Source organism: Ovis aries, chromosome 14, assembly GCF_016772045.2.
Source record: "Ovis aries strain OAR_USU_Benz2616 breed Rambouillet chromosome 14, ARS-UI_Ramb_v3.0, whole genome shotgun sequence".
NCBI lineage: Eukaryota > Metazoa > Chordata > Mammalia > Artiodactyla > Bovidae > Ovis > Ovis aries.
This window is the reverse complement of record NC_056067.1, coordinates 26,527,913-26,600,001: the sequence shown is the minus strand read 5'-3', so window position 1 is coordinate 26,600,001 and position 72,089 is coordinate 26,527,913.

Here is a 72,089-nt window from a genome sequence, read left to right as displayed (position 1 = left end):
CCAGAGAACCCAATCTATAAATATGAGGTACGCACACATATGCACTCACACACACACATGACCAGTACACAGGAATGCCAAGACGGAGATCCAGGTTCTAACATCATAAATGCTATGGTGAATTGAAGAAAACTTGACACTTTCTGTCTTTATAAAAGGCCCAACCTAGGCTTCAAGAAATAGTTGAAACTCTATTCTTCATTCTACATGCTCCTTCCTTCCACACAAGAGGATTCCTGCCTTGTCCTCATCACAGCTAGAGATGCAAATAAAAATATTTCATTTTAAATTATTGTCCTGTGATGTGTTTAATTACTTTGCCCTCAAAGTCCTTGTTCATATTTTAAAAAAAAAAACACTAATGCCAAATTACTTTATATAAAGTATGTAATTATTTCATGTTAAGTACCAAAAACTGGGCTGGCATCTAGTATGTACTTAATACAAATTAGCTCCACTTTTTCCTAGAGGAATTATTCTCATTTCTTCACTTAAGGCTCAAATATTTCTATTATGTAATCATAACTCTTACAGTATTAAAGGTATCATATTCTATACCTCTCCTTCTCAATTCCAGGTATGGGATCTATTTTGTTAATATTCATGACATCTGATTTATAAATAAAATTTATGTAAGTTAATGTGATCACAATAATGGAAAAGGATATGAAAGGAATATATATATGCATAACTGAATCACTTTGCTGTACAATACAAACTAACATAGCATCAACTATACTTCAATAAAATTTTTGAAAAGGAAGTTGGTATGTACACGTACCTGTGAAGGCGTATACATATGTGTACATACACATGTATAGAATAAGAAGGATTCATATACTTTTTACACTCAAGAATATATAACAAATTATTTACTTGATTCAGTTTTACAGTATTTCAGCTAAGTTTTATTTATCATCTCCATCCCCCAAACCTCTCCCACTGTTCATCCTGACACTTTTGTCTGTAATAGTTTTTCCTTTGTATCAGCCTTCTGCTTCCCCTGGTGGCCAAAGAATCAAGTAATCATTACCTTAGGTGTAATTTTGCCAGAGAAAGACAGAGAATATCCAACAGTCATCTTTGCTGTATTCTTAGATTTTTCTTTATAAAAACTGATCTGAAGTTCAACGTCTGTTCCTAGATTTTTTTTTTTTGGCTTCAATTACTCTTGGGGGGAGAAATCATAATGTCAGCTCTCACAAGCACCTCCTGATGACTTCCAGAGCAGTAGGATTTGTCAGAAGGGCAATCTGTATTGCTCCTGACTCTCCACCTTTGCCCTGGCCATATTTCCACCTTCCCTGGTCTGAGGATGTGAGTGACACCGCTGGCTGCAGTCCTGAGCCAGCCAGGTCAGGCTATGCCTTGAAATGGGTGCCTTTCCTCATGTCAGCACGACTGCTCCCTGACAGCAGCCTGTCCTCTGATGGGGCACTGCAGAGGGTGTGCAGCCCTCACCTCAGCTCCTCAGCTGTAGCTCCACCTCCTCGTGAACAAAGGAAAACAAAATGAGAGATGAGGAAAAGTAACATACTCCCTTTATTTTCTTTTCTGGGCCTTTGGATCTTTGCTGAAACATTAAAAAATAAAAGGAGGGGGAGAGAAAAAGTATTGCTTTTAACTCTGAAAATATTCACCTTTTAACACAAGGACTTTGCCCTTGAACTTCAAAACTGTGTCCTGCCTAAAAGACCAAAGGGTTTCTAAGGTAGACTTGGCCTCATGGTTTCTGAGCACTATTCCTGTTGATTTACTATTCTCCTCTTTACATTTTTTTCCTGTGTGATCTAGAGAAAGGATTGAACTGAAATATAAGAAGCCCTTATAACAGATATTCAGAGGCATTTAAGAGGGAAACCCTGCGACACAGATCTAACATTCTCTCCATTTATGTGACGGAGAAAACAAAGTACATACAGGTAAGAAGGTTCTGTCAAGCTTGGCTTCCAGCCTGCCGAGCAGTGGGGTGAAACTCAGGCTTTCTGGTCAGTTGCAGATGTGTGGGAGTCTTTTTTGCTTATTAGTTCTCAGGTATATTATGAGGTTATTGGAGACAGCATCAGACCATGTAATGTAGTTTTGCTAATAACTGATACCCTGAATATTAAATAAAAGAAATAAAAGATTACTTCTAAAACTATGGCAGCAAAAATACTACAATGATTGGTTTTTAAAAGATTCTATCAAAAAGAAACAGTATGATGGATGTTACCAGGCACCAGAAATGCATTACATAACATAGTTGAGGCCTGAAAACTATAGATTAACTATTGGTATAATACACTAGTCTCAGACTGATGACTGGTAATTAATGACTCACTTAAGACATTCTCATACTTGCCTAACAATATAAACATTGACCTAGAATATTTAGGGGCTTCCCCAGTGGCCCAGCAGTAAAGAATCTTCCTGCAATGCAGGAGACACAGGAAATGTGGGATCAGTCCCTGGGTCAGGAAGATCCCCCGGAGGAAGGCAGGGCAACCCACTCCAATATTCTTGCTTGGAGAATCCCATGGACAGAGAAGCCTGGCAGGCTACAGTCCATAGGGTTGCAGAGTCGGACACAACTGAAGCAAGTGAAAACGCCTGCACAAGTATCTAGAATAATGCAGAACTTATCCATTCTTAAAATGTCTATTCTATTGTGCCATTTCACAGCTGAGAGGCCCAACACCCATAAACATCTGAAGAATTTGCTAGACAGCCTTGGAAAATTTTGAAACTTTACCAGGTAGCATTGTTCTGACAAAACCACACCCCATATTAACTAACCTTGTAATTCTATGTATCTCCATGAAGTATAATTATACAACAGTACATTAGAAATGAAATACACAACTTCAGGATTTAAGCATCTTGATTGACTCTATTCCAGCACAGTACCACCTGTACTACATACTGACTTCATGCTCTTAAGCAAGTTAGTCACACACAATGGGGTTTAGTTTACTCATCTATAAAATAGTTTCAGTTCAGTTCAGTCGCTCAGTCGTGTCCGACCCTTTGTGACCCCATGGACTACAGCACATCAGGCTTCCCTGTCCGTCACCAACTTGCTGGATAAAATAGTTTACTCATCTATAAAATAAATTTCTACCCTACAGACTTGATGCCCTTGTAGACTTCCTAGCTGGCACTCTCTGGCTCCATTCCACTCACATGGATCCCACAAGGAAGGGAAGCCTCGGGAAGCTCTCCCACCTGACCTGCTACCACTTGGCCAGTGCCACTATCAGGAATGGAACAAGACACATAACTGTAAACTCTTCAAATTCAAAAGTGGAGAAGCAGGTAGGGATATAGAGTCCCATCTCCCACTGGCCGCTATTAGCATAATCCATAATTATAGTCTCAAACTTTGTTGTTGCTCAGTCGTCAGGTCTTTGTGACCCCATGGACTGCAGCACGCCAGGCTCCTCTGTCCTACACTGTCTCCCGGAGTCCACTCAGATTCATGTCCAGTGAGTCAGTGATGCTATCTAACCATTTCATCCTCTGCCACCCCCCACCCTTTTTGCCTTCAATCTCGCATCAGGTAGCCAAAGTACTGGTGCTTCAGCTTTAGCATCAGTCCTTCCGATGTACATTCAGGTTGATTTCCCTTAGGATTGCCTGATTTGATCTCCTTGTAGTCCAAGGGATCCTCAAGAGGTCTTATCCAGTACCACAATACAAACTGCTATACCACTGGGCAAAACATTGTATTGTATCCATCTTGAAGACTGCGAAGTTGAAACCAAGAAATCTGGAACGTAAATCCTTATTATACACTGACTAGTCTTGTCATCTAGAACAAGTCATGTTTTCTTATCTTCGGTCTCTAATTACAGTAACAAGTGATATTATCTGCCTAGTATAATGCCTGAGACAGAACAGGTGTTACTTATGAAAATGAAAGCTGACTGGCCCTTTCTATTTCACTGCAAGAAATGGTTTAAATGTGTTGTCTCATCTCATCTTCACAACCATATGGGATAGGCATGATTGTTTCCTTATCTATAAAGATGGGGCTAATGAGGCTCAGAGAGATTAAATTATTTAACCCAAGTTCATATAGGAGGTTAGACTGCGTAGATTTAAGTTTCAGCTCCCAGAACTCTTGGAGTTATCTTGGAGTTGTCTACAATAACATGTTATCTACCATAACTTATCTACCATAACATGTTTCCATGGCTTACCAAGTTAAAAAAAAAAATCTGTTCTATCAACTAGGATTTGCATGTGAAAAACAAGTATTTCTTTTATTAAAAAGAATGCCATAAATGGAAGGGTTATTATCACATATTTGTTGGGACAAAAAATGAAAGTGTCTGGGGAATGATGTAAATTCCTATCCCCAAGCAGTGCTGGATAATCTTAAAATAAAGAAAAGGATTAGTTCTACTGACTCCTTGTCTGCTAACATTTATTAATGCAAAAATAAAGTATTACACTCTTTTTTGATTCTTTAAACATCTCATGCTGTTTTCTTGAATTAATATCACTTAGGAAACAATTCTGTGACCCAGGTTCTATATGTTTATCCACATTTAATCCTCACAGTTCAATTCAATATAAGTCAGTTAAAAATTAACTGAGCTTTTATTATGTGCCAGGCATGGTACTATTTGTTTAAGGCATCCGCACACCCTGATGGAGTAACCATGTCATGGATTTTAAAACTCTCACAGCAAAAGCTGCAAAATAGTATTCCTATCAATTTATGCACAAATCTGAACCTCAGAGATTCATTTTCAAAATATTGATATTATTATTCAAAAACATTCTATCCTAACACTCTTTTCACTACCCAACCCTGTCTCATCGAGTTATTGGTTTGGACTTAGAGCAAGCATGAAAAGGTAGGGATTTGGTAGAGGGGAAGAAAGAGTCAAATAAAGCAGAAAATCTTTTATTGTAAGGCATCCTAAGCTCAGAAACACTGACCGCGTGACCGATAGGTCATTTCTATTTGATGTCAGATGAAGGTGTTTAAATTCTCAATTTCGAGATTGATTGAAAATCAGATCATATCATACTATCTGCCAAATCTCAACTCTCAGCTATTATTCTCCTCTTAACTCTTTTTTAAACTTTCTCCTACAACAAAAGAGAAGTCTGTCCTCTTATTCTTCAATTTCCAGCAGACCTTTTTGGGGATCGTAAGCAATTGACAAAAGAAACAGAGGCATTTTTTGTAACATACTTTCCTCTTAAAATTGTGTGCTTTGTTGAATAGCTGAGAACAAATCATAATACTATCATCTCTCAAATATTTAATCAAAGCATCCAAGGAATTATTCTCAATGCTTTCCTGACCTGAGATGTTTTGGCCAGATTATACAATTTCAGAAAACACTTACAAAAACTATGACCAGATAGTAAAAAAGGAGTAAACTTATTGACCACCTGTATCTATTTCATGGGAAAGGACTCTAGATTTTTTTTTTTTAAGTTCTTCATTTTACACTTTAAAAAATGTGTTTTGTATAGCACTTGCCTTCACTCTAGTTTTATATTGTCTTTTTATTGGTGATATCCACATCTTTTATTTGACTTATCTCACATTTTAATATTACCCTATTTTAACAATATATGAGCATTGGGTGGAAGTGTGGTTCTTCCCCACTTCACAAGTCTGTTCCATGTGTTAGGAGCTCCTCTGGCTTCTCTCCTCCTACCCCCGACTGGGTCCTTCTCTTGCGGAAAAGACTGATTGATTCAGCAATTTGGAAAGATAAACTGGGCATGCATAATTCACCCCCTTGCTGTTTCCTCTCTTCCGTCTGAACTCAGACTCCTTGCAGAAATCACATTTTATATCTTGCCCCTTTGGGGTTGGATTTGGCCTAGAACAGGGTTGTGTGGGAGTGGGTGGTAAGTCTGTTTAATACTAACTTTCACTATTTGAAAGACATTCTTCCACTGTATTATGTAATACCAGCTTGCTCTTGTTGCATAGACTGTATTTTTGTCCCTATCCATGTTATTCCTTCGTCTTGTAATTAAGTCGGTACCAAACGACAAAAAGGAAGATGGTATCTATATATTAGATCACTCAAAAGACCTGAAAGGAGAAATCAGAGAAACAAGCATTCACAAGCAATTTAGGAGAATTTCTTCTTTATATAAACATCAGAGTTTCAGAAAGAGTCCTATGGAAAAGGAAAATATAGGTCAGTAATCCCATGAGAGAAAAACAAACAAACATTTATCCTGCTGTATTTTGGAACATCTGTTTCTAATCTAACCCCTCAAAATGAATCCCAAGTGGCATGGGGTGGGAAGAGGGGGCAGAGAAAAGGGCACTTGGAAAATAAAGGTATACGATAAAGAAATAAGATGATTCAAGCCCAAATGGGGAGGAAAGGCTATAGATTTGCCATATATTTTGTTCAAGACAAAAACACGCTCCGAAAACCATTAGGTTATGAAATAAATAAAAGAAAACAGTGTTTATTTTTCTCCAACATATAGATTATGACAGCATTGCATATATCTATTCTATTATCATGCTGCTTCTTTCTGGTTAGTGTTAATTCTTCAGATCCAAAGACTCTTTTAAAAGGATAAAGATATGTCTTCTCCAACAGACATGTAAGCTAAAGAGTTTTGTCCATTGACTTCTGGAAGAATATTTTAATTCCAAGCAGAAACCCTTTTAAATAACTGTTAGACTTTTAAAATGCTTAAGGAATCTAGTTATACTGAGAAAATAAATTGGAATAAATGACTTTTTTACTACACAAATGGATATGGATTTCATGATTTTAGAAAGCTTGGCTCCCTAGACCCACAAAGATTCTCTAATACAGAGGAGTTTTAATCTGGGGTCTGTAGATCTATGGAGGGTTGATAGGTGGGCTTCAGGTGGCCTATTAGTCCCTCAAATCATATCTAATACTTTATGTGAGTTTGTGTGGTTGCATTTATGAATTTCTCTGAGAATATTTTGTCAGGAATTTGACACATATTACAAAATTAAAAAGAAAAAATTAACTTGAAAATAAAGTGGTTAATTGCCACTGTTATGAACCCATTGAGCCTACTGCTACTAAGCCCACTATGTATCTAAAGTCCTGTAAAATATTAAGTAATCCCCCAAGTTATTTCATAAAATGTATGAGACTGATTTGCAACTCTCTAGCAGAATTCATATTGAAAGACTCATACCAATGGTACTGATTTTTATCTTTAAACAAATAAGTCTTTCCAACGTTCAAAAAAGTTCCCTATTCTATCTACCTGGTAAATTGGAATTATTTAATATCATAATTCCAAAGCAAAATCACATAATTTTCTTCTTTGATTACATCAGGTAACTGGCTATGATTAGAAAACTGAATAGCAGCTACTATACACATATTTGAATTTGGGATAATTATTTAAATGTTAATTATGAAAATTAACAATCCAAGTGTCTCAACTATGAATTGCAGATCTGGCATGCATTGTTCTCCCATAGGTTTAAGGATTTGTTTGGGGCAGAAGGAGAGTGAAATTGCCTATTATTCCAAGAATATAGACTTGGGATAATAGCTGAAGGATAGCTTTTCTTGTTCCCAGAAAAGCAGTGTCTGGCATACTCACTGCTCTAAGCTTCAATGAGAATAAAATTTAAAAGGAAGTGAGCCAGTCATCAAGACAGTATGGTACTGGCACAAAGACAGACATATAGATAAATGGAACAAAATAGAAAGCCCAGAGATAAATCCACACACATATGGACACCTTATCTTTGACAAAGGAGGCAAGAATATACAATGGAGTAAAGACAATCTCTTTAACAAGTGGTGCTGGGAAAACTGGTCAACCACTTGTAAAAGAATAAAACTAGATCACTTTCTAACTCCGCACACAAAAATAAACTCAAAATGGATTAAAGATCTAAATGTAAGACCAGAAACTATAAAACTCCTAGAGGAGAACATAGGCAAAACATTCTCCGACATAAATCACAGCAGGATCCTCTATGATCCACCTCCCAGAATTCTGGAAATAAAAGCAAAAATAAACAAATGGGATCTAATTAAAATTAAAAGCTTCTGCACAACAAAGGAAAATATAAGCAAGGTGAAAAGACAGCTTTCTGAATGGGAGAAAATAATAGCAAATGAAGCAACTGACAAACAACTAATCTCAAAAATATACAAGCAACTGATGCAGCTCAATTCCAGAAAAATAAACGACCCAATCAAAAAATGGGCCAAAGAACTAAATAGACATTTCTCCAAAGAAGACATACGGATGGCTAACAAACACATGAAAAGATGCTCAACATCACTCATTATTAGAGAAATGCAAATCAAGACCACAATGAGGTGCACCTTCACACCAGTCAGAATGGCTGCGATCCAAAAATCTGCAAGCAATAAATGCTGGAGAGGGTGTGGAGAAAGGGAACCCTCCTACACTGTTGGTGGGAATGCAAACTAGTACAGCCACTATGGAGAACAGTGTGGAGAGTCCTTAAAAATTGCAAATAGAACTACCTTACGACCCAGCAATCCCACTGCTGGGCATACACACCGAGGAAACCAGAATCGAAAGAGACACGTGTACCCCAATGTTCATCGAAGCACTGTTTATAATAGCCAGGACATGGAAACAACTTAGATGTCCATCAGCAGATGAATGGATAAGAAAGCTGTGGTACATATACACAATGGAGTATTACTCAGCTGTTAAAAAGAATACATTTGAATCAGTTCTGATGAGATGGATGAAACTGGAGCCGATTATACAGAGTGAAGTAAGCCATAAAGAAAAACACCAATACAGTATACTAATGCATATATATATGGAATTTAGAAAGATGGCAATGACAACCCTGTATGCAAGACAGCAAAAAAGACACAGATGTGTATAACGGACTTTTGGACTCAGAGGGAGAGGGAGAGGGTGGGATGATCTGGGAGAATGGCATTGTAACATGTAAACTATCATGTAAGAATCAAATCGCCAGTCTATGTCTGACGCAGGATACAGCATGCTTGGGGCTGGTGCATGGGGATGACCCAGAGAGATGTTATGGGGAGGGGAGGTGGGAGGGGGGTTCATGTTTGGGAACGCATGTACACCCGTGGTGGATTCATGTCAATGTATGGCAAAACCAATACAGTATTGTAAAGTAAAATAAAGTAAAAATTAAAATTAAAAAAAAAAGGAAGTGAGCTTCAAATCCCAGGCTTCCAGTTATAATAGCAATAACCACTTACATACTCTCCTTTCATAAATAGCAACCATCAGGACTGTGTTTGACACATAGAGGCAACATGCAATCAGTAGCAGATTTTGTTCTTGTTATTGATATTAATAAATCATTCTCACAAAAATTATACTAGTTATTTAGTATTAAGTCTCCTTTTATAAGTGAAAAAACTGAGATTTAGGCATCTTAAGTAACTTTAAATAAAGCACAAAATTGAAAAGTCTTAAAATCAGGATATAAGCCTAGGCTGAAAGAAAAGCAGCTTTAAGAGGAAGAGAAGTGAAGACTGAGGTTTGAACACCTGAGGTTGGAGATGACTATTGGACATCCAGGTACCGATGTTGAGTAGATGACTGTTCCTGGAATTCAAGAAATTAAGTTGGAGACACAGACTTAGGAAATATCTCACATAGGTTGTGAAGGGAAATAGTTGAAATCTGAAGAAAAAAAAAAAAAAAGAAGGAAGAGATTAAGAGAAGATGACCAAGGGACTTTCCAGGTGGTCCTGTGGCTAAGACTCCGCCAATGTAGGGAACTTGTGTTCAATTCCTCATCAGGAGCTAGATCCCACATGTGGCAACTAAGAGTTTACATGTTGCAAGTAAAAGCTCCTGCATACCACAACGAATATTGAAGATTCCAATTGCCACCACTGAGACCCGGCACAGCCAAATAAGCAAATTAATTAAAATTAGTTTAAAAAAAGAAAGAAAGAAAGAAACGACCAACAACACAGTGTCAGCAGATGCCACAAATGCTGACAGAAGAATATCTCGTATGCCATTTAAGCAGGAAAACTTCAGCGATGTAAGAGAATGAGCAAGTTAACCTAGTATCAGAGATGCCAAGGGAAATGACAATTTGAAGAGGGACTTCAACAGCATCTGGTGCCACAGAGAAGTCATAGGGAAGAGACCTGGATGGAGACACTTGAAACTGGCAAACAGATCATTTCCAGAGGAATTCTAGTGGACTGGCTGAGGGAGAAAGCATATTGCAGTTGATTTAGAAGAAAAATAGACAATTGCATTGAGAATACTATTTGTAGGAGGAGCTTGCTAATGATGCAAAGGAAAGAGATTGGGGAGAAAAACAGATGGAAAATACCCTCTCCAATCTTATTTTTCCCTTTACAGAAAAAGAAATGGACTTCAGAGTATCCATAAACTGGAGGAGAAGCAGATGAGAGAGGAAATGTACAGGGCATAATAGGATGAATCATCAACCAATAAAGGTGACCTAGGAGACTCAAGGGATACGTTCAGGAGCACAGGGAGGCAGATTAGCCTCTGTCCAGAGACAGAGGGCACTTTCTCAGAGGGTGGAGAGAGATACTACAGAAATATAAAAGTCCATGATGTGGCAGCAGGCTGTGCAGGCTCCATTTCGGAGGAGGAAGAAGTCAGCACTTTAGCTGAGAGCACTAGAAGAGCAAGTTGGAAGGGAGTGATTAAAATTTGGAATGGATGCTTTGGACACATGAAAGGTAGCTGACCAGAGATCTATGGAGAATTGTCGAATAGCCCTTAGGGTGCATCTCGGGAGAAAGAAAGTAAATCTGCAAAAGTGTGTAATTCCCTCTCAAAGCACAGCAGGCCACATGTAAGCACAGAAAAAGCAGAGAGATGGCAGACTGGTTATTTAGTGCTCAAAACCATCCTGAAGGAAAGCATCATTATTTCCCCTTGCACATGGAGAAACACATGCTTTACCTGGTGAATCAAACTGCAATTGGCCAAGTTGAGTTCTGACCTCACACCCTTCGCTATATCCACACTCATTGCATGGGTGGTCATCCACCATGGAAACTTCCACCAGTGGTTTCCAGTAAGAGTGCTCAGCTTGCATAAAAATAAATATTTACCTTGAAATAGGGATTTTAATAACTGTATGTTCCCAGGAAAAGCCTGGCTCTAAGGACAATGGAAATGTCATGCACTTTACAAAGTTTACACGTGTGTGTCTCTCTCTGTATGTAGATGCGTTTTAATTCTTTTGTGAAAAATACATCTAACTTACTGGAGCTTGCTTTGCCATCAATAAGGACTCCTTTCATTCAGGTGGTTATGGAAGCATTGTCCATCTCCCTTTATTTGTAAAGAACAAAGAAAGGAATATCTTGGGTTTTAATCATCATTTTGTGGTTAAACTCCAACCTAACGGATTACAAGTACTTTTGTCTCAAATCATCCCATCTGATTCATTTTAAAATAATCTCAGAAATGGATTTTTAATTAGGAAAAGACAGACTGTAATGCACCTTTGTTAAAAAGAATCAGAAAAAAAGTTGATAGCTTCTTTAAATATCAAAAATGTAGTCAAAGTATTTTGGGCCATAATGGACGTCTGACATGCTTAGGCAGGATATGGGGTGTTAGCTGTTACAATAAACAATCCCCAAATCTCAATGGTCCAAATTCATTTCCTGCCCACATGAGAAGGACTAGCTCTTCTCGTGGCTCTTCTCCAGTGATGACTCACGGATCCAGGCTCTTCCTGTGTACTGGCCATGCCGTATGGCCTCCACAGTGACACTGAATGGAATGAAAAGGCATAGAGGAGCACATGGATAAGTTTATGGCCAAGTGTTTTACTGGAATGCAGTACTTCTCCCCATCTCATTGGTCAGAACATAATCATATGACCCCAATCTAACTGAGGGTGAGGCTTGGAAATGCAACCATCCTCTATGCCAAGGAAAATAAACAAGACTGATGCACACCTAGGTCATTTTATTAAGGAGACTACTAGCCAAGTTTTTACTCTGTTGATGGTGTGCCAAGTCACTTCAGTCCTATCTGATTCTTTGCAAACCAGGGACTGTAACCTGCTAGGCTCCTCTGTCCATGGGATTCTCCAGGCAAGAATACTTGAGCCAGTTGCCAATGCTTCCTCCAGGGATCTTCCTGATCCAGGGATCAAACCCACGTCTCTTGTGTCTTCTGCATTGGCAGGTGGATTCTTTACCACTAGATCCACCTGGGGAGCCCATGGTAAGCATAAGCAAAATTTAAAGCTTTACAAAATATCTAACATTTCTGAGTGATTTTGTGCACTAAGTGGAATGACTGATGATCAGTGACTTAGCTTCACCTCTCTTACCTATAAATTATTACTTTATATTTTAACTTAGAGTGGACAGTGAGAAATAGACGTGAGAAGAAAACTAATGCTTACTGAGAATCAGAATGAGGGAAAAAAAGTCTCAGAAAGGCTAATGAACAATCCAAGGCTATTAAGATACAGAACGTGGGTTCTATCAAAGCCTTTAGGAATCCAGCAGCTTTCCATGGAATCACAAGCACTAGGAGGTTTTTTTTTCAAGTTTAAGTAACATACACAAGTTAAATTTTGCTTTAAGGAATATTCTGAAAGCCTTCAAACAGCCTCTCCTCTATTTCCAGAATGTTCTTTGCTTAGATGCATCTTGTTCATCAAGTCTTAACTTAAAGACTCACTGAGAGGATTAATCTTTTAACTCTAAGTATCTGACTCACTTTAGTTTCTTTTTCTCTTTCAGTATCCTTTTTGCCTACTTACATCGAGGTGTAATTTTTTAAAGTGAGAAAGCACCACTATGGAAAAAAATCACATCTTCTCCACCTGGATAAAAGTAGGGATGGTGTCAAAATCATTCATTCATTCATCTATTCCCAGGATTAGGAATAATAACAGTGGCTAGCATTTTGTAGATGCTTGAAAAATAAAGGAATTAATGAATTAGTGTGTCAACAGATTTAACACAGTCTTCTGGAACACAGTATTTTTCAATAATTGTACTATAATTGCCAGTTAGGAAATCAGTGTTTGAAAAAGTTAAGTAATTTGTCTTGGGTACACACCTGGTAAATAATGACTTCCTGATTCGAAAGCCTGGGATTTTCTGCTATGCAACATGGACAAAAATATTTATTCTGGTTTTCGTGATCTCTCTATAAGGGTATGATAAGTCCTAGATCACTAATATGTTTGTTTATTAGCAGTAAATATGCCCAGACTGAGATGGTTCTGTGTGCTACTTCAACCTTAGCTTTCATGCTAAAACTACAAATATAATTTGTCTGATATTTAAATTTCAATTTTAAATGGAGCCATTTTGGGAAACACAATTTATCTAGCAAACAGCTTGCTGCCACACATCAAACTAGGTGCTTTAGCTATCTTTGTAAATCCTGACAATAGCCCTTTGCGATCATAAAGATGAAAAAACTAAGGCTCAGAGAATCTAACATTGTGATCTTTGAAAATACACAGGGCGCAATGCAGCTAGGATTCAAGCCCAGGTCTGCATCCAGAAGCCATAATTTTTATGATATATAAGCATAGACTGTCTTTGGATCCCTGCAACTGTCTCTGATATCCACAAGGCTGAGAGGTTTTGCTGGCATTTAGTGATTTAAGTCTGACATAGCAGAGACTTTTACCCAAATCTTCAAGTGCATGAAGACAAACACAACTTGGGAGGCAGAGAAAGAGTCATTATCCATTTCCCCTTTTGTGTTTCTTCTCAGAAAGCTTCTATTTGTGTTTTCACTATCTGACAAGCACAGGTAGCTGTGTGTGTTTCTATATGATTGTTTGGTGTTTATTGTATTTTTAACTCTTAAGGTGTGAAATACACAATATGTTAAAGTGACAGTTGCTCAGTCATATCTGACTCTTTATGACCCCATGGACTATAGCCCACCAGGCTTCTCTGTTCACGGGATTCCTCAGGCAAGAATATTGCAGTAGGTTGCCATTTCCCTCTCCAGGAGATCTTCCCGACTCAGGGATCGAACCTGAGTCTTCTGTACTGCAGGCAGATCCTTTACTGAGACACCAGGGAAGACCCATAGATTTTTCTAAATACTGTTACTGAAACCTTTAAAGAAATATAGGAAAACAGAACCATTTTCCTCTTGCATTTAGAGCTGTATATTAGATGGGTGGTCCTAATAACACATGAGTCATTCTTGTGACCAAGAACCTGAAAATCATGAGGAATTAAAAATCAAAAGATTGCAGCTCATGTCCCAAAGGAAAAGGCTACAATAAGAGTTCTTGGAGTTAACAATGATTCATTTTCCTCAAGTGCCTCCCTGCTTCTTTTTGCAGCAGTTTCTCTTCGAAAGTGGTTGCATACAAACATCACAGAAAAGAGGTTTGGCATCTCATCCTCTGATGCCCTTTTCTTCTTCTGCCCTCAATCTTTCCCAGCATCAGGGACTTTTCCAATGAATCAGCTGTTCATATCAGATGACCAAAATATTGGAGTTTCAGCTTCAGCATCAGTCCTTCCAGCAAATATTCAGGGTTGATTTTCCTTAAGATTGACTGGTTTGATTTCCTTCCTGTCCAAGGGACTCTCAGGAGTCTTCTCCAGCACCACAATTCAAAGGCAGCAATTCTTCGGCACTCTCCCTTCCTTATAGTCCAGCTCTTATAACCATATGTGACCACTGGGAAGACTATAGCTTTAACTATACAGACCTTTGTCGTCAGAATAATGCATTTGCTTTTCAACACCCTTTCTAGGTTTATCAAAGCTTTTCTGCCAAGAAGATAAATTTCTGATTTCATGGCTGCAGTCACCAACCGCAGTGATTTTAGAGCCCAAGATGAGGAAATCTGTCACTATTTCCACCTTTTCCCTAATGACAGAAAGCAAAGAAGAACTAAAGAGCCTCTTGATGAGGGTGAAGGAGGAGCGTGAAAGAGGTGCCATTAGAGTGGTATCATCTTGCATATTGGAGAAGGCAATGGCACCCCACTCCAGTACTCTTGCCTGGAAAATCCCATGAATGGAGGAGCCTGGTAGGCTGCAGTCCATGGGGTCGCTAAGAGTCAGACATGACTGAGCGACTTCACTTCCACTTTTCACTTTCATGCATTGGAGAAGGAAATGGCAACCCACTCCAGTATTCTTGCCTGGAGAATCTCAGGGATGGAGGACCCTGGTGGGCTGCCGTCTATGGGGTCACACAGAGACGGACACGACTGATGCGACTTAGCAGCAGCAGCTTCAGCATCTTGCGTATCTGAGATTGTTGGTGCTTCTCCCACCTATCTTGCTTCCAGCTTGGAACTCATCCAGCCCAGCATTTCTCATGATGTGCTCAGCATATAGGTTAAACAAACAGGATGACAGCAGATGGGCCTGTCATCCTCCTTTCTCAATCTTGAACCAATCAGTTGTCACATACAGGGTTCTAACCGTAAGCATAGGCATTATAAGCATAGGCATTTTAAATTCTTTGCTTTTAGAAAACATTTGTATTGCAGGTCTTCCCTGGTCACCCAGTGGTTAAGAATTCACCTTGCAATGCAGGGGAATTGGGTTTGATCCCTAATCAGGGAATTAAGATCCCACATGCCTCAAGGCAACAAAGCCCGCACACCACAACTAGAGAGTTCAGGTGCCACAGCAAAAGATCCCACAGGACACAACAATGATAGCACATGCTGCAAACTGAGACCCAACCCAGCTAAATTAAATCGAGAAATATTTTTGAAAAGAAAGAAAGAAAACATGTGTATTACATTTTTAGGGTAAGATCTAAACTGTCTCTGCTCACTCATTTGGCTGGGTTTTCACTGTAATTGGAATGCATTTATTGAATACATTTATTGAACTATTATTTCATTAGTACCTGGTTCACAGACTTCTACTATAAATGCTATGCTTGAGGTGGGCTCTAAGAATAAAATAAAATTTCTGCCTGGAGAAGTTCACTATTTAATAGTGACACAAGAACAGGTTGGTGAACAGATCGTTATGATTTTTTACATAGAAGCCACTTTAAGTTAAATCAAGACAGTGTAATATGGTCTAGGTATGAATCTTGGGTCTGGCATTATTTCTCCGTGACCTTAGGCAAGTAATTAAAACTTGCTGTGCCTCTCTGAAGCCCCTTCCACAGAATAGGCAAAGGGTATTTTTCACTGATGTTAGTCTTGGTCCCTTGACCTGCTTTGGGTAAAGTACTGTTAGGAGACATAACATGAGCAGAGGCTCGAAATGCACTGTGCTTGCTTTGGCCTCTCACACTTTTGCCATCTGTCCTGAGCAGAACATGACTCAGGTGGCTGCAGATGCAAGGTGAATGAACAAATAGGTAGAGTAAGTCTGAAACCAGCTGCAGCCTAGACCCAAACCCCAGAGCATCAGGGGGTATGCAGATTTCTGAGCAATAAAATGTAAGTTCCTGCTATAAGCCACAGAGATCTTGAGGTTGGAGGTTACACATCAAAAGGTGATGAATACTTGATGCATCAATATAAGAAAAAAATATATTTTTTCAAATGAATAGAGGTAACTTTTCTCTGTTTTCCTCCATTAGCTTTCTGATGCTTACATGTTTAGAAAGTGACATTTTTGCAGCCTTTAGTTAATATCAGTGTGAGATATTACTGATGCTGTCTGAGAGGCACAAGATGATATTCAGCATGTGCAAAATAGATAGTTATCTAGCATACCCAGAATTGTCAAAGCACATTTAGGAGAGAAGATTTTTTAAGAACCTTTGAAAATCTAGACCTGGATCAATAAAATTTTATAAATAAATTTTATTCTAATCTGAGAACCAGGTCTAACACTTCAGAGATGAAGAGCTTTCTGTGAACATGGATCCTGTATTAATTAACTGCCTCTAGGAAGCTTTCTCTTACTATTTGGAAAGTTTTAATAAAATCAAGAAGAAACAGAGTACCTGTACTGATTATTAGAGAAGAATATTTTCCTGGACAGTCATTTTTGTTTGTTTAAATTTTTTAAACTATGCAACCTAACATGCCTGAGAAGTCCTTAATGTCTACCAACCAAAAGTCAGAGAAATCGTGGCATTTCTCCCTCAGTCTTACTCTCTTCCTTCTCCTATTATCCATGCACATAATAAAACATTGGGAGAATTTTTAGAAAGGAGAGAGAGGGAGAGATGAAACAACCCCAAAGGTCAAAAATCAATGATCCTTTTATAGATGGGACTCCTGGGAAACCCACATACTTTACTTTTAGCCAGGGTCTCAGACTGTTTCTTGAATACTTGGTTTTTGATGATATAAATCAATAATTTCTTTAAGGGGGGTCCTCTAGGGACCCAGGGAAGCTACCTTTGAAATATCAAATGATCTCTGCCAGTACTGGCAGGGCTTCTAAGCATATTCTGTGATTGCGCATTACCATTTATCTGGCAAAAAAATAAATTTCAAGAATAATGACTTTCACTTTAAGATAGACTACCTTATCCAGTTGCAAAGGAGTGGGAAACTGTAGGTCAAAACAGGTTTAACCAAAAGCCAAACCATATGGTTGATGTGGTAAGTTACCTGAACATAAATCAGAACACAGTATTCCAAACTATTTTTACAGAATCTATTTGGCAACAGTGAGTGGCATTTAAGGCACAGTAAAGCAGCAATCTATAGTATTAACAAATATGCGTGCAACATTCCCCTTTTAAAAAAGTATAATTAGACAGAGTAAGGGTTAGTAAGGTAGAAATAATATTAACTGAGGTTATCTCTGGGTACAGGATTATGAATGATTTTCATTTCCTGCTTTGTGCTTTGCTTCTCATCAAACGATCTATAATGAATATATATATCTTTGTAATTAGCAAAAGTGCTACTTTTTGAAAAGTTATCCCTAAGAAAAGTTTTCTAAATTTCTTTACTATTGACATTATTGTTGTTCAGTGGTAAGTCATGTCAGACCCCATGGATTGTAGCACGCCAGGCTACTCTATCCTCCACTATTTCCTGGAGTTTGCTCAAATTCATATCCATTGAGTTGGTGATGCCATCCAACCATTTCATTCTCTGCCACCCCCTTCTCCCCTTGCCCTCAATCTTTCCCAGGATCAAGGTCTTTCCCAATGAGTCAGCACTTCGCATCAGGTGGCCAAACTACTGGAGTTTCAGCTTCAGCATCAGTCTTTCCAATGAATATTTAGGGGTGATTTCTTTTAGGATTGACTGGCTTGATCTTGCAGTCCGGTGGACTCTTAAGAGTCTTCTCCAGCACCATAGTTCAAAAGCACTAATTCTTCGGTGCTCAACCTTGTTTATGGTCCAACTCTCACATCCACACACGATTACTGGAAAAACCATAGCTTTGACTCTATGAACTTCTGTTGGCATTGACACTGGGAAGTGGATGATTCCTTACTGTGAGGGACAGCCTGTGCACTGTGTCTAGCAGCATTTCTGGCCTCTACTCACTACAGATCAATAGAACACTATCCCATTCCCCAAAACCCACTCCCCCCACACACACGCACACATTTGTGACATCCAGAAATGTCACCAAACATCACTAGATGTCCAGAGAGAGAGTGGGGCAAAGTATCCCCAGTTGAGAACTGCTACCTCAAAATATCCATTCAGTTCAGTTTAGTCGCTCAGTCATGTCTGACTCTGCGAACCCATGAATCGCAGCACGCCAGGCCTCCCTGTCCATCACCGTCTCCCGGAGTTCACTCAGACTCATATCCATTGAGTTGGTGTTGCCATCCAGCCATCTCATCCTCTATCTTCCCCTTCTCCTCCTGCCCCCAATCCCTCTCAGCATCAGTCTTTTCCAATGAGTCAACTCTTTGCATGAGGTGGCCAAAGTACTGGAGCTTCAGCTTTAGCATCATTCCTTCCAAAGAACACCAAAGGCTGATCTCCTTCAGAACGGACTGGTTGGATCTCCTTGCAGTCCAAGGGACTCAGGAGTCTTCTCCAACACCACAGTTCAAAAACATCAATTCTTCAGTGCTCAGCTTTCTTCACAGTCCAACTCTCACATCCATACATGACTACTGGAAAAACCATAGCCTTGACTAGACGAACCTTTGTTGGCAAAGTAATGTCTCTGCTTTTGAATGTGCTATCTAGGTTGGTCATAACTTTCCTTCCTATGAGTAAGCATCATTTAATTTCATGGCTGCAATCACCATCTGCAGTGATTTTTGGAGCCCCAAAATATAAAGTCTGACACTGTTTCCCCATCTATTTCCCATGAAGTGATGGGACCAGATGCCATGATCTTCGTTTTCTGAATGTTGAGCTTTAAGCCAACTTTTTCACTCTCCTCTTTCACTTTCATCAAGAGGCTTTTTAGCTCCTCTTCACTTTCTGCCATAAGGGTGGTGTCATCCGCATATCTGAGGTTATTGATATTTCTCCCAGCAATCTTGATTCCAACTTGTGCTTCTTCCAGCCCAGCTCATTGCAGCCCATTCTCATGATGTACTCTGCATAGAAGTTAAATAAGCAGGGTGACAATGTACAGCCTTGACGTCCTCCTTTTCCTATTTGGAACCAGTCTGTTGTTCCATGTCCAGTTCTAACTGTTGCTTCCTGGCCTGCATACAGGTTTCTCAAGAGGCAGGTCAGGTGCTCTGGTATTGCCATCTCTTTCAGAATTTTCCACAGTTTATTGTGATCCACACAGTCAAAGGCTTTGGTATAGTCAATAAAGCAGAAATACATGTTTTTCTGGAACTCTCTTGCTTTATCAATGATCCAGCAGATGTTGGCAATTTGATCTCTGGTTCCTCTGCCTTTTCTAAAACCAGCTTGAACATCTGGAAGTTCACGGTTTGTGTATTGCTGAAGCCTGGCTTGGAGAATTTTGAGCATTACTTTACTAGTGTACATGAATGAAATTCAAAAGTCCTGAAAGGTTGACCTTAAACTGAAATAAAGAACTATTACTAACGATTATGTATTTCTGATCTCTTAGTTAAAGGCATTACATTCAGTCTCCTTTATCATTCTGAGAATGAGGCAGTCTTCAACAGGTACAAACCAGCCTTTGTGGCTGTAATTTTCTTCTCCCTTTGAGTTCACTGCTATTCTTCAGACAGCCTGTATGATGCACACCAAAGATACTCCCATAGGGCAGTGGGGCATGAGGATGTGGAGTTGGAGGCCACAAATGCATGGACAACTAGGCTGTCCTCAAGTATTTAATTACCTACAAATGTAACTCCTGCATCACATAGAGTAAAGTTACTTGCTCAAGATTCCACAGCTAAATATGAATTCTGATTCTTATCTAATTATGTAACCAAATGAAGTTGTCTTCTCCACTTCTATCTCTTTAAGTGAAAAAAACATATATTAAATGCTGTGCTGCCCACCACATGAGGATTCTATGAGTTGTACCCAAGTGTATGCTTGGAACTCTTCCTGGCAAACTTCAAGGCACTGAAGATATATCAAGGAGGATTATGAACAGCAATATTAGTTTTACTTTATGGTAGAGACATTTCTGCCTCCAAAGCTAGGAGAATATGTAGAACTCCAATTTGGTTGCACGTACAGAATGAGGAAATCAGGTGAGAAAACAGAGTCAGTCACTGTTCTGGATAAACCCACATGTTCGGTTCAAAGACATGTTGGAGTTAAAGGTCCAAAATGAACAAATTTTCCTTAATGGTACTTTTTGCAAATAAATGAGAAAATGGGAAAATGTACAACAGGGACCTGCAAACTGAAAAATACCACACATTACACTGGTTTAACAAATGGTGGTGGGAGGCCGAGGTTTCTAAAACTTAACACATTAAGACACTTCCATTGTTAACTCATTTCTGCTCTAAAAATCTATTAAAATAATTTGTCTGGCCAATCAAGCTAGTGTTATTATAATGTGTAACCATCAGATCCAACTAAATTATAGTTCTAATACCAGCTTGCATTTTAAGACCTTATATCAGTGCTTTATGCTCTTACGGTATTTTTTTATTCTTAGAACAATGCTGTGAAGTACTCAGGGCAGTTCGGTGGCCAGCATTTCAGTGCTTATTCGTGATAGACATACATCAGGGAAGCACACGTCTGACATTTATGTCTTTCTGCACTGTCTTTCCTCTGCACTTGCCATTGGCTGGGCAAGGACACTCAAACACGGGTTTGTAATACCCTAGGGCTTACTACTTATGCAAAGTGATGTTACAAATCTCAGCACAGCGAGCTGCATCCACTTGGCTGCATGTCACTAACAGTCTCGCTGGTATTACCTTCACAGACCATGAGGAAAACTTAAGCACGTTTTCCACATCTTGATAAATGAAGCAGAACATTCCTGGGGTGAGGTTCAGTGAACGGTCCTAAAAAGTGCGACACAGAAAGCTCATTCTAGATTGGGCTCTGGGCCTGTTTTCTTTCCTCCATCAGAACATCCTCGCTGTCGACTTCAGGCTTTCATGCGTGTTGTTTACTCTGTCTGGAGCCCCACCTGGCCCCCATCTCTGATCATCTCTACCCCTGTCCCCTTTCACCTAAATAACATCAGCACAGCATCAGGCTTCTGCTTTGCAGGCTTTCCTGGACATTCCCCAGCTGAACTCGCAGGCCTGTGTTTTGTGTCCTGTCTCTATACGCTAGTCTCTTCTTTTCATAATATGTATAACCCTCTAATGAAATTGCTGGTAATTTCATTTTCCAGAACAAACTGAAAGAATGAAAACTATCTTGTTTTCAGTGTCTGTGCAAAATGATAGACTTTTAATGTAGACATGTGAATGGCTGCAACACACATCCCAGTCTACTTCATTATCTCACTTTCTGTATTTGTTCGAGCTTGCTGTGTAGAATAACACCTCCCAAACCTAGCAATTTGAAACAACAATTATTCACTTAGTTCAGGCTCACTGGGGGTCTACTTGTGATCATTCTGGTCTGGACTGGCTCTTCTCATCCCTCCTGGAATCCCTCGTAGGTAAGCAGATTCCTCCCAGGCTAGTTGCAAGGTTCCCAAGAGCAACAGAGGAAGGAAGACCTCAATGAGCAAGTTCTCATCAAGCCTCTGTTTGTACCAGAGATGTCCTATGGGTCACAGTGGGTCATATGACCCGGAAAATCCAAGTGAGAAGAACTACCCAAGGATGTGTCAGCAATGAGACGTGAACAAACTAGACATCAGCACCGCAGCCTCACTACATTTTCATTTCGCAATAAATCTAATACTTGATTGTTGCAGATACTTCTGAGTCTGCTAACACGAGAACTCTTTTACCTTGCTAACAATAAACACAACTATGACTTGCTCATTAATTAAATGATTCACTCTTGAGAGAAGTAGTGACAGAGAAGATGAGAGGAAATAAGATTTTGAGGCTGCCTGCTAAATATACTATGCATCTCCTCTTAAGCCATTCTCCAGGAGCAGAGAGAACTCACAAGATTTTAAAATAGAGTTGTTTGCACTATCAAAGCAAAAATATGTACATTATTTGAAGTATGTTGATTCTCTCATTCTCTTTTACTTGCCTCAGCCTCTTTCCTTAACCCCTGACTATATAAACTTGTGACAATAAAGTGAGCATTTCCAGTCGTGGCTTCTCAGTCACAAATACCCAATACAACTTGCCTGCTAAAGCTGATTAAAAATAAAAATGTGTCATTGTAACTGGCTCCCTCCCTTTCTCCACGCATCCTAAATCCCTTTCATTATCCAACTTTCCTTTCCCAAGAAATTACAGGGGGTATTTACAGCCTTAAGCCTCTTAAGCCAACTTCAACTGACCACGTTAGCCTGCGTTCCCAAGCTTATTTCAGAGAAGCCCCTGAAACATAGAAGGATGTGTTTACTAGAATGTGGCTCCCTGGGGATGAGCCAGGCACATCTGTAATTCTAAGGAGAGTGTAATGAGGAAAAACTGGTGGCATCCTGAATGGCTCACAGCTGTTCTGGAAGCTGATAAATAAGATGCTCGACAGGAGATCCCTAATTGGAGCCAGTTTTTCTTAAGTGGATCCACAATGCGGTGCGAGACTGGGTGTTGGAGCGCTGATAGTCTTGTTCACATGTGACTTAGTTTGTCTTGTAAACAGTTTCAATTTCAAACAGTATTGCCTTCTTTGTTCAAGAAGGAAAAAAAAATGTTCACTTTGTTCAATTTTTTTCACACTAATTAGAGGCAAGCTAGCATTACTCCTTTGGTGTTTTTCTCTACAAAAACTGCCCCCGTTGGTGGCCTGTCTCCTCCTGTCCTTCTTTCTCTTTTTTTGTCGTTTCTCTGTCTTCCTCCACTCCCTCCTTCTCTCCTTTTCTCACTTTCTCTCCCTCCTGTTTTTCTCTGCTTTCTTCCCTCCTTCTTTCAGTCCTTCCTATCGTCAGAGGTACCAGTTCTTTGCTAGGATCAAAAGCATTCAATTCTCTTTTGCCTTTCAGACTCCAGCCACTCAACCCTGGTTCTCAAATTTACTTACTTGAAGATAGGGGCCTTATGGCCTTTTAAAAAGAGTATCTGTAACATTTTAATTTTCTTATTTAAGAAATAGACAAATAACTTCTAGAAGAAGGTAACAGATTTCCTATGCACAGAAAAAGTTTAATGGATTCCTCCTGAAATTGTGTTACTACAAAATCAACTGAGAGTAGCTTTCCTTTTCTAGGTGACATGCCTTCTTTGCTACTGAGTAAGAGAAGGCATTGCCCTCATGGAAATTGCCCTCAGGCTCTACCACCCACCCTTTGTTGTTGCTTAGTTGCTAAATTGGATCCCATTCTTTGGGACCCCATGGACTGTGACTCATGAGGCTCCGCAGTCCATGGGGATTCTCCAGGCAAAAATACTGGAGTGGGTTGCCATTTCTTATTCCAGGGGTTCTTCCTGATCCAGGGATCAATCCTATGTCTCCTGCTTGGCAGGTGGATTCTTTCCCCAACCGGGATCTTGCCATTAGTACCATCCTCCCTAATAGAGCTGTTAGAAACTGGCTACAGTTAAAATAATAAACAATAACGTGACTAGAAGATTGGATATCAGACTATATATTAAAAAAAAAAAACTAATACACTATGTAAAACTCACCATTCTCTTGTTTCTTGATGTTCAAGGAGTGTGAGAAAAGTGGACAAAAAATCCAGAACTTTGCTGACAGCATACATGCTTTCTTTCCACAAATGGAGACTTTTACTAGTTCCCATTTTAACAAAGTAAGAAATCCCTCCCAGCATACAATGTTTTGCTTCTAAAAATATTGAATGCCATGGTAATATTTTTTGCTTGTCATTATGGGATGGTATCCACCCATTCTATCCAGAGCATTTCAACCCCTCACTCTTGCTAATGAGATACAGACTAAATCCCAACATCAAAACATCATGCGACAATAAGCATTGCTTCAGCCATCTGGGCCATACTGTCCTCCCATAAATATAGTTACTAGAATGACGATACTTTCACACCTTAACCTCTCTCTGGTGCTTCATGGTTGGGTGGGAGTGGGGATTCCATTCTTCTACAGGTTTACTGGTTTTCAGAATGTGGAGGCAGAATTAAGTCTCCATGAGCAGGTAACTAAGTAATATTCACTTACTTAGAAGTCTTGAACTAAGTGAGAATTCATGAAAGATAAGAATAGCATCCTTCTGACACGGATTCCTTTTCCCCAAGTTCCCACGTGAAACAGTGAATGGGAAGGTCAAGTAAAGGTAGACTGTCTTTGAAGCAGCAAGAAAACTTCCAGCATTCATCCACTCGCCAATCGTCAAAGCAGCATTTGTGGTCCAGGCACCACTAAATGCTAAAGACAGAGAAATGAAAAAGACCCTGCCTTGCCCTCAAAACCTACACAGTCCTGTGAACTCTAGCCTGGAAACTAAAGTCAGAGGAGAAAAGAAAATGCCATCAAATGCAGTTAAATCATCTTAATGGTTCCTCTGAGAGTGGCTCCTTCTGATTTGGGGGGTGAGTTCTTTCATGGACAGCCAGAAATTTTAAGCAGGAAGTACCTTATACCTCTGTCACCATAATTCATCCCTGGTTCCAGGGAACCACATTAGATATTTACTTAGATCAATCCATCTTAAATATTTATCCATATTGATGACGACTGCCCTCCCACCTGGCTCAGTTGCATGGGAAAATGTTTACACCCCTATAGCAGCAGCAGCAGCAAGGTCTTACTGGATGGAAAAACACAGAGTTCTGGCTCCTGATGACTTTGGCATAATATCTTAGGAAAGATCACATTTTCAAAGATTATCATGGACTGAGGGACAGCAAGCTCAAACACTGGCTTCAGTTCAGTTCAGTTCAGTCGCTCAGTCGTGTCTGACTCTTTGTGACCCCATGAATCGCAGCACGCCAGGCCTCCCTGTCCATCACCAATTCCTGGAGTTCACTCAGACTCACATCCATCGAGTCCGTGATGCCACCCAGCCATCTCATCCTCTGTCGTCCCCTTCTCCTCCTGCCCTCAACCCCTCCCAGCATCAGAGTCTTTTCCAATGAGTCAACTCTTCACATGAGGTGGCCAAAGTACTGGAGCTTCAGCTTTAGCATCATTCCTTCCAAAGAAATCCCAGGGCTCATCTCCTTCAGAATGGACTGGTGGGATCTCCTTGCAGTCCAAGGGACTCTCCAACACCACAGTTTAAAAGCATCAATTCTTCGGCGCTCAGCCTTCTTCACAGTCCAACTCTCACATCCATACATGACCACTGGAAAAACCATAGCCTTGACTAGACAGACCTTAGTCGGCAAAGTAATGTCTCTGCTTTTGAATATGCTATCTAAGTTGGTCATAACTTTTCTTCCAAGGAGTAAGCATCTTTTAATTTCATGGCTGCAATCACCATCTGCAGTGATTTTGGAGCCCAAAAAATAAAGTCTGACACTGTTTCCACTGTTTCCCCATCTATTTCCCATGAAGTGGTGGGACTGGATGCCATGATCTTCGTTTTCTGAATGTTGAGCTTTAAGCCAACTTTTTCACTCTCCTCTTTCACTTTCATCAAGAGGCTTTTTAGTTCCTCTTCACTTTCTGCCACAAGGGTGGTGTCATCTGCATATCTGAGGTGATTGATATTTCTCCCGGCAATCTTGATTTCAGCTTGTGTTTCTTCCAGTCCAGCGTTTCTCATGATGTACTCTGCATAGAAGTTAAATAAGCAGGGTGACAATATACAGCCTTGACCTACTCCTTTTCCTATCTGGAACCAGTCTGTTGCTCCATGTCCAGTTCTAACTGTTGCTTCCTGACATGCATACAGATTTCTCAAGAGGCAGGTCAGGTGGTCTGGTATTCCCATCTCTTTCAGAATTTTCCAATTTATTGTGATCCACACAGTCAAAGGCTTTGGCATAGTCAATAAAGCAGAGATAGATGTTTCTCTGGAACTCTCTTGCTTTTTCAATGATCCAGTGGATGTTGGCACTTTGATCTCTGGTTCCTCTGCCTTTTCTAAAACCAGCTTGAACATCAGGGAGTTCATGGTTCATCTATTGCTGAAGCCTGGCTTGGAGAATTGTGAGCATTACTTTACTAGCATGTGAGATGAGTGCAATGGTGCGGTAGTTTGAGCATTCTTTGGCATTGCCTTTCTTTGGAATTGGAATGAAAACTGACCTTTTCCAGTCCTGTGGTCACTGCTGAGTTTTCCAAATTTGCTGGCATATTGAGTGCAGCACTTTTTCAGCATCATTTTTCAGGATTTGAAACAGCTCAACTGGAATTCCATCACCTCCACTAGCTTTGTTCGTAGTCATGCTTTCTAAGGCCCACTTGACTTCACATTCTAAGATGTCTGGCTTTAGATTAGTGATCACTTCATCATGATTATCCGGGTCGTGAAGATCTTTTTTGTACAGTTCTTCTGTGTATTCTTGCCACCTCTTCTTAATATCTTCTGCTTCTGTTAGGTCCATACCATTTCTGTCCTTTATCGAGCCCATCTTTTCATGAAATGTTCCCTTGGTATCTAATTTTCTTGAAGAGATCTCTAGTCTTTCCCATTCTGTTGTTTTCCTCTAACACTGGCTTAGCCAGAGCCAATCGCCAACCTGCTGATACATGGGAGTTCAGATATGTTATAAAAATGTGTCTGATGAAAATAAAGTTGTAGTCATGACAGTTGAGGGATGAAAGAACAGCCACAGAGGCAGGAGTTGTAAAATCCCTCTCCTCTATCAATCATTAGCCACAAACAGAATATCCTCCCTAACTCTTAAGGTTAGAGATTTTCCTTGACATAGTCTTCTCAACTGAAAAAGAAAAATGTTATAGTTGGATTTGGAGGAGTCAGTGCTCTTTGGCAGATTATTTTTAATAAAAACATTGCTTCATCTCTAAAATGAGAAAAAAGTTACCAGACTGCTTAGCCCACAATGTGTGTGTGTGTGTGTGTGTGTGTGTGTGCATGTGTGTGCTAAGTGACTTCAGTCATGTCTGACTCTGTGCGGCCCTATGGACTGTAGCCCGCCAGGTTCATCTGTCCATGGCATTCTCCAGGCAAGAATACTGGAGTGAGTTGCCATGCTCTCCTCCAGGGGCTCTTCCTGACCCAGAGATCAAACCCAGTTCTCTCCTGTCTCCTGCATTAGCAGGCAGGTTCTTACCACTAGCGCCACCTAGTGTACCCCACAATGAATAAGGCTCAAATAAAACTGTCAGCCCGATACATATCTGGTGGTTACTACATATCAGGTGAACAATTTCTTTTAACACTATCTAGAGATCAATGATAGACACATTACTGTTATTCTCATCATAAATGAGGAAGCTGAAGCTAATAGAGAATAAGTAACATGCATAAAGTTAACGGCTAATAAGTGGCAATACCTATATTAGAATGCTACGTTTTATGAAGTTGCATGAATCAGTTACATGAGGGCCACATTCTGCCTTTAATATAACAATGAAGTAAATGTTGGCTCCACTTTCATTTTAACATCCTCTTATGAGTTAAAATTAAAACAAGAACACAAGGGCATTTATTATTAATTGCACATTCATTCATTTTTCATTTGGGCAGACATCATCAAAAGCCAAGTAGTGACTTCCTCGTGCACTCATTTTTTATATTGTGTTTATAACTCTTTTAATAATGCAAATATTTATTAAGGGCATCCCTGGATAATCAAAGGTGCTCAGCGAAGGGATTTCTAAATATCACGATCCACTGCCGAGTAAAAACACCAGGATACTTCTACTGTTTAAAGGGTCAGAGCCACAGGGTCTGTCAAAAGGGTCACTTGGCACAAAAACAAGGCAGAAGGTTACCCCGTTTCTGGAATAAAGTAGCAGCAGGTATAATCTTCACCAACAGAGAGAGAGGAGGCATGAGGGTAATTTCTCCAGGGTGAGAAAAACTACATCACAGGCCAGAAAGGGCACCAAAGACAATTATTATACAGTGGACCTGAACACAGTAAAAATTCAGCTTTTTCAAGTATTATTTTCCATACCAACAAATTACTTCAATTTTAATAAACATTTGAGGGTTTCCTATATATAAAGCATCCTATAAGGTCCCTGATAGCTCAGTTGGTAAAGAATCTGCCTACAATGCAGGAGACCCTGGTTCAATTCCTGGGTCGCGAAGATCCACTGGAGAAAGGATAGTATTCTTGGGCTTCCAGTATTCTTGGGCTTCCCCTGTGACTCAGCTGGTAAAGAATCCACCTGCAATATGGGAGACCTGGATTCAATCCCTGGGTTGGGAAGATTCCCTGGAGAAGGGAAAGGCTACCCACTCCAGTATCCCAGCCTGGAGAATTCTGTGGACTGTATAGTCCATAGGGTCCCAGAGTCAGACACGACTGAGTGACTTCACTTTCATAAGGTCCTAGAGACTTTAAAAAAAAAACAACAACAACAACACATGTAGCCTTCTGCAAAAATCTTAGCCTAGTGATAAAAGTAGGCACATTTAAGTTTGTGGAATGACTTGTGTACTCTGCTAAGGATTTGGAACTTCATCCTGGAAGAAATGCTAGTTAAGCATCAGAGAGGACATTTTTTACAGTATGTAAATATCTGGTAGCAAAATTAAAAACAGAATGGAGTGTGCCAGGTTAGACATATGGAATCCCCTTAGGAAATCACTGCAAAAGCCTGACCAAAACCTCATGAGGATGGCCCTGCAGCATCAGCCACAGGGATGCAAAAGACTCAGTGGAGTTGAAATACTTTTGAGGTTAAACACAGCTAGAATTCGTGACCGACGTGAGATACAAAATAGAAAAACACATTTAGAATGCCTGTAAGCATTCTGTTTCAGGTGCCTGGAAAAATGATGCATCAATTTTTCAAAAGATGGAGATAAACAAAGAAGAAGAAGGGACTTCCCTGGTGGTCCTGTGGCTGTGACTCTGTGTCCCTAATGCACCGGACTTTGATCCCTGGTCAGAGAACTAGGTCCCACAAGCCACAACTAGATTTGTCATGCTGCAACTGTATAGATCAGGCTCAGCCAAATAAATAAATCAATTAAAATATTTTTTTAAAAAAGAATGGAGAAGAAACAGTAAATGGCTGGTTACTGAGAAAGATGTTGAACTTCACATTGGACTTGACTTCGATGTGCCTGGGGAAATCCATAAAAAGATACTCTGCAGATATTTTAGTCTAACATAATAACTGTGAATATTCGGATGTCACAAGTTAAAATTTGTTCCAAAAATCCATTCCTTTAATATTTTATCTAATTATTGTTCTTTCATGAGCCTTATTAACAAGAGGCGCATATTTTACCTCTTAAGCCTCCTCTACTCTTTAAATCCTCTAAGATGTTTGAGAACTAAGGCCAAAGGAGGTCAACTAGAATCCCACATGATATGGTTCACCACACTTTGTTTCTCTTGGCTGCATGAGTTCCCATCCCTCTTGGCCAGAGAAATGATTTTCCCACTGCCATAAAAGAGTTCTCTGAACAAGCCTGCAAGACGATTCCTCTTCCTCAAAGCTAAGCTTGTCGAAGGCTAATGGAGGCTGGGACTTCAAAAAAAAAACAAACATTAAAAGACTTTCCATGTGATCTAACATTCTCTACTTACTTCTCTCCAAGCCCAATTGCACCAGGGTGACTCATTCCCAAAGAAGTTATCACACTAGCTTCCCATTGGGTCAAAACTGCGCTCCTCCAGGACCTTAGTACCTGGAGCTGTTCCAGGTGATCTGGTCTATGTATCCCATGTCCTCCTGATGGTCCTCCTTTTCCTTGACCATCATCTAGGTTGGAGCTGTCCTTATTAACAAAGAAGCAAGAGCTCACTGTCAAGTCCAGAGAAGAGAGGGTGGCCTTTCAACCTCTTTCCTCCAAAAAGTCAGTAAGACTGTTTCATAGCTTTGTATGTCTAGAGTTACAGAGAGAAACATCCATGATCAAGTTTAAAATAATTCCGGATTCAACTGTAGTAACATGACAAAGATTCCATATATTATTATTTTTATCACGGAGAGGAAAATCATAATAGGAAAATCGTATACACTTACAAAACTGACATAGATCAGATGCTGTTTCCCCTTTGAACAGAGAAGCATTCTGTACAACTGGCTCCTAACTATTTGTTTATTCTCCTGTTATTTCTGCCAATGGACTTGCTGGCTAGGGGAGACTGTGGTTTCCCAGGTGTGAGCCCAAAAAGGACGCTCACCACTTCTATTCCCTTGTAGCCCATCCCCTCATCACACAATACATATATTGAGCAACCAGGGAAACAAAGATGCTGTTTAACTGAGCAGCTCTCATATTCCAGGCACTGTCCTCAACAGTCTGAAGGTGATAATAAAAAGGCTTCTAAGAGATGTTTGTGCTTAAGCAATAGAAGCTGGCTAGGTTAAGAATGAGGCACACCCTCTCCAAAAACTACCTGGATTTTGACAACTACGGCTTTCAAGAAAATATTCTTATGGTATGGACAGTACAGTAATTCTTCACAGAAAAGTGGAAAATAGGCTTGTTAAATGCAGAATGTGTCTCAAAGGAATACTTCTTAGTGAGGGCTTTGGATTCTCTAACTACAGAGATAAAGCACTGCAAAATAAAATTTCTGGACAGGGTTAGCATACAATATTAACATTTGACATTTAAAGACTAAAACCCTTTCTTTCAGTAAATACTCCATAAATCTCCCAGGCAAATTATCTCCATTTCCTGGATCTTCTTAATTGACACTCAGCTTTTCTATGAAGCTGTGTTTATGACTGTGGACCATCTGAGAGCATGGGCCTTCCATTCAAGTAATATCTTCTATGTTGACAATAACCTGTCTTTAACAAAGCAATAAATTCCTATTTAAAACTATTTAGCTAAATACTCCAGAGATCAAATATAATTTCCTTTAGTTGCTCTCATACTGTCACAATTCTAATTATGACACTGTTGGGAATACTCGCTTTCTTAAAAAATGTAAAATGCAGCATAAAAATTTATGAAGCAAATTATTGCAGGTATAACTGTTCAAGGGTGTAGTGGTCTCTTTGTAACTCAGTTTCCTCGACCAGTGCCCTTTTATACTTCATTTTATGGTCAATGTGATGCCTCATTGAAAAAAGAATATTAAAAATAATTTATTAAGATTAAATTGCCTCTTCAGAAGGCACGATTTTATCTTTCTCATTTTACAAGAATCCTGTTTTAATTTGCTTCCTATGCCATGCCTAGCATGAATTTAAGGATTTAATGGAGTACGGATTGAAGGCTGATATTGATAAAATGATTAATTTTATATTTGAAGAATTGGTTTGTTTGATTTAGGAGAAGATTTCAATGGTCCATTATCCCTGGACTCTATTTAGGCCCAATAGTAATTCTCATTCATCTCCTATCCACTGTGAATAAGAATAGACATCTTTGTGATTACTCTTGATATATTAAAAGTTAACATGGGATAGAAATGGGCTTCCCTGGTGGCTCAGATGGTAAAGAATCTGCCTGTAATGCAAGACCGGGGTTTGATCCCTGGGTCAGGAAGACCCACTAGAGTAAGGGAATGGATACCCACTCTAGTATTCTTGCCTGAGAATTCCACGGGCAGAGGAGCCTGGTGGGCTACAGTCCATGGGGTCACAAACAGCTGGACACAACTGAGCGACTAATGCTTTCACTTTTACTGTGGATAGAAATACTGTTGCCCATTCCACAAAGAGACAACAGATGCTTTCATAACAAAGCTAATTCTTTCAAGTATTAATACCTTAAAATATAGTTCCCTGAGCATACATAACCATGTTGGCCATGCAGTCAGTCAACATTGTTTATTAATCATGAGTGTCTTATGTATTGTCTGCTACTTTCTGAGGACAGTTAGCGTGCTCTTTAATTGAAATGCTTTATTTGAGTTCTTTTGTGCATCCAAGTGGTTACATGCAAACACATAACAACATTGGAACACCTTTAGTGCTTGAAATAAAACTTAATGAGATTTTTATTTCAGGCTTTATTAAAAATGATTAACAAAATTAAGAGAAACAAGGTTGATGAAATGATGGCAAACTGCATACTACAGGCGTACAAAGTCATGTTTCTGTTGTTTTGCCTTGAATAAGCTAAAGCATATGAATAATTTGAGGCCATTTTTATACTGACCTAGAATCAGAAATAGTATAATATATATATATATATATATACACACACACACACATATATATACAACTGAATCCAACTGAAGTTGGAGTTAATCACTTTGCTGTACACTTGAAACACTATAAATCAACTACAATTTTTCTGAAAAAAAAATTGTAGACAAAAAAAAAGAAAGCATAAGGGAACCCAGTCTAGAAGGATTTAAACAGATGGCCTCTAAATCCCACAGAAAGCAAAATGGATGTAGAAAACAAATGATAAAACTGTCCCAGCAGTCAGATAAAAAAAATTTTAATTTGAAAGTCCTTCCCAATTCTAAATTTTATTTTCAGATTGAGTGTTATCACAGGGAAAACAGTTCAACAAGGAAGGTAAATTAGTTCTGCACATTAGGGGAATTATTTAATATGCATTGAAGATTCAATAGATATGTGGAGAGAGACAGCCCGATTAAGACAGGGAGAGGGACAGAAAAAAAGAGGATATTTTATATGCCAGTCAGTGAGTCCCTGCCTTTGAAGATGCTCATAATCTACTAGGGAGATAAAACGAGAATATATGAATTATAATGCACTGTCCTAAGTGCTCTGATGGGGAAATTTAGGGTGAAACAAGAGCACGTGGACTGATATCTCACAGACAGCCAGTGTAATCACAAACAGATCATTTAAGAGGAGCTCACATCTAAACTAAAACTGAAAGGATGAGTTGGAGTTAACCAGAAAGGGGAAAAGAAGAGAAAAGTGCCTCACACACATGCCAAAGTCAGGGGGCAACCAGGTAAAATGCATCTTTGATAAAGTACAGTATTATGGATGAATCAGAGAGTGAAGGCAAGAAAGGCAAGAGATAAGGTCAAAGAAGAAAGAAAGCACGTTCTTATGAAACCAGCAAACCATATTCAATAGCTTGGACATTATTTTGAAAGTTATGATGAGCCATTCAAAGATTAGAGTAGAGCATTACCCCTGTTTCTTTTACAAAGAATTTCTTTGTTGGAATTCAAAGAATGGATTGGAAGAAACTAGAGGTAGAATGCAAGTCTTAAAAGATACAAAGATAAATCTGACATCTGGTAACAGGGTACAGGCAACAGACTGATGGTGATCTACAAGAATCATGTCACTGTGAATATTCAAAAAAGATTTGAAAACATATCAGAAACAGAATGGACAGAAGTCAATGAAGTCTGTGGTAAGATATTAAGGATGAAGTCCAAGTTTCTTGACTGTGTAAATGGAAGATCACCAGATCACCCTCTGCATCAAGCATGGGTGGAGGAAGAGCTATTTTCTAGGACAATTAATGTGCCCAATAATTGACATGTTTTGTTTGAGGTCTTTTGTGCATCCAGGTAGGCTCATAATCAGTGGGCAGCTGGAGGTACACATATGAAACTCATTACAGAGATCTGTGCAGGATATCAGTTTAGTTCAGTCACTCAGTCACGTCCAGCTCTTTGCGACTCCATGAACCGCAGCATGCCAGGCCTCCCTATCCATCAGCAACTGCCAGAGTCTACCAAAACCCATGTCCATTAAGTTGGTGATGCCATCCAACCATGTAATCCTCTGTCATCCCCTTCTCCTCCTGCCCTCAATCTTTCCCAGCATCAGGGTCTTTTCAAGTGAGTCAGCTCTTCGCATCAAGTGGCCAAAGTATTGGAGTTTCAGCTTCAACACCAGTCCTTCCAATGAACACCCAGGCCTGATTTCTTTTAGGATGGACTGGTTGGATCTCCTTGCAGTCCAAGGGACTCTCTCAAGAGTCTTTTCCAACACCACAGTTCAAAAGCATCAATTCTTCAGCAGGAAATAATGATTCAGGAATTACCAAAATCAGTAGTCAAGAAAAATCAGAGTCTGCAGATTGGGATGGGAAGTTAGCTAAGTTCAGATGATTGAGGAACCAACATGAGGCAGTCTACTTCAGTTATTTGGAAAAAAAATCATTTCTTTTTAAAATGATGTTCTCTACAGAAGAGGTTCTCTAGACATCAAATCTAAAAGTAAATATTTTGGCTCAAGTTATGCACTGGTCTAATTAGTGATGATGAGTCTAATTCATGATGATGAGTCTTGAGAAAAATCTCTTTTCAAGGGGAAGGAGTTAAAAATGATGCAGAACTCTGGGGTCTAGTTTGACCTGTGACAGCTTATAGAAGTTAAATGGCCTTCTTGAAGCTCAGTTGCCTGCTCTATAAAAGAGAATAATAACCCATAATTCAGAGGACAGTTGTGAAGATTAAGTTTTTTTTTTTTTACAATTGGTAGAGTTGGAATCACTTCGCATAGTACCTGGAGCATAACAGGAGCTCAATAAATGTGTTACCATTCTTTTCAATAGCTTATTCCGATGGGCTAAATAAATTAGTAAAACATATATAATGGGCAGAACAACAAAAACTTTTATCTATTTTTGTATGTATAAAGAAATATTTTTTTTAAATAAGACTCAATCTCATTTGTTGAATCAGTTTCCCTTTGTATGAAGAATATTGGCTTTTTGCTCAAGCTCTGAAAGAGATATTGCCAATTTATAGTCAGGGTCGACTTGGTTTCATGAGCCATAATAGAGTCAATTTTTGCAGTTCATTGACTTGACCATTGGGTAAGCCAAATCACCCATTAAACTACCATGGTCTGGTTATTTAAATTGCACAGATAGAGCTCAACTAAAAAAAATGAAATAAAATTGCATTCTGGATCATATAATTGGATTTGGCATTTTATATTTTGATTGTTTTGCTGTAGGTTTGAGATTGGTATTACCGACAAATGAATATACCTGCCACTCAATTTAAAATGCTGAAAAGTTAAAATATGTTACTTTGTGGGGCCCAGCTCATGCACAGTAAATTCCGGATAGTAATTACAAGGTGTTAACAGTAAGAATAGCTCAGGTTAAAGGTTCACTGCTTCTCAGTGACCCAAGTTCTAGATTTGAGGAAGCTATTTCCAAAAAAAACACTAGTTAATGATTTTCTGATCTTTCTGTTGATAGAACTGTTGGAAGTTATAATGATCTGTAGAACACACTAACTTAACAAAACGTCAAACTTAAAAACAATGAAAAACATTATTAGTGGGAGGTATGCAAGTGGTTAAAGTCACAAGTTCTGAAATCAGACTGCATTTTGCAAATGGGGAAACTGAAACACAGATAAAAATAAGCTCCTTGCCCAGGGTTATAGAGTCATGAAATGCCAAAGCCAACATTCATGCCCAGGCAATACTAACTGCTACTATGTCGAAAAGCAATTTGTAAGATTTAATAATATAAGTTATGGAAAGTGTTTAACACAGTGCCTGACTATTGATATTTATTAACCATTTACTAACATAGGCAAGATACTGTACATAGCAATATTTTCTTTAAAAAAGGAAAAAAATACAAATTAGGAAATTTCATTCACTATATAAATTGTCCTTCTGAAATTTTAGAAAAGTCTTCTTTGTTTAATGGCAAAATGGTATTGCTGCTGTATTTGATATGTGGTTACCAGTGTCAGAAATCTATGCTGTTTGTTTGAAAGAGTGGGTTCTAGAGTGAAACTACCTGGAATCTAATCATAGTACTGACATTTAATAGCTGTGTGACCTTGACAAGCTATATAACCCCTCTGGGCTTCACTTGTAAAATGGAGATAATTATAATACTAATCTGGGGAGGATTAAATGAGTTAATATGTTAATGTATATGCAATAGTGCCTGGAATTAGTAGAGACTCGATTAAGTCATCTACTGCTATCATTACTATTTCCAGAGAAATTCATGCAGTGAAGATGTGTTAGTCACTCAGTCATGTCCCCATGGACTGTAGCCCACCAGGCTCTTCTGTCCAAGGGATTTTCCCAGCAAGAATACTGGAGTGGGTTGCCATTTCCTCCTCCAGATAATCTTCACAACTAAGGGATAGAACCCGCATCTCCTGCATTGCAGGCAGATTCTTTACCATCTGAGCCACCAGGGAAGCCCCACACCATGAAGAATCAGTGCAAATTCAAAAATAAAAAACCATTTTTCGATACCAATATATAACACACATTCAGATAAAATCAGAAGACTATGTTTTCCACTGTGAAATAAATCACATATTTTAAAAGCCAAGCTGCTTTTATATTTTTCAAATTAGAATTTAAAAGAATTTTAAATTCTTTTCTGTGGGCGATATCAGTAGAGGGAAAAATCCTAAAAGGTGCAAATGATATTATAAAGGAAAAAAATAAAATTGCAAGTACATTCTAATCTGAAAACATATACACACAAACAGTTTTGTTTGTGTGTCTCCTCTCAGGAGCTCTTTTCTCATAATTTTTCATATATCTGCTTTTCCCTCATCCTTCAAGTCTTACTTGAATATCACTTCCTCAGAGAGAATGTCCCTCACCCTTCTGTTTAGAAAAACCTCCCTCTCTAATTCATAATTAAGCCTCCACCCTGTTTATTTCCTCCATAACAGAAATAATAATATGTATTTATTTTATTTGTTTTTTATCTCCCTACTAAAATAAAAACTCAATTAAGAGTGGGATTTCTCTACATTGTACCACTGCTCATTCATTAGATGCCTAATTTACTATCTAGTACACGCTGCCACTTAACAAATATTTGTTGACTAAATTAATAAAAGGCATAATATTTTTATATTCCACTGGCATTTGGAGCTTTATCTACTGAAAGACCCAATAATAATTTGGCCCTGAATTCACAAAATATAAGATTTAAACATTTCTGCTTAGCCCCAGTGGACTTCTTGACTTGCAGGGAGGTCAGGAACTGGGAGGAATGAGATGGGCAGGGACCCAAGAGGAAAGAAGGAAGAGCCCCCTGCCTTGAGAGAGTTCCTCAAGACCCCACAGGGGAGTTCAAAGTCAACAAGCACTGTGATAATAATTAGAGCCTCTGTTAGCTCCTGCCTGATCCTAAAATAGACTCTTAAGTGGTCTCTCTGTCTCAATTTCCTCCACAAGACTGCAGAGAAGTCTATCTGAAATAGAAATCTCACCAAGTTTGCCTGCTTAGGGCTCTGCAGAGTCTCCACACAGCTGTCTGAATAAAGAACAAGCCTTGTGGCAGAAACATCAGGATTAACCTCCTTTGTCCGGTTGCAAATTCTCCAAACTTTCACAGCTTCTCCTTGGACTCAGAATCAATATGATAGATGTACTGGGTGCAATTCCAAGGTTTGCAATTCCAAGAACTACCCTCCCTCTTTCATTTATCTGTGGTTTTTTCCATGCTCATTCTTCTGCCTGGAATAGTCACCTTTATCTTTCAAAATGTATTAAGGACTTTGGGTTCAGAATGGGTTACTGCACGCAGACATCTGTCCTTATGTGTGACTGCTCTTTTCTTCATGTCATCCTTCGATTACATATCAGTTGGATGAAACACACACCCATACACAAAGGCCGAGACACTTGACTAAAAACAAACATTAGACTTCTGAAAAAATGACTAAAAAAAATCCATATTTAGGAATAGAAATATGGTCCTCCTACAACATAATCTCTACTACTTTTCTGGTTATCAACAGAGACAGTATTTTACATTGCTACGCAGAATGTTATCAATTTCCTTTTTCTCAATATTATACTGTTCAATTACACCCCGAGGCCCCTCAGGGAAATTTCCACTGGAGTCATCTGGCCCTTGGTGGTCACTCTCTAGTCACAACACACAAGGAAATATCAGAAGCTTCCAAATCAGTCCAGTTCTTGTCATCACTGTTATTATTGTTTCTTAAGTGGGTTCAAATTTTTTGGATAGGAAAGTCTTCTGTAGTTTCTACAGATGAAAAAAGCCAGGACAAAGACTCTGCCATGTAGTCAAATTTCAATACTCAGTTATTGAGGAACCAAATATAAGTCACTGTATTGTACATGAACCAGAGAAAAGTAGAGAGGGAGATGGAGGAGGGAGAAGAAAGAAACACATGGAAATACATGTGATGTTTTATGTGTGACTGGGTTATATTTATAAATTATATTTGTGAATTCTATCAATGCAAAAACTGGGCAAACATTGCATGTACATATATGTATATGCACATACATGTACATACAGTCTGATACATACGAAACAGAAGGGGAGGGGCAGGGCACAACCTTTGAAAGGAAGATGTAGCCTGAGGACACAACATAAACTGATTAGAATCAAATAGGTCCAAGATGGCAGACAAGTCAACTTCAATTAGACCCTGATCCTCGGTGTACACTCATTGCAACACATCAGCAAGCTAAATGACCCAACCAGAGATGCCAGGATGGTTCCAAGGCTGACTGTCAAAGACCAAACTGTGGGTGGTGGCTCAGTTCCTAGAAATCTCCACCCCATCCCCCGAAATAGTTGGAATAATCCTCCCACTCATTAACCTATGAAATTACCCAGCCCATAAAAGCTAATCACACCGTATTTTGAGGCCACACTCACCCTCTGCAATAGCCCACATTCTGTCTATGGAGTTCGTTTCTCCTAAGGCCACTCTCACCTTCTGAGATGGCCCATACTCTCTCTGCAGAATGTATTTCTCTTTAAATAAATCCACTTCTAACTTATCACTTTGTCTCTCACTGAATTTTTTCTGCAATGAGACATTAAGAACCTGAGCTTCATTAGGTCCTGAAACCAGGTGTGCAATAAGTTGGCAGGCCATAAGTTTTGGCCAGGTTCAAGTCCCAATCTGAGATGAACCGTTTCACACACACACACACACACACACATACAGTTTATTCTTGCTATTTGATGTAATTATGTTTCCTAATACTTCCATAAATACTGAATTAGCAAATACTAGACCATTGCTCTTAAGGTAAACACAAAGTTAGGTTCCTGTGAGACTCCTGACACAACATTTCCATCAACTGATTAGAGTTGGACAAGACTGAGCGACTGAACTGAACTGAACTGAACTGATTAATACATACCTTGTTGCCCAACAAGGGCAACTTCTGTTGCACTTCTGTTTTAAAGATAACTTGTTTAATATATGTTGTTGGTTTCTTAACACTGAACACACAACCAACAGCTCTATAACTCAAGACTGAACAAGTATATTTTCTCTGAAAGGAACAACCCAAACTTCTTGCCTTTAGGAACACTAGACGGCACTTCAGCACTAAGGTTGGGCCAATCTTAAGTGGTGACATCAACAACAAAAGGCATAAAATTGTGCAAGATGTGGCACTAAATAAACCATAGAAAGCACTTGTTGACAGTATGAGAGTTGAAACAAGAAGGCAGAGCTGCTGCCTGGATCCCACCTTAGTGGGGAATGTGCACACCAGGTGACTCAAAGTTGTTCTGCTGCTTAGAGCCTGTGTATGTCCACAAATGACAAATGAAGCACCTCAAGTGTTGATTTGGGGGTTCCAAATATATTTTAATGAGTAGGTACTTTCACAAATATAAAATTGTGAATAATGAGAGTTGACAGGAGGCAGGAGGTAGATGCCTCCCCTTACCCTGGGTAAAGTAATTTGAGATTTGTTCCCCTGTGGACCAATATTCTAAGACCAAAGTAGCAGGACGATTGAGAGGGAAAGCTGTATCATGCCCAGATAGAAGGTCTGAGACCACATATTTCTCATTCTCAAAGTCAGGAGACCTCCTCTACCACACAGGTGCAGAAAGGCTCCTTAGACATCAAAGGGGGAGTGATGCTAAGTGATGCTAACTACCTGTAGACCTATAGAGATGCGTGTGCACGCATGGGAGGATCCTGAGACATACCAAATGTGGACTCTGAACCAGACAAATCAAAACGACTGGCCAAAGGAAACCCGGAAGAAACACTCCACGTAAGTGATTTAAATTACCTCAAGGGCACAACTCTCCCTGTGAATGCACGCATGTATCTATCCACACGCACTTATACTTTTTCCTCCTAATAGACACGTTCCATCTTTGTGGGAATTCCTTTCTGCAAAACCAAAGGGCTAAGGGTCTTGCCACTGACCTCTGATCCAAGTGGCCAGGATTTAGTGAATCTCAATGCCATCACCCAATCTCAATCTCTGGCCAGGAACCAGAGCCCTGCTTTAAGGTGCTGCAGGCTGAGGCCACTTGAAATCAGACATATTTATATATGCTAATATATAGATCTTGTACATAAATGAAATCTATAGGGTCAATATTCATCTTTCATACCATTTGCTGCACATATAAGGAGCTAATAAGTATTAAAACAAAAAAAAGAAACAAATTGTCTTTCCCAGGTAATCTGTTTAATCATGGTCCTTGAAATGGTAGCTAGAAGCTTTTTTTCAGAGATTAGGTTTTTATTACTCTTGCTTTTAAAATTTGTAACACCATTGCTTTTTTAAAGATAAAGATATATAATATCATCAGTAAAATGTGGAAAAATTAAGAAATAAAAAGTACAAATCACCAGCCTTCCTATGAGATAAAGCTCATTAAAAATTTGATTCACTTCTCAGTGGTTTTTTTTTTTTAATGCAATGCACATATAGATGTGCAAACATCTTTAAAAATAAAATTGAAAGTATACTGCTTTCTAGCTTGCTTTTATTTTATTAATGCTATATCAGCATCCCCCTCATCACTGTATTTCAGCCTTAGGTTCCTCCCAATCTCTCTTTTCAGGACATACCCATCTGAGGTTGCTAAAGGCACCCTAGGCTCAGCAAGCTGCTGTCTTTGCTGAATAAATGCTGATGACGGCCTCTACTGGGGAGACTTAGAAGAAAAAGTATAAAGACTGAACTGCTTGATTTTTCCCTTTAATTTTTGTATTCCTTGAGAGATTCTCACTTAGTTAGAAAAAGGAATCATTTCCAAAGGTGCAAGGAAGCTTACCCTAAAATAGATTGCCTATATCATAATTGACCTTTGCATAAATGCATGCATTTCACAGCACTTCAGCGCAATCAAATTTCCCAGGCAGGCAGAGGTAGTCACACAATTTAAACACCAGAATTAGTTTTAAAATGTACATTTTAGTAACTCTCCAAAAGTCAAAAAGTTCAGTCTCCACATTCAATCTCTCATGACGTTATTGTTTTCCGATACAATAAGAGTTAATGATGGACTTTTCTGTTGCTGTGCATTACAAAAGGTATTCGGTCCTGGAAGAAAGGAGCAATTCCCTCTCTTTTGTTCTGTTAGATGTTGCATGATTATCTTACAACAGGCAATTCCTAAGCAAACTTAATCAACTAAAAATATATAAAACTATCATAGCAAAATTCGCAGGTAGGTTCAACTGATACTTAAAATTCCCGGTTTTTTCTTTTCTAACATTTGATTCTTTCCCCTAATGAGAAAAACCTATATAGTCACAAAACCAAAGAAAACTGAGATCATTATGAACAATTAAATGAATCGAGTCCATTACTTAAGATGCCATAATACATACGTAATTTGTTTATTATATGAAAGGAATTAATTAACTTATAAGAAAGTGTTATAAATGGAAAAATTAATGTGTCATACACTGACATGTTCTAGATTCTTTGAATGCTTTTTAAATCACCATGTTGTCATTAGGTAATTATTGAAATTAAGCTAATTTTAGGCTGTTATTCCCAAAATAGAGCCAAAAAATTCATTGAAAGTTATTTATATACTAAATAATTAAACTAACATGGGAGTAATTTTTATTAACTGTAAATTAGACTGAATGTTTTTTCTGGTCTCCCCCTAAAAGTGAAGGGTGCTGGAGAAAGAGGCCTGCCAGGTGCAGACACGTGCTGTAGACTATGTCACTCGAAAGACGATGGGGCTAGAGGGTTTGCCATTCACTACATGTGTGACTTTGTGACTGTTTCCTCATCTGTAAAATAGGAATATTAATAGCCTTGAACACACCAGCTGGCCTGGGATAAAGAATCTGCCGGCCGATGTAGGAAACACAGGAGATGCGGTTGGATCCCTAGGTCTGGATGATGCCCTGGAGGAGGAAATAGCAACGCATTCCAGTATTCTTGCCCGGAGAATCCCATGGACAGAGGAGCTTGGTGGGCTACAATCTATGGGATCACAAAGAGTCTGACATGACTGAGGACACATGCTAAAAGTGAAAAACAGTATCACTAATGCATGTAACAGCTTCCCTGTTGACTCAATGGTAAAGAACCCACCTGGCAATGCAGGAGACATGGGTTCAATCCTTAGGTGGCGAAAATCCCTTGAAGAAGGAAATGCAACCCACTCCAGTATTCTTGCCTGGGAAATCTCATGGACAGAGGACCCTTGCAGCCTACAGTTCATGAGTTACAAAAGAGTCAGACATGATAAACAACAACAAATGCATTTTAAAGTATTTAACATCTTCTTGTAAATGGAATAGCCCTAGGCTTTATTTTTTTAACTTTTTAATTGTGTATTGGGGTGTAGCTGATTAACAATGTTGTGACCATTTTAGGTGAACAGCGAAGGGACCCAGCCATATATATACTAGCCCTACACTATAGTTCAACAGAACTGGGGTCAAAATCAAACTGGAAACTCCCAGTTCAACAAACACTGATTTCCTTTGTTTCTAGAAGTCTTCTTAATCCTCTCAAGATACTCTTTCATCTTCACTGGCTCTTATAAAAGTTTTTTTACCCACTCAGTGCAAGTATTTGCTCCTTATCATGGGACATCCCTACATAAAGGATGGTTTTGATCCACAATCTTTCCCAAAAAATAAACAAACCAAACTGACACCCCCATGGATGCTAAGTCATTGTCAATGTGCTCCCCCAACTGTTTCTCTACTCCCAGAAGAAGAGGCAGTAAGTGAAGTTGCTCAGTCGTGTCTGCCTCTTTGCAATGCTATGGACTGTAGCCTACCAGGCTCCTCCATCCATGGAATTTTCCAAGCATCCATGGAATTTTCCAACCTACTGGAGTAGGTTGCCATTTCCTTCTCCAAAAAGGCAGTAAAGTGAACCACAAATCATAACAGTCAACATTTACTGGGTCCTTATCGAATGTGGAAACTCTCCTAAGCAGTTCTTACACATTGCCTCACTCCATGCTCACAAAATCCATACAAGATAATTACCAATAGTGCCTCTTTGGGACAGTAACCTAAAATTTATAAACCTTAGTTTTTTCATACGTAAAATGGGAGCTAACTAGTAGCTAGCTGATTAGATAGTACTAAGTAACAGAGACAGGATTCAGATCCAGGTTTGTAGGTCCTAATCCCGTGCTTGAACTCAATGTCTGTAACACTTTCAAGTCATTGGGTTTGGGCAAGGATGTAACCAGTCAGTTTTCAAATCTACCAAGAGTTAATGTCACTCACTTTACAGAGATATTGAGAGGGTTGAAATTCAAACAGTGTGTGGATCACAAATCAGTTCATGTGATACATCTTTGGAGCATCACAAATGTTAATTTCCTTACATGAAGACTTAGGCTATCAGTATGAGGACCGCTAGCAAACTAACTAGGATATATGCCATAACGAGGATGTCTGCCTGGCATGGTAAAAACACAGCCAGATATCTAAGTTCAACAACACCTCTGCACACTAGATTATATGTTCAACAAGTTACTGGCTAAGTATAAAACAGTTGAAGTGACTGGAAATGACTGTATGTCACAGAGCATCCTGTTGCCAATAGGCAAGAACTGCACCACAGTTGTACAGGCAAGGGAGACTTTAAGGCTATTACAATAAGGGAGAGAAGCCAGAGCTCAAGTGGAGCTCAACTCCACTAAAACAAAGAGAAGGAAGATTTTTAAGTGACTGTGTGGATCACAATAAACTGTGGAAAATTCTGAAAGAGATGGGAACACCAGACCACCTGACCTGCCTCTTGCGAAATTTGTATGCAGGTCAGGAAGCAACAGTTAGAACTGGGCATGGAACAACAGACTGGTTCCAAACAGGAAAAGAAGTGCATCAAGGCTGTATATTGTCACCCTGCTTATTTAACTTATATGCAGAGTACATCATGAGAAACGCTGGGCTGGAAGAAACACAAGCTGGAATCAAGATTGCTGGGAGAAATATCAATAACCTCAGATATGCAGATGACACCACCCTTATGGCAGAAAGTGAAGAGGAACTAAAAGCCTCTTGATGAAAGTGAAAGAGGAGAGTGAGAAATTGGCTTCAAGCTCAACATTCAGAAAACGAAGATCATGGCATCCTGTCCCATCACTTCATGGCAAATAGATGGGGAAACAGTGGAAACAGTGTCAGACTTTATTTTTGGGGGGCTCCAAAATCACTGCAGATGGTGACTGCAGCCATGAAATTAAAAGACGCTTACTCCTTGGAAGAAAAGTTATGACCAACCTAGATAGCATATTCAAAAGCAGAGACATTACTTTGCCAACAAAGGTTCGTCTAGCCAAGGCTATGGTTTTTCCAGTGGTCATGTATGGATGTGAGAGTTGGACTGTGAAGAAAGCTGAGCACCGAAGAATTGATGCTTTTGAACTGTGGTGTTGGAGAAGACTCTTGAGAGTCCCTTGGACTGCAAGGAGATCCAACCAGTCCATTCTGAAGGAGATCAGCCCTGGGATTTCTTTTGGAAGGAATGATGCTAGAGCTGAAACTCCAGTACTTTGGCCACCTCATGCAAAGAGTTGACTCATTGGAAAAGACTCTGATGCTGGGAGGGGTTGAGGGCAGGAGGAGAAGGGGACGACCGAGGATGATATGGCTGGATGGCATCACGGACTCGATGGACGTGAGTCTGAGTGCACTCCAGGCGACGGTGATGGACAGGGAGGCCTGGTATGCTGCGACTCATGGGCTCGCAAAGAGTCGGAATGACTGAGCAACTGAACTGAACTGAACTGAAGAGGGAGAACCTGGACCATGTGCATTTGATAACCCAGTTCAGTTCAGTCACTCAGTCATGTCCAAATCTTTGTGACCCCATGGACTGCAGCACACCAGTCCTTCCTGTCCATCACCAATTCCCAGAGCTTACTCAGACTCATGTCCATCAAGTCTGTGATGCCACTCAACCAGCTCATCCTCTGTCCTCCCTTCTCCTGACTTCATTATTTTCCAGCATCAGGGTCTTTTCCAATGAGTCAGTCTCACATCAGGTGGCCAAAGTTTTGGAGTTTCAGCTTCAGCATCAGTTCTTCCAATGAATATTCAGGACTGATTTCCTTCAAGACTGACTGATTTGATATCCTTGCAGTCCAAGGGACTCTCAAGAGTCTTCTCCAACACCACAGTTTAAAAGCATCAATTCTTCGGCACTCAGCTTTCTTTATGGTACAATTCTCACATCCATACTCAACTACTGAAAAACCATAGTTTTAACCAGATGGACCTTTGTTGGCAAAGTAATATCTCTGCTTTTGAATATGCTATCTAGGTTGATGATAGCTTTTCTTCCAAAGAGCAAGCATCTTTTAATTTCATGGCTGCAGTCACTATCTGCAGTGATATTGGACCCCAAGAAAATAAAGTCCGTCACTGTTTCCATTGTTTCCCCATCTATTTTCCACAAAGTGATAGAACCAGATGCCATGATCTTAGCTTTTTGAATGTTGAGTTTTAAGTCAGCTTTTTCACTCTCCTCTTTCAGTTTCATCAAGATTTGATATAACTAGCTTTCCCCAAAAGAAAAGAATATTCTTCTCTTTGTGACCGAGAGTAGTTTTACAACATGGAGTATAAGGCCTCCACTGAAAGGCTCCCTCCCTCCTGCAGAACCTGGGAGATAGGGATATTATTAATATATTCCCTGATGCTTTCAAAGAGATGGCTCATTGGTCCTTGAGAAAGACATTCCCAGGTTATAAAACCTGGCAAGAGGCTTTTTAAAAGACTTATATGTAGCTCAAAGAAGCAGAGAAAGACCTTAGAAGTTTTCCAAAGTAAATCTTCTAAGAAAAGAGAAGTAGGGCCCAGGGTTCGGAAGAAGACTGTCTAAAATTTAGTCAAGCTCAGTTTTCTGGCCATCTTGGTCAGGATAACACCAGGGAAGGTGTGGGGGGCGGGGCAGCCATGGCACCTTCTCCCCACATCCTGCAACTTCATGACACTGCATTCTATGTACCATCTTTTCTACTCATGTTTCCATAGCAGATACTTCTAACAAACAAGCAGAGAGATGCTCACAAGCAATTTCAGATGAGGAGAAAAATAAACAATCTGAAGAGCTTGATTTACTTACACAGTTACTGAGGTCCTTAAATCAGTTAATTACACAGCAAATTGGCATCAAATTTAGGTTTAGAATATGCACTTTGGTACTTGTTATTCAATACCACAACGACATCCATGAAAATATTCCAAAAAGGCATCAAGAGATAAATGGAGCATGTATTAAACAAGCAATCGAAATAGTTAAGCAGAAGTTTTTTATGTTTTCTTTTAAAAAGTCTATATTAAAGGCCTCTCCCACCAGCATGTTAATTTATGGCAATATTTAGTTTGGTGAGTAAGCTTGATCTTATTATATTCCAGTTAAGGAAGAATCTCCTAATTTTCTGAATTGTGTTGACTAGAAGTCTCCTGTGGAGTCAGTCTTGTCAGTTGGTTTATTAGTTAATTAAGTGTCATTTTATACCTTATATTCCAAATTCGAGGCACCCAAAAGAGCTCACTCTAAGATTCTCTTCTCCATCGGGTATCTACATAATTAGTCTCATTTCAAACACCTATTATTCAAGGCACAATAGAACAGAACAATTAATTTGGACCACATGTAATTATGCTGAAAGGTCAGGTGCTACCCATAATAAAACTCTGCTCACAAGTGTGTTTGGGGAGAACATTATCATGGTTATCCACGAGACTTTAAGGGGCAGAAAATCTCCAAATGCAATCACATGGGCTCTAAAGTAATCCCCTGCAATCTTTCAGTTTTAAAGCAGGAGAATTTTAGAATGTTGTGCAAAGTGAATACTTCCAAGACCAATCACACTTGGGAAAAATTACATCAAGAGGTGACAAATTCATACCCTAAAGGAGAAAGCACATTTGGCCTGCAACTTCCTGTGTGAGTTTCCTGTTCTAAAGAGCTTTCATGGAGCAGTTGTTACAAACCCCTCAAATACAGTTAATAATGAAAGTGATGGCTTTCTCCTTCTTGGGTAATTTGAACTACACAGCTATAAAACCCACAGTCAGAGTATGGATGTGCAGATTATGAAGTATCCCCAGTACCCAAATGTCCATGAATTTATAATTCTGTGTTCTTCAACAATATTACGTTTGTCTGTTAAATGCAAATTTCTGAAGTAAATTTCACTCTAGAGGAAGTGCCAAAGATACCTCTGTCACTATTAAAGGTACATGTATGTTTTACAGCCCAAGGTAGGTTTATAAAATGCTCATTGTTTCCTCCAAGTAGAGGAGACTCTGCTGATCAAAGAGAAAAATGGTGAGGGACAAAAAGGCAGAAAAGCACAGTAAGAGTTGACTACAAAATGCTTTTCTCTGCACCCACCAATTATAGCATACATAAACAATATTTTGGTTTAAGAATCAATATGAAGAAAAATTTACAACATGAGTGATAGGAATATCATTATTTCTTAGCCACAAAAGTACAGCACATCTGGAATTTTTATAGCTCTACACTTCAAGAATTGCACATACATTAAATACGTACATATTATGGAATGTGTTAGTGGCTGTGTAAGATAAAAGCACAATTAAGGCATATCCATTATCTCGATGATTTTCCTTTAGAGTGGAAATATTGAGATGCATTTGCATACCTGGCCAAGATTTATACTCTGAAGTTAGACAGATCTTAATTTCAATGTTGGTACAATTTTTCACTAGCTCTATGACCTTGGGCAAGTTCCTTAAGCTCTGTGTGCCTTGATTTTCCTATCTGTAAAATGGTAATTCTATACTACCAGGTACTTTCCATTGCTAGGGACAGGATAATTAGCTCAAACTTGCTGAAACAAAAAGAACATTCCCTTGGCTATATAAAGAAAATGCAGAGGGATGAGTAAAATTGTCCTTGAGAAAGACTGGAACCTAGAACTCAAAATCCTGTAATTTTAGAATTCAAAATGAAAGTGAAAGTCGCCCAGTCGTGTCCGACTCTGCAACCCCATGGACTATACAGTCCGTGGAATTCTCTAGGCCAGAATACTGAAGTGGGTAGCCTTTCCCTTCTCCAGGGAATCTTCCCAACCCAGGGATCCAACCCAGGTCTCTGGCACTCAGGCAGACTCTACTAGCTGAGCCACAAGGGAAGCCCAAGAATACTAGAGTGGGTAGCCTATCCCTTCTCCAGGGGATCTTCCCGACCCAGGAATCGAACAGGGGTCGTCTGCATTGCAGGCGGATTCTTTACCAACTGAGCTGTCAGGGAGCCCTTCCCTTTATTTTCATCAGGACAATGTGTTTCTTTCTGTTTCTTAACTCTAGTGGTATTTTTAGAGCTCTTATTTCACCAAATCAAAGGAAAGTTACTGTTTTAAGAAACAGAATTAGATTTCAATGTGAATATTATTTAGAAGAGATTCATGTTGCTTTTTAACCTGTGTAACCAATTTTTTATTTTCTATGTGTTAGTAGCTCAATCATGTCCAACTTTTTGCGACCCCATGGACTGTAGCCCACCAGGGTCCTCTGCCCATAGAATTCTCCAGGCAAGAATATTGGAGTGGATTGCCATTTCCTTCTCCAAGGGATCTTCCTGACCCAGGGATTGAACCTGGGTCTCCCATGCCACCAAGGAAGCCAGGTTGCTTTTTATTTTCTAAGCCAGGCCTAAATTAATGCCCTGCATTGTGAGTGAATGTGTATATGAGTACGTGCACACACCCACGAGAGAGAGAGAGAAAAGCATTCCGGCCATATCAGTGCCCAGAAGAAAACCTCCTGGTCTCTCTGTTCCACAGGTTACAAAATCTAATCTCATTAGCACAGCATTCAAGGTCCTTTTCAACCTGCCCTAAACTGCGCCTTTTCACCCCTACACCTGCTTCACTTACTGTTTACTTCGACTGCATCACATTAACTGACATTTTCAAGAAAGATGGACACGTCTCCATCTCCACACTTATTCTGAGCAGCTCTTTCTCCTTGCTGTGATTTTTCCCATTTCTGCATTTCAAAAGTCCTCCCCATCCACTGGGGCCCAGCTCAGATATAATCTCTATCATCAAGTGTTCTTTGTGATCTGCCTATTCATAAGTTATTTGAACAGACATATTTAGTACCTACATTATCTCAAGTGTTTGAGATAAAATGATGAATAAGATACACGTGTTCCTTTGAGGAACTCACAGTTTAATGGGACAAATTTTTCTATTACAATATGATAGGATCAGATGGAGCTATGTATAAAGCACAAAGGAGCCAACCCAATCAGTATTAGGAAGAACAAGCCCTGGAAAGGCTTCCTGAAGACATGCTGTCCAGTGTGCAGTCACGGCTTTCCTTTCACTATGTTTGACTTAACTTCCATAAGAGGAAAGCCAGTGAGGGTCTACAGTCCTGCTAGATGTCCACATGTTTGGCTTTTTTTATTAAAACCTCAGTAATAACTAAGCAGAACAAACTTGCTGGTTTTGCCAGCCGCTGTACCAATTGCCTTCTATCAGTTCAGTTCAGTTCAGTTCAGTTCAGTTCAGTTCAGTCGCTTATTGCCTTCTATAGACGAGCTCATTTCATCTTCGTGGGCGGCATCTCTATGAAGAAACACTAAGGGCCATCATAGCAATTTTACCTGACATGTTGGGATGTAGGCTGGTCTTGGTGAAACCAGTCAAGAAGAGATGGTGATCGGCTCAGGGAAGGTCACATGAACTGATTTGGACCATCAAATTTAATCCCTGCTGTTGCTATGAGCTTCACAACCCTACAAGACTTTTCTTATGCTGTTTAATCTTCCTGGAAAGCCATCTGTCTCTGCTTTATCCACCTGGCAGATTCTTGCTCATTTTTCAAAATGTTGCTCAAATTTCTTCCCCTGTGATTTATCCTCAGACCTTCCACATACAGTTCATCTCTTCCCTTTTTTGACCGCTGTTGTTTCTTAAATCCATCTCCACTATGGCACTTCCCATAATACGTTAGTTGCACAAATATTTTACACTAAAACACCATCTACTTGAAAGTATGGCCCATGGCTTATATATCTTTTTATGGCCAGTGTTAATTCCAGTGCCAAGCATATATGTATTAAATGAACAAATGAACGGATAGATGAATCAATGAATGAAGTTTATAAGATTGGGTTAGAGACCTGTTAAAGGACATTTATCAGCAATAACTAGGTTCCCAGCTAAATGCTGTCTCCTATTAATTTCTTAGGGTGCCTTGAGTCACTTTTGTCATTCATACCCCACATGCTGATTTCTGTTGACTACCCAACATTTCCACTATTTTTCTATTTGTCTATGTTACTTATAGGTGGAAGTAGTGACAGATTTCCTCTTCTTGGGCTCCAAAATCACTGTGGACAGTGACTACACCCATGAAATCAGAAGGCGATTGCTTCTTGGCAGGAAAGCGATGACAAACCTAGACAATATGTTGAAAAGCAGAGACAATACTCTGTGGACAAGGTTCCATATAGTCAAGGCTATGGTCTTCCCAGTGGCCATGTACAGTCATGAGAGCTGGACCGTAAAGTAGGCAGAATGCTAAAGAATTGATGCCTTTGAACTGTGGTGCTAGAGAAGACGCCTGAAAGTCCCTTGGACAGTAAGGAGATCAACCCTGAATGTTCACTGGAAGGACTAATGCTGAAGCTGAAGCTCCACTATTTTGGTCATCTGATGCCAACAGATGACTCGTTGGAAAGACTGGGGGCAGAAAGAGCAAAGGGCATCAGAGGACGAGATGGCCGGACAGCATCACCAATGCAATGAACATGAACTTGGGCGAACTCTGGGAGATGGTGGCAGACAGGGAGGCCTAGTGTGCTGCAGTCCATGGGATCGCAAAGAGTCAGACATTTCTGGGTGACTGAACAACAGCAACAATGTTACATTTTAATATATCACAACAGTTACACACAACTACATAAAATAAGAAACAAGAAACATAGTACATGGAATTATATTTATCTTGTACTAATCTATAAAGGAAAAGAATAGGAACAAGAATGCGAATCGCTTTGCTGCACACCTGAAACTAACACAACATTGCGAATTAACTATACTTCAAATTTTAAAAGGCTAAGAGAGAGAGATACCGAAATTAGTGGTACCAAAAAACATCACAATTTTTGGAGTATTCTTGCTGAAGTTTGTCATGAATTCTATCTAGTTTGTGAAATAGCTGCATTGAGAGAATAGTGGTCTCATCCTGAGTCCCTCTGCTAAAGTGAAAGTGAAAGTCGTTCAGTCATGTCCGATTCTTTGCAACCCCATGGACTGAATCTCCAGGCCAGAATACTGGAGTGGGTAGCCTTTCCCTTCCCGTGTGGCTCAGCTGGTAAAGAATCTTCCTGCAATGCAGGAGACATGGGTTCAATCCCTTGGTTAGGAAGAATCCCTCTGCTAACTTCCTCAGAAAAATATTAGAGACTGTTGGTGCCAAGTGTCTCATCTAACAGCTAACTTAGGGGATAAGATGTCAGAATCATGGCTGTGCGTCATTGTTAGTCTTCCTGAGTGTGGAAGAGAATATTCAGATTATTCTGAATGAAAGACAGTGAAGTAGATGTCTCTGACTTTGAATTCACCGTAGCGAAGTTTCTTAGCAATGATAATCCTGTCACAGCTGTTAGAATGTATTCCTTTATCCAAATGACATTTTAACAGGAGAGAAATCCAAGTTATTATAAACAGATATAGACCATTCAGTCCAAAATGGCTCATTTAGCAACTTCATCTCGCTGACAAGCCTTGTTTCTGAACATTTGTAAACATTATTCTTGTGCATTTGATTTCTTTTCCCTTCTACAAGGCTAAACTGGCTTCTGGCTTTTGTCCTATGAAATTTAAAACCAGCAGCTTAAAACGTTTATTTAATTACATCCTAGGATGTGAGAGGTGGAAATGTATAGCCATTTAACTAGCTAAGTGATGGAGAAAATGTTGGGTGACTGCGATTTTCTTGATTTTAGTGCTCTCTCAGTACCAGTGGCCTTAGTATCGAACAGGAGTGGGAGCTGTGGAAATTGAGGAATAAATTGAAAGGATATTTGGAAAAGGCATTTTAGTGGGAGGAGAGTAAGAGCTTTCAAGTAAATTGCTAGCTTGTATGTGTTCCCCAGATGACTCTGAATTCTTCATTTGAACTGACATGGGTTGGATAAATATATCACGATCCTCCTTGTCTGGTACAAAGAAGAAACAGACAGAAAACGTGTGAAACTTAAACAGTATATGAAGAATGGTTGGGCTTCCCTGGTGGCTCAGCTGGTAAAGAAGCTGCCTGCAGTGTGGGAGACCTGGGTTCGATCCCTGGGTTGGGAAGATCCCCTGGAGAAGGAAACAGCAACCCACTCCAGTATTCTTGCTGGGAAAGTCCCTTGGACAAAGGAGTCTGGTGGGCTATAGTCCATGGGGTCGCAAAGAGTCGGACATGACTGAGCGACTTTCACTTCACTTCATATGAGGAATAAACACATGCTAAAGGATAGCTTGCAGCCCCTAGGTCTCTACGGCTGAAGCTTTCTACAGATACATATTCCCAACCCTACATTACATTCTTCCCAACCCTTCCATTATATTATTAGTTCTCCTCCCCTGGTGGGGAAGTGCTCAGCCAATGGAGCAAAGATGCTTGCTGAATGAATTACAAGGAAGAATTTTTCTCCCCTTCAAATAAGCAGACCTCTTTCTAAACCAAAAGCAGAGGAATAAAAGCTATTGCAAATATAGTACAATAAAATGATGTGCGCTGTACATCACTAAGATGAAGAAATGCCCAGTTTGTTTGGGGTGTTGTCCACAGTAGGCATTTATTTCTGGGTATCACTTAGGCTTCCTAGGCAGGATCTGCTTACACTGAAATACAGTCACTAGAGATTTTCTGACTACACTGAGCAGAAGGATGAGTTGGAGTTAAGGCCAGTGAGAAAGGTGGTACCAGGTCAGACGGTCAGCAATCTGCTCCTTTCCAGGTCACCCTTTGGAAACAATGGTGTCCACCCTTCCCTGGCTTAGGGCTTCAAACATATTGTGTTTTATGCCAGATCATGGACAGAAAGCAGCCGACCATCCATCTTTCCAAGGAAGCATGCAGTGCCCCTGGGCTCCCAGAGGCCCTGCAAAGCCAGCTTGGTTCAAAGAGAGTGCTGTCCAGATGAGCTGAGTCACCATTTGATTAAACATGATTGTAAAGGTAAACTGAATACATAAAACATATCAGTTGAAGACATAGGTCTGGTTGATTTTGAGAGAAAGAGACCAACAATTCACACCTTTACCCTTTCCTTCCTACCTGAGGAAAGCCATGCAAACATCAGGTATATTTAAACTCCCTAAATTGTATTGACTCTTAACATTTCAGTATGCAAAGGGTCCACAATTATACTGAAGACTGAAAGGATGAGAGGACAGTTGGACTGATGTGAAAGACTAGGACTTAAATTCCAGCTCTAACATGAACCTGACAGAACAAAAGATCCACTGTAAGAATCCTGGATAAATATATATAAGGCAGCCGTGCTCGCCTTTATTTTCCATTTTTCCCTTTCCCACCATAAAATGCGCTCACACTTCCTCAAATGTTAAATGACTTCGCCAAAATCACAAACTAGCAAGTGATCCAAACAAGACAACACTCTGATCTTGCCCATGGAAGCCAGGTGTTCATCGCAGAATATCCACCTGTATCGTAAAATTCACAAACACTTGTTCAACACTTATCTTGGAAGAGAAGAGGACTTACTTTGATTTGGAAGCTTTATTTTATCAAGGAAAGAAAAAGGAAAGAAGGGAGGGAGAGCGGGAGAAGGGAGAAGGGAGTAAGGAGAAGGAAAGAAAGGAGGGAAGGAGGGAGGGAGCTAAGACAGAAGGCAGCCATCAGGGGCTGGCGGTGCCCCATGCCCCAGGTTGATGTGCCCACATATACCAGAAACCGCAGAGGGCCTAACCTACTCACATCCCTGGCTGATGGAACCTGGCTGCACACACAAAGGAGATGCAGTAGAAAGCCCAGTAGAAACTGTAAGTGAGGCCAGACTTAAAAACCTAATGTCTGAATGTACTCCTGAGCCCACTCACAAACCCACTACCAGAGAATAAAAGTTTGAGCTCATTCAAATGTTGGAGCACAACCTCTAGCCACCTTCTGATGGCCCACTAAGCTCTGCAGACATAGAGGCAACCCCTAGGAATCTAACAAAAATAAAAGTAAGAAAAATAAAAACTGAGCAGAGGCATCGGTGGCCACACATTACAGGAAAGATTTCACACATTTCATCCAGGCACGTTACTAAAGAAACAGCAACAATTCTCAAAGGGGAAAAAGAACCCAGAGTCATGATCTGAAACGTTCAGTATACAGCAAAAGATTATGAAACATGGAAATAAATAAGTCTAATTTATACATAGAAAGAAACAAAGCAGTCAACAGAAGTTGTCACTAAGTGTTTTCAGATGCTGGATTCAGCAAAGACTTCAAAGAAGTTATTAAATAAATTCAAACTACAAGATAAGCCATGTTTAAATAATTGAAATTATGACAGTAACTCAGTAAATAAAGAATCTCAAAGAGTTAAAATCAGTTAAAAATAGAAATTCTGGAGTTGAAAACTCAGTAACATTAATCTACAGATCCAAGAAGTTCAAAGTAAGATAAATTTTAAAAGATCTCTATCCAGACATATAATAAGCACACAGAGAAAATCTTGAAGAACATGAAGAACATTAAAGGAAAATGACTCATTATGAGTCCTATTTATACATATAAATACATATGTAAAAAGAGAATCAAGTTATCAAATCTTTTAAGAAACTATAAAAACAAATTCAAATTAGATCTAAAGCAAGTATAAGAAAGAAAATAAGAGATCACAGTGGAAATCAATAATATAAAATGCACAAAAACAATAGAGAAAATGGATAAAAACAGAAACTATATTTTAAAAGATCACTTGACTTACATGAATTGACCAAGAAAGTAAGGGAGAAGATTCAAATGACCAAATTTTCAGTGAATAAAGGAACATCATTAACGAGTAACAGAAATTAAAAGGTTATAAGGAAATATTATGAACAACTTAGCTCAGACAAAATAAGCAGATTCTTAGAAAGACTCAAATTACCACAACTGACCTAAGAAGAAATAGACAATTTAAATAAGACAATAACATGGAAAACAACTGATTTAGTCATTTAAAAACCTTCCCACAAAGAAAAGCACAGAAAGTTTCACTGGCAAATTCTATCAAATATTTAAAGAAGAAAATAATTCTTCAAAAATTCTTTCAGCAAATAGAAAAGAAGAAAGCACATCTCATTTATCTATGGAACTAGTGCTATTAATAGCTTTCATTAAAGCCAAACAAATAAGTCAAAAGAAAATCTATATTCCTTATGAACATAAACGCAAAAATCCTTAATAGTCCCAAACTGAATTCAGTCACATATAAACATGATGATATACTATGATGGAGAATTACTCCCAGAAATATGAGGTTGATTTGATATTCAGATTTCAGTTAATGTGTTATACCGTAGCTAAGTTGCTCAGTTGTGTCTGACTCTTTGTGACCCTTTGGACTGTAGCCCACGAGACCCCTCTGTCCGTGGGATTTCCCAGGCAAGAACTAGTTGCCTAGTTCTGAGCAACTGGGTTGCTCCCATTCCTGGGGTCACAGTGATGGGAGATAGAGTTCCATTAAGCCTAGTCGTGGAAGTACTTCCTCATTTCACAAGCCTTCACAGCTCCCTAGACACAAATCCATCCCAGAACTGGTGTCAGATGAAGCTAAACCAGAATCCCAGACATTCGGCTAATTATTGTTTCCCCCTATTTCTGTGACTGCTACATTTTTATTTTCGTCCAGTTTTACTGAGGTATATCCCTGGGGAAGGAGATGGCAACCCACTCCAGTATTCTTACCTGGAGAATCCTATGGACAGAGGAGCTTGGCAGGCCATGGTCCATAGGGTCACAAAGAATCAGACACCACTGAGACAACTTAGCATGCATGCACTGAGGTATAATTGACAAATAAAAATTGCACACATTCCGGGTGAACACAAGGTGATGACTTACTACATGTATGTATTATGAAATGATTACCACAATCAAATTAACACATCCACCACCTCACATAGTTATTTTTCCTTTTTGTGTTGTTTCGTAACTGCCACCACTAATTTTAAACTGCAAATGAGTTCTTCTGATTCCATTTCTCCAGGAAGCATATACTAAAGAATGTCTTACTACCAATTCAAATTTTATCATTTACAAAGTATTTAAAGTACGTACTGAGGTCTGACAATATGAATTTGACTTATTTACCTGGGTGTGATCTTAAACACTTTAAGCTTCAGTCTCTCTATATATGAGATGATGTTTATAATAACAGCACCTGCCTGGAAGATCTGTTGGGAAGATTAACTACAATAATGTGTATAAATGCAAAGCATGTAACATTACATGTTATTTGACACTAGTACCAGTCACATTGATTTTAATTATCTTGTTATTAGATACCATATTAGTCCCTGAGTGTTAAAACTTAATACATTCAGGGACTAATACTTTTTACTAATTCTTTTTGTTGTTGCTGTTTTTGTTCAGTTGTGTTTAAGCACCTTTATATTCTGGTCTGAACCTTTCTTTTCATATCCATCTCTTACTATATATCTCCATACACCCTGAACTCCAACCTTACTGAACTACTCAGTCTTGCTTAGAGAGTGTGTAACACAACAGCATGGAAAATACTAGGGCAACAATAAAGTTAAACAAACGGTTTCTTGCCTATTACTGTGCATGGAGCAAAATGTAATTATTAAAGTGATTTAAAGATACCATGGATTTTTGACAGTTGTCTCTTCAGGGGGTTAGCTTGATGCAATATTAAAATATGTTTCATTATATCTAGTGGAAATTCAAGAGGAATGCTCTTTGCAATTCAAAAGGGACAAAAATCTCAGAATAAAAATTCATTTTCAATCCCTGCAGAGTTCATTATGAACAACAGAGTGCTAGAAATTAAAACATTTAAATATATTTAATAAGGCTCTATAATGGAATGACATTTATGTTTAGATAGATTCTCTAGTCTCTCTCCCTCTTTCTCTTTTATCTTTCCAAACTCTATGCTTAGGGGAAAAGTGAACTGCTGATGTGATTTAATTGGTTAATTACGACTAGATTCCCCAGCAAAGTGGAGAGTTGAAGCAATTATCTAGATTATTAAAGTTTAGAAACCTTTCCCCTCCAATATCTTGATATTCCAGCCAAAGTGGGTTGTGATTTTACATTAATTGAGACCAAACTGTTTGTAGTTGTGGGAATCTGCATGCCTGGAGAATAAAATGGCAGTATTTAGGCCAGAATTAATTGAATTGGAAGAGGAAATTCAGGCAACTTAGAAAGTTGCTTAAGTTTTTAGTATTTTTTCATCCCTCCTCATATATGGTACTTTAACTATTACTGAAAGAAAATACTTTTGTCTAATCATCCACAGAATTAGTTTACGGTCATGACAGCATATTAAAAAGCAGAGACATTACTTTGCTGAAAAAGGTCCCTATAGTCAAAGATATGGTTTTTCCAGTAGTCATGTACAGATGTAAGAGTTGGACCATAAAGAAGGCTAAGTGCCAAAGAACTGATGTTTTGCTGGAGAAGACTCTTGAGAGTTCTATGAACTCTCTCAAGGAGATCAAACCACTCAGTCTTAAAGAAAACCAACCCTGAATATTCATTGGAAGGACTGAGGCTGAAGTTGAAGCTCTTAGCCACGTAATGCAAAGAGCCAACTCACTGGAAAAGACCCTGATGCTAGGAAAGATTGAGGGCAGGAGGACAAGGGGGAAACAGAGGATGAAATGGCTAGATAATATCACCAACTCAATGGACATGAATCTGAGAAAATTCTGGGAGATAGTGGAGACCAGAGGAGCCTGGTCTCTGTCCATGGGGTTGCAAACAGTCAACCACGACTTAGCAGCTGAACGACAAGCACCAATATGGTTTATGGTATTTGTTTTGAAATGTTAAAAAATGAGTTTTGAAAATATTTAATATCTCACCATATAGTTAATATAACTATTAACATCAAACATTTACTAGTTAAAAAAAAAAAATCCTCAACATTGATCACAGCTCATCCTCTGTGTCTTGGTATAAAGGTACATTGGTCATCTTTGGACACAAAAATCTTTCTATGCTATATTCCACTTCTAAATTATTTACCTTCATGCAACTGGAAAAGTTTAAGCATAAACAAATCCAGTGAATAAAAAGTATGTATTTTCATTTCCCTGTCCCACTTTTATTATATGTTATCCATAGTAGACTATTTTTAAGCAGAAAAGGCAAACTTCAGTAATCAGATTGATTATGATTACCAGAATTTGAAATAATTTACACAAACTCTATCCTGTTTAGTTATTTTCAGGTCTCCCAAGTTATGGTTTAATTAAAGCTGAACCTAAGAAGGGGCTTTCCTGATAGCTCAGCTGGTAAAGAATCCACCTGCCATGCAGGAGACCCTAGTTCGTCCTGGGTTGGGAAGATCGCCTTAAGAAGGGATAGGATACCCACTCAAGTATTCCTGGGCTTCCCTGGTGGCTCAGATGGCAAAGAATCTGCCTTCAATGGAGGGGACCTGGGTATGATCCCTGGGTTGGGAAGATCCCCTGGAGAAAGAAATGGCTACCCACTCCAGTATTGTGGCCTGAAGAATTCCATGGGCTGTATAGTCCATTGGGTCACAAAGAGTTTAAAGAAAAAGAGATTATACACATGCCTGGTAGCTATGATTTGACGGTTTACACCTCATGTAACCAAATTTTATTACATACACATACACACATTGTACTCCTGGTCAGTATTCTTAACTGCTGTGAAAAGTCCAGAGACAGATTTTTAGGTCAGACTTTTGAATCATAGTCTTACCCAGAATTATCTTTTTTCACTTACCACCTCTTGATTCTACATTCTATTGTGTTAACTGCACATTCAGACAGGCTCCTCCTTCATTGCAGGGTCTGGAAATTCTACATGTCCAAAATGTTGTTTTCATAATCCCTGAGTAAAAACTGGTGCCTAATCTGAATAGCCCCAATAGGAATTCCAATATTAAATCCCGCTGACCTAACTTAGCTCCCAAATTCTATTACCTAACCAGTCACTTGTGTCCAGAAAGATGTGAGACATGTATGATCTGGGTTATATGTTCACTCCTAGGCCTGGCACTGCAGTGAATTTCACTCAAAACCTACTGTGTTCGTCAGATTTGGCTTGATTATCCTGCAAAAACAGAGACTCTAAAACCATGACTTGAGTCAGAGAGGTAAAACATCTTCCTCTACTCTTCTAGGTTCTTCTGGCTGGTCTAAGTATTAAATTGACATGAGACAGATTTATAGGAGAAATCAAACAAAAGCTTAATAACATACATACATGGGAGAGACCATGGAAAACAGAGTAACTCACCCAAATAGCCAAAGATCCCTCCTTAAATACCACCTTAAGCTAAAGACAAAAAAAAAAAAGAAGAAGAAAGGATGCTGGGGGTAGTGGTTTGAGACATCATATCATCAGTTCAGTTCAGTTCAGTCGCTCAGTCATGTCCGACTCTTTGCGACCCCGTGAACTGAAGCCCATCAGGCTCCTCTGTCCTTGGGATTCTCCAGGCAAGAATACTGGAGTGGGTTGCCATTTCCTTCTCCAGGGGATCTTCCTGACCCAGGGATCGAACCCAGGTCTCCCGCATTGCAGGCAGATGCTTTAACCTCTGAGCCACCAGGGAAGCCCTCATATCATCATATGGAGTTATTTAGTCTCTGAGTTGTGTCTGACTCTTGCGACCCCACAGACTGTAGCCTGCCAGGCTCCTCTGTCCATGGGATTTCCCAGGCAAGAATACTAGAGTGGGTTGCCATTTCTTTCTCCAGGACATCTTCCCAACCCAGGCATCAAATCCACATCTCTTGCACTGGTAGGCAAATTCTTTACCACTGAGCCAACAAACAGAGATGGAAAAAACAAATGTTTCATAAATACATGTTTGCTGGGCCCTACAGAGACAATGGGACACAGAGTGGATCCTGATCACTAGGCCCTTTTCTTAAGAGTCTCCCCCTCACCACCCCTAGCCCATGCTCTTTCAGATATCTCTGGTGATAACAATATTCCAGAAATGCTCTATCTAAATTCTTTTAGGAAGTTAGGAGGAAGGGCAAAGTTTCTTTCTGAGTCTTTCAGAACTTGAGGGTTTTCAGCTGGAAACAATCCACATGCCAAAGAGACATTTAAGCTTTCAAGTTTTGGTACCCTCCACTTGCAGCAACAAAGATTTCTTTCTCATTCACATTGGTTAGCAGTCATGGGTAGACTGTGGCTATTCCCACACACATGTCTTTTCCATTTCAGGATGTACGCTGAAGGAGCAATGACAATTTAGGACATCTCACAATGATGCAGAAGATAGAGGGAAAGGCATTTCTTGCTTGTAACTGATTCTTTAAGCTTCCGCTTGGCACTGGCATGTGTTACTTCTCTTCACATTTAATTGGCCAAAGCAAACTGCAAAACAGAGCCTAAGAATGGAACAGTTCTCCCACAGAAAGAAACCACCACAATCTCCCACAAGCTTAGTTCAGCAGTAGGCAAAGCTTCATTCCCCAGGGAGATTTCCAGCAGGAATATGACAGATACACACTACAAACATTCGCTCTCACAGTTTCAAGCTCCAGCTGAATTTTCTATGCAGGGTTATCGCTCTGCCCCAAGAGACCTTACGTGGAGGTCACCTATGGGAAAGATTAGTCAGAAGGTTGGGCAAACCTTCCAGACTGGATAGAGTGGTATGTGGCAGCTTTAAAACATGAGGGGAAGAGATGCACTTTTGAAATTATTTTCAAGTAAAATGGGGAAACCCAGAGTGGAAAATTGGATAGTAAAACTTAAAGGATGGCGGAGACAGGGCAAAGAGAGGGACCTGCATGGCTTGATTTAGCAATGAGGGAATAATAAGCGAAAAATGCTAGATGAGAACAGGAAGGACGACAAATCTGGGACTAAACTCCAACATTTTGTTGGGTATTGAAGAATTTTGGCCCACGTTAGCCCTTCTTTAAGGTAAACATTATAAAGCACCATGTCTTCCAGATTCTCTAAAATATTTTCCTTGAATCCAGTGACTACTGTTCCAGTGTTTGATCTCTAACTAATTGATCTTAATTGATTGGTATCCAAGATCTAAATGGTCTAGTAGATCTATGTATGGAACTGATTTGGCTCCATTTATCACACGCAGCAGAACCTTTTTTTATAAATCAACTGCAACATATATAAATAAACCTGCTTCAAGACTCTCTAATCTTTTCTGTTTTACTATTTTTTTTAATCCTTGCCACACTGTCTTGTTTATTAGAGCTAGAAAATTTTTATCAAAAATGGCACAGTCAGATTAATTTAAACATTGGTCCAATTAGTTATTCCCCCAAAAGGAAAATGCTTATAATTAAAGAACTAAACAGTAGCAGGCACACCATCCATGTATTGCCAAATAAGACACTGATGCCTAACAGCAAGGCCTTTTGGGAAGGCAGGAATTTGACTGCTGACGGCCCTCCATTTAGAAGTCATAACAAGGTGACCACCAAGATCTAGGATTACCATGCTAATTCGGTGATGAAAGAAAGCACTTTTAAGGAGAAAAACAGTCTTTTTGTTCTTGCAACTTGATTGCTGATGGTACGTACATCAGAAAATAAATAAGGCTGGCCAACTTGAAAGGGAAGATTAAAAACAAATTCTTTTCTCAATAGGACCAATAATTACAGAAAACACAATTGGCTCTGCTACTTACATTCTCCATATTTCATGGTCAAACACTTTGAGGGCTGTTAGCACTTTCAACTGTTTTCCCATTGATCTGATACTTCTAAGGAGTTATATATTCCTGAGATGAATTTTTAATTTGTTCCTGATTGCAAAAAGTAACACATTAAAACACCTGAGTTAATTGGAATAGTTTTTTCAGAGCTTCTCAGACTTTAAAGTACATGTGATTCACCTGAGGACTGTGTCACAATCAGATTCTATAGGACCTATGACTGCATTTCCTGCAAGTTGATTTGATGTCAATGACATCCTTTTCTCTAACTCATAATAAGGACTCTCTGAATTTTTTTTTAACTGAGAGAATGAAATTAAATTTAAAATTTAAAATTCCTTTAAGATATATAATGTATTTTCACAAGGAGGAGTTGGGATATAGAAATAACTCAAGTCTTTCTTTTCTCCATAAACCACAATTTAGAAGAAACTTGAAAGGTCGTTTTATTTAGGCAGCAGAAAGTAAGCAAGAATGCATCTAATTGTGGCTAATTAATGCATTAATTGTGGCTAATTGTGATGTTTGCTTAACTGTGTGTTGTTTTGATCATTTGTGCAGATAACTCACAGCAGCTGAGCATATAAGGGACATCTCAATGTGTGATGGTATGTTTATGAAGACCGGAAGCCCTCTGACGTTTTGGGCAGTCTTTGAAAAGGTCCAGTTGGTACAGTCAAGAGCTTCAGCAGCTTGCTATGGCTCTTCATCCTGCTTGCAGGATGGAGATAAAGCCTGGTCTGATAGTCCCACAACAGACGGTCTGCCTCCTGCATCATACTTCCAACTTGCTGATGCTAGAAAGAACTGGGTTGATTTCTGTAGCCACAGTTAAAAATTATGGACCAGTTCCTCAATCCCAGGGTTTTCTATTGTTTAAGCAGGTTACAAAAAGAGACTGAAAACAGACTGGTAAGCTCAAACCCTGACTCTGCTGCTCTGTGTGCATAAGCCCACAGGCAAAAACTTTGCTCTTTCTGTGTCTCAGTTTCCATATTTGTAAAATAATAATAATAATAACAAATAATTTTAGAGGTGATGTAGATTGAAAGAAGTCGTGCATGTCACACTGGAATATTGTACCTAGTATAAAGGGAAGGGCAGTTATCAGGCTCATTCACAATTAATCGAAGCTGACATACATCAACCAATGGCAGTTTAATACTCTTGTAGACAACATGGGTTTTTCTCCATGCTGTTTCTTCCACCACCATATCACACTCTTCCTAACCCACTTCTAACTAACTGCTATTTGCATGGCATGACCTGGTTCAGGTAGGCCTCCTGCAGGAAGGTTTCCTTAAAACCCCTTTTTGCTTCTAGACTGATAGTCAGATGGTCTTGTGCATAATACAACCATGCCACCTTAATCCCTAACTTTAAGCTCCTTAAGGACAGAAACTGATTTATCAGCTAATTTTAATGTCTAAGGAAATGTTGTGTAATGTCATCATATAACAACAAATGTATAGCGAATGAATGACACTCCCATACACAGGGGTAACTTGAAGTCATAAAAAAGAATAATGCTAAAGATATTAACAATAACAAGTAACATCAACTTGCATATGGCAGACATTGCGCTCATAGCTTCACATTTAATTCCATAAACTATCCCATGGACTGCCACTATTATTATCCCATTTTTTCAGATGAAGAAAATGAGGTACTGAAATGGTGAGTGATTTTTCCACATTCCCCTGGCTAGAATGATGAAGACTTAACATTAGAATTGCAAAATTCAGAATTAACTTGAAGAAAGTAAGGAAAACCGCTAGACCATTCAGGTATGACCTAAATCAAATTCCTTACAATTATACGGTAGAAGTGACAAATAGATTCAAGGGATTAGATTTGATAGAGTACCTGAAGAACTATGGACAGAGGTTTGTGACATTGTACAAGAGGCAATGATCAAGACCACCCCCCAAGAAAAAGAAATGTAAAAAAGCAAAATCGCTGTCTGAGGTGGCCTTACAAATAGCTGTGAAAAGAAGAGAAGCTAAACTTAAAGGAGAAAAGAAAAGATATACCCATCTGATTGCAGAGTTCCAAAGAATAGCAAGGAGAGATACAAAAGCCTTCCTCAGTGATCAGTGCAAAGTAATAGAGGAAAACAGTAGAATGGGAAAGACTGGAGATCTCTTCAAGAAAATCAGAGACACCAAGGGAACATAACATGCAAAGATGGGCACAATAAAGGACAGAAATGGTATTGACCTAACAGAAGCAGATGATATTAAGAAGAGGTGGAAAGAATATATGAGAACTATACAAAGAAAGATCTTCATGACCCAGATAACCACAATGGTGTGATCACTCACCTAGAGCCAGAGATCCTGGAAAGCAAAGTTAAGTGGGCCTTAAGAAGCACCACTGCGAGCAAAGCTAGTGGAGGTGATGGAGTTCCAGTTGAGCTATTTCAAATCCTAAGCGATGATGCTGTAAAAGTGCTGCACTCAACATGTCAACAAATTTGGAAAACTCAGCAGTGGCCAGGGGACTGGAAAGGATCAGTTTTCATCCCAATCCAAAGAAAAGCAGTGTTAAAGAATGTTCAAACTACTCACAACTGCACTCATCTCACATGTTAGCAAAGTAATGCTCAAAATTCTCCAAGCTAGACTTCAACAGTATGTGAACTGAGAAATTCCAGATGTTCAAGCCAGATTTAGAAAAGGCAGAGGAACCAGAGATTAAATTGCCAACATCTGCTGAATCATAGAAAAAACAAGAGAGTTCCAGAAAAACATCTACTTCTGCTTTATTGACTATGTCAAAGCCTTTGACTCTGTGGATCACAACAAACTGGAAAATTCTTCAAGAGATGGGAATACCAGACTACCTTACCTGCCTCCTGAGAAATCTGTATGCAGGTCAGGAAGCAATAGTTAGAACTGACATGAATAACTGACTGGTTCCAAATAGGAAAAGGAGTACATCAAGGCTGTGTATTGTCACCCTGCTTATTTAACTTATATGCAGAGTACATCATGAGAAATGCCAGGCTGGATGAAGCACATGCTGGAATGCAGATTGCCGGGAGAAACATTAATAACCTCAGATATGCAAATGACACCACCCTTTTGGCAGAAAGCGAAGAAGAACTAAAGAGCCTCTTGATGAAAGTGAAAGAGGAGAGTGAAAAAACTGGGCTAAAAGTGAACATTCCAAAAACGAAGATCACGGCATCCGGTTCCGTTACTTCATGGCAAATAGATGGGGAAACAATGGAAACAGTGACAGACTTTATTTTCTTGGGGTCCGAAGTCACTGCAGATGGTGATTGCAACCATGAAATTAAAAGACACTTGTTCCTTGGAAGAAAAGCTATGACCAACCTAGAAAGCAAATTAAAGAACTGAAACATTACTTTGCCGACAAAGGTCCATCAAGTCAAAGCTATGGTTTTTCTAGTAGTCAGATATGGATGTGAGAATTGGACCATAAAGAAAGCTCAGCTCCAAAGAATTGAAGCTTGTGGTGTTGGAGAAGACACTTGAGAGTCCCTTGGACTGCAAGGAGACCAAACTAATCAATACTAAAGGAAATCAGTACTGAATATTCATTGGAAGGACTGATGCTGAAGCTAAAGCTCCAATACTTTGGCCACCTGATGTGAAGAACTGACTCATCTGAAAAGACCCTGATGCTAGGAAAGATTGAGGGCAGGAGGAGAAGGTGACAACAGAGAATGAGCTGGTTGGATGGCATCACTGACTCGATGGACATGAGTTTGAGAAAACTCCAGGAATTGGTGAGGGGCATGGAAGCCTGGCATGCTGCAGTCCACAAGGTCAGAAAGAATTGGATACAACTGATTGACTGAACTGAACTGGGTATTAGTATTAACTGGAAAGATATTACATGTAGGCCTCAAGTGAATAAATTTCCATTTATTGTAATCTCAGCTCTAACAAGCTAGGCAAAGACCAAAACAAAATCTGATTGGAAAAGACACTGGAATCCAAATAAACAGAACAAGGCTTTCTTGCTAGAGGTGGAGAATGCCACCAAGGACTGTACTGACAGTCCCTGGATTTCAGGTTTGGGGAACTGTAACATTTGGCCTTTCATTTGGCTTCATATAATCAGGAACTAAGGAAGGATGGGTTTGCTGAGTCCTGCTATCTTCTTATTCTCCTTCAAACACTGACATGTGATTTTTTATTTCATCTCTGAGCACCTTAGAGCTTCTCTATGTATCTATCAATTTGCAAAAGAAACACTTTCTCATAAGTAATGCTTATCTATTTTAAAAGATATGCTTTCTTCTTTCACCTTGATTCTTACTTTTGTTTCTTTCAAACTCCTTGTGAAGTTCAAACCTCTAAGAAACCAATATTCCATCTCACAGCCTCACCAGCGCTGCATTATAGGTAAATTGATCTGTGCCCACAGGTAGCCTCTCTACTTTTTCTTGCAACTGACAACATATTAGAAAAATTAAATCCCTGTCCTTCCTACAGTTTTTCCAAATTATTGGCAAAGTGAACTGCAGCCCACTTGAATGAGACTACGATTCTACTACATCATCTCAAAGACCCATGTGCAACTTTTGAGAGACTGGTGGCACCTGGAGGCCACCTGAGGCTGGTGTCATAACTGATGCCAAAATAAACCACTGTTTCTTTTGTAAGTGGGAGATGGAGACCAGCAACTTGGTCCTAAGTTCTCTTTCAGACAAAGCAGGTAGGCTGACTATCTTACTTGCTTCCCTGTGTCCTGCACTCATGATCAGTCATGTCCAACTCTTTTGAGACCCCATGGACTGTAGCCTGCCAGGCTCCTCTGTCCATGGGATTTCCCAGGCAAGAATACTGGAGTGGGTTGCCATTTCCTCCTCCAGGGGATCTCCCTTACCCAGGGATCAAACTCATGTCTCTCGAATCTCTTGCATTGGCAACTGAATTCTTTACCACTAGCACCACTTGGGAAGCCATGACTAAAACATAATAATAATAGAATGAGCCTTTCAAAGCCAAGGAAAGAAAACTCCCATGGGACCAACTGGAAAGAAGAGTTTTGTGTGTTTATTTTCTTTCTGTTTTTTGTTTGGTTGGTTTGGTATTTGCTTGCTTATTTTTAAAAAGTGCACATACCTCACCACCTCTCTAGATTTCCTAAACTGCTTAAGTTATAAGACTACATCAGAAGCAAAAAGTCAGCATCTCCCACCCACTCTAGCCCTTGTTCTCTTGTCACCTCAACCTGTTCAGCTCCATAGATGAAGGGATTAAGAATGGTACAAACCTCCAGTTATATGATAAATAAGCCAGACAAATGGTTACTAGATTCATCCTCATGATCATTTTTAACATATTCTAACTAACATAATGTACATCTACTATATTTTAATAAAAAGCATAAAAAGTAAAAACAATAATAAAAAAGATCCATACATGCACCCAGGAGAACACACACACACATACTTCCTCTCTCTTAATCCCCAGTCACAGCTTCCTGGTAAGAATCATGGCATCTCAAGATGTCCCATGTTATAAACATATCTGTGCTAGATGCTAACATGATCCCAAAGTTCCACGGTATGAATTCTAGCTCCTGACTTTCTTGCAGGAAAAGTACAACTTAGCTATACAATATTGTAGATCTTTTTCTTAAACCAACTGCTGAATCCCCCAATTCCACAGGGGAAAAGACCTATTTAACAGTCAACAAGAAGAAAAGGTGATTCAACATTTTTACCCTTCCGTATTTGCCAGAACATTTTCTCATCTCTTTTTTATTTTCGTGTGTGTGTGTTTGCGTGTGTGTTTTGTCACCAACTTTGGTTTATAAATAAACACCATATATTCATTGCTGCTAACTTTATATGATTACAGTGAATACAGCATTCATAACTTAAACTTGCATGGTTTTGAATGTTTCTCATTCTCTGTGTTTTTTTTTTTTTTTTCCTTAAGACATGCTTCTGCTTGCTCTTATCTGGTGCTGAAACAACCTAATACCAGAGTTGGGAAAGCAGGCAGTGTTTCATTACATTCAAGCTAGAGCAGGGCTTCTCAGTCTCAGCACTGTTGACATTTGTACTGGATAATTATTTGTTGTGGGGACTATCCTATGTATATAGGCTGTTTAGCAGTATCTTTGGCCTCTATCCAAGGTGTGTTATTTATACACTGACTTGATAGACATGAGTTTGAGCAGGCTCCAGGAGTCGGTGATAGACAGGGAAGCCTAGCGTGCTGCAGTCCATGGGGTTGCGAAGAGTTGGACACGACTGAGCGACTGAACTGAACTGGCCTCTATCCACTAAATACCAACAGCATTTCTCCCAGTTGTAACAACCAAAAATGTCTCCTGATGTTACCAGATGCCCCTGGGAGGAGCAAAAATCGCACCTGGTTGAGAATCACTGCTATGGAGGGCAAAAATAGGGAACCAATGTCTGATGAGGACTAGCATGTTCCAAGTATTGTACTTATCTCTATTTTCTAGTTCTACTCTTTCCGACAACACTTGAAGGTAGGATAATGTCCCTGCTTTACAGGTAGAGAAACTGACATCCCAACTAATGCAATAATATGCCTATGGGCTCACCATTCAAAACCAGCAGAAACAACTGATCTGACTCTGAATACTCGACTCTCTCCTCTACTTTCTGCTACCTGAAAAATCTGCCTACCATCTCAGTGATTCTAAAATCATTTCTCCTTCCAAGATGTACTTGGCAAAAAATACTCCCATCATCACCAGTAAATTTTGCTGTAATTATACACCTTTCTCTTTAAGTCAAAAGGATATCTCAGACATGTAATGTCAGAGCAAAATTTCTTAAAATATGATTATAATAACAAAGTTTCAAATACAAAATGTAAATTAATCCTAAACTAAATTTTAATAAACTTTTAGTTCAAAGAAGGTGTGCCCCCCATCTTAATCTTCTTTTCCAGAATTCTTGTTGATGAAGGATTCATATTTGATACTAAACCAAATGGAAATCAATGAAGAAATTTCATCAATGAAAGTTTTCCTAGAAAACTCTATTGAAGGGTATTTTGAAAATCTGAGGCAGTGGCTTCCTACCATCTAAAAACCTCAGACAGAGACTTTCTCAGTCTAAGCACCTCACAAAGTGTCTTCGACAGAACTCTAGATTGATCCATGGGATATCAATCAGTGTGACTTCAAAAATAATCTTAGATAAGTGTTTTGGGTGATGATTAAAAACAGCCATAGTAAACATAGTTCATCTTTTTGTGTTATATATATATTTAAGAGGAATATTCTTCCCAGGTGTCTCAATGGTAAAGAGTGTGCCTGCCAATGAAGAAGATGCAAGAAATGCAGATTTGATCCCTGGGTCAGAAAGATCCCCTGGAGGAGAACATGGCAACCCACTCCAGTATTCCTGCCTAGAAAATCCCATGGACACAAGAGCTTGGCAGGCTACAGTTTATGGGGTCACAAAGAGTCGGACATGACTGAACACTGAGCACAAGAGGAATATTTACTGCACTGAGTATTTACCACACTAAGTGTCTCAAACTGATTTCATCATAGATTTCCCTTCATCCATACTCTGAAGAAGAATTAGTGCTTTGAAGAACGCATTTTGGGAAAGATTGCATTGTATTTTCTCTTCTAAAGAGTTTATATTTTGTTCTGAATGCAATCCTCTAGAGCTCTCTGTCCCTAATTTTTCTAGCTAATTTTATGACAATTTTCTGCACTTTGTTTTATCAAGTATTTTAAATAATAGAATATAAGTCTCTTTTGGCATATCCATAATCTGTGGAATCTTTGAAAAAAACAAATATAAAGCACAGTTTATCCTTTTCAGACAAACAGGGTACATAATGTTCAAATTCCAGTGCCAGGCAGGAAAGCTTACTGTCATTTATACCATTTTTAGATGACAGTTTTTCCAGCAGAAACCCCACCTCCACATACCTATAAGATATAGGGAGATAAAATATCAGTCAAAACTCTTCTTAGCCAAAGCAGATAAGCTATCAAATATACAAATATTGCCTAGTGAAAAGACACAGAGGTTAATTTTTTAAAAATATTCAAATTGTTTAATACCCATCACCATTTACCTTCACTGATACAAATGATAAGAGCACGTGAAAGCCTGAACATAGAATTTACACCTCAACACCGGCATTTCTACTCAAAAAAGGGTGCTAAGAGAATAAGTATGTTTTAGCTGCCCAAGCAGTTGTATAAACCAGCATGAACAATAGCCACATCAGATCAGCAAATCTTAAGTCTCCATGAACACAGAGCTTCATGTTTAGAGAGGCTTCTACATTATGGTGAGCCCTGAGTTACTCACCTAGGCCTATGGATTCCTCTACCCCGGTTGAGGCAAGGTACAGAAGGTGATAAATATCATTGCCCAATTCCAGAGAAAGACTTTTCTAACATAATAATAATAGAAATGCAGTGTTGTTTACCTAGATCTCCATGTCTTTTCCACTGCATCTTGCAACTATGGTTAGCTGGATGTTCACTGTTTGAAAGGGGTTGTCTGCTTAGAATATGAACTATGTGGTTATCAGGGGATTATTTCTTTAATAAGATTGAATATTTACTTGAGTAAATGATCACTTGAATTACTACTCTAGTCAATAGTAGCACTATGACTGGTATACTTTCAATGTTACTACAAAGGAAAGCACTAAGAGTATCAGATGATTTTTCCTTTAGTCAAGTGTGTTCATCACATACAGTTAGTGTTTAATCCCTTTATGGTTATTATGATTTCATATGCTGATCCTACTATTCAGATGACGAAACTGAGATCCTACGATTCAGATGAGGAAACTAAATACTGCCCAAAGTTATATAGTCATTAAGCGTCTGAAATAGGATTTCAGCCCATACAGCATGACTTTAGAGCCTGTTCTCTGAACCACGACTTGATCTCAATAATAAGTAGGTAGACGTTGTTCATGTATTTAGTGGTCATTTATTTAGTCGTGTGGTTCATGTATTTAGTAGAATGGCTTCATATTTCTAATAAGCAATTTGTAAAAGGAAATAAGAGAAAACTTAGAAACTTCCCTGTTGGTTCAGTGGTTAAGAATCTACCTTCCAATGCAGGTGGGTTCCATCCTTGGTCAGGCAGCTAAGATTTCACGTGCCATGGGCAACAAAGCCCAGGCAGCACAACACCTGAGACCGCACACCCTAGAGCCCACGAGCCACAACTCCTGAGCCCACGTTCTGCAACAAAGATCCCATGTGCTGCAACTAAGACCCGATGCAGCCAAACAAATAAATATTTTTTTAAAAAGAAATAAAATTTAAAAGTCTGTTTACAAGAAGAGTAAAATACTAATGCTAGAAAGAGGGAGAGAAATGATTTGACTAGTAAAACCTAAGCTGATCTTGAAATAAAGGTTAAGGACTGGAAGGATTGTGGTAAGCACATTTAGAAATGGTAGTGGTCAGTTCTAGACCTTGCCTGCCTCTAACTGTCTATGCTATCCCGAACAAGTTACTTCCCTACTCTGGCCGCCTACCAACAATAATAATAATAATAATAATAATAAATTACTTTTTCTAGAAATATGTCTCATTGCTTTCCACAATGTTTTTGGACTTATACTCCTAGAGAAAGAATGGAGGGGATGGGGAATCTCATTATTCAGGAATGATATATATGGCAATCCCCAAATTCAATTTACAAAAAAAATCAACATAGAAATCTCAACTGCCATTTCAATTTTAA